Below are 72089 nucleotides of genomic sequence, written 5' to 3' on the forward strand. Positions count from 1 at the left end.
GAACCCTGTCCTTGATCTGGACCATTGTCTGTCTGATTTAGTATTGATGTGCTTCAAGGTTGTGCTCAGAGACCCTTCTGCCTACCAGGCCCCTTCTCTGTATCCATAATCTGCCCACCTCCTTCAAGTCACTTCCTTTCATTCTTTGAGGAGTTACCCACAGTTTGTTGTCCTTTTGTGAAAAATTATTATAATTTGCAGTGATGAAAAGAACTACATACATGAAACCTCACAAACATTATTACCTTGATTTCACTCCCTTCACGTTATGAACTTCTATCCCATCTCATCACTCAACCCTGCAGTCCTATGTTAGAACTTGTCATATTCATTAATTGAAATAAATCTACTCTCCCTCTCCTTATGTATCTATGTATCTATCTCTTTCCCTATCTATCTATCTATCTATCTATCTATCTATCTATCTATCTATCTATCTATCTCTCTACCTACTATACATAGTCATTGGAAAACCACATATCTAAGAGGTAACCAAAAGCACAGTGTTGAGACAGAAATATTTCTAATATAATTTTGTGACTATTTCTATACTCCTCAGCATCAGGTTATTCACATGTAATCTAGACCAGGGGTGTTAAGGAGCCCAACTCCTATGCAAACCACAAGGAGCCCACAGAGTAGAAAACAGAGGTTCTCCCCCTGACACATTAGCAAGTGCATCATCCCCTTGGTTACACAGAAATCACTGAGTCCAAATCTCCCTGACCATAGAGAGATGTGGGGCACCTTGTCCTGCTGGCAGCTCCCCCAGGGAGGGAGCCCCAGGACCCCGGGCTGAGGAGGAAGCTGGGGCAGCTCCAGGGCCCCCATCTTCCCTGTGTCTTCTCCACAGGCACCCACTCCCAGTCCAGCTAGGGGTCAAGCATACTAGGCACCCCTGTGGGACAGACAAGGGGTTAATTCCACTATTGTGATGGTAGAGCCTTCTAACCTTGACGATATCGATCTGTGCTTCCTGGAACGAAAATCTTGTAGATGTAAGTGGGTAGAGAGAATCCCTCAAGTATAACCAGTGACAGAAAGATGAAGAGGAAGGAGGAGGAGAAGCCTGTGTTTCTATCACAAAAAAATCTCCCAAACTCAGTGTTAAAGGACAAAGCATCCACAGCAGCCAGGTGGTAGCCAGGTGGCTGCTTCAGCTGTTGTCGTAGAGAGGTCCCTTATCCTGATGAGACTGGTTTGTGGATCTCTGGAAGAAGAAAATTATAAGTTAGAGGAAGGTAGAGACCTTAGCCTTCTACCCCAGAGAACATCTAAGAAACAAAGGAAAAAAAAATAGAGAAGAAAAATCCCTGGACATGGTGTTATGCCTACTTAACTCACATCTTCTGTGTTTGGTGCATTTGATGATGTTTCATCCTTTCACAATGAGTTTTTGAGATTCAGAGACATCTGTGGAAGGCACGGAATAATTGATCTGGAAAGATTCCCTGGGAAAACTCATAGATGGAGTGGAAGATAAATCCTGATGGAAATCAGCCATTAATCCTCCATCTGCACCTGCTCCTGAGGCTTCTTCCCTCTATGTATTGCATCCTGAGCACTCCCCGCAGCCCAGTGCCTCCTATCTTCCTGTAGGGAGGTTTGTGTCTGTGTTCACACTGACTTCCTCTCATTGTGTCTTTCACACTACACAGAGCTGTGTCCTGGGATCTCAGGCTGTTCATTTGCAGATACAGCATGTTCTTGGCACTGTCTCTAGAGATAGTGAATTGGCGCTTCACAAAGTCATCATAGTTAGTGCTACTTCCATCTGTACTAATTTGACCAACCCAGTACGATCCCTTCCCTGGAGCCTGGTGGACGCAGCCCATCCATGAGTTACTGAGGGTGAATCCAGAGCCTGCACAGGAGAGTCTCAGAGACCCCCCAGGCTGCACCAAGCCTCCCCTAGACTCCACCAGCTGCACCTCACACTGGACACCTGCAAACACAAAGACATCCTGGTCAGGAAACTCTCAGACATCCACTGGTTCTCCTACTCATATCTTCTCACATACCCAATGTATCTTGTTCTCCATAAATTACCTCCTAAAATAGCAACAAGGAAAACCCAGCTCCTACAAGTTACACTCCAAAATTCCTTATTGAGCTCCCATGTCTTCTCTGAATTATGGACAGGAAACACCTTGAGCTCAGGATTTGGAATATCTGTCATGGTTTACCAGCATTATAACTTACAGTGTGAAATTTACCCAGCCATTTAATAAAATTGTGCCTTCCATTCCCCATATATGAAATAGGAAAATAGGGTTCCATGTGAACACGAATTGTATTTGTTCCAGTTGTCAGTTGCTGCACTAGACATTGTCACAATATTTGACTGCTTAAAACATCAATAGTCATTTGTATTGTTCACCGTCTATAATTTCAGCAAGGCTTGGAGGAGAAGCCCGTCCCTGCCCCATGCAGTGAAAACGCCAGCAGCTCAAAGGAAGTCTGAGAGATTCACCTCAAAGATACACATTGATAAGTCTCTCTACATGGCCGTGGATGTTGGCTGTGAACTTGGATCCACCCTGAGTGGACATCTTTTGCACAGGGGTTCCTCCCAACCAGATGACTGGATCAGCTGAGTGCCCCACCCCCACATACAGTCCTGAAGGCAATTTCTTAGAAACCTAAACAGAGTTTTAGAATATGATCCAAGAATCATGCTCCTAAGTACATGCAATGAAATACTATACAGCAATTATTAAAAATGACCTATCAAATCGTGAAAAGACATGAACAAATCTTAAATGCATATTGTGAATTTAACTAAATCAATCTGAAAAGGTTAACTATTGTTTAATTTTGTTCATTTGACATTCTGGGAGAGGCAATATAATAGATACAGTAAAGAATTTGGGAATAAAGTGTTGAATAGGTGAAATACAGCCAAATATTAAGGGTGGTAAAACTATTCTGTACGATATTGCAATTGTGTATACATAACATTGTGTTTTTGTTAAAGTCTATAGAATTTTACAGGACAAAGAATAAACCTTAATGCATATAAATTAAAAAATAATTTTGGAGATCAGAAACCCCACTATGAAAAACAGACCAGTGGTGGGAATGCAAAGAGGCCACCCACTTGGTGAGGCAGATTAGCCCTGAAATAACATCCATGCCCATCTTCCTCCATGTGGAGGATACGCCACATGTGGCATATGTGGGACGCCGCCACAGCATGGCTTGATGTGGGATGCACAGGTCCATGCCCGGGATCCGAACCCCCAAACTCCCAGCCGCCAAAGCAGAACACGGAAACCCAATCACCACACCACCAGGCCAGCCCAGAATTGACCATTTCTAAATATTAAGAATTTAATGACAGTAAGAACAGAGCATTACACTTCTAAGTAAGGCACAATTCCTGTTTTTGAATTCTCTTTAATTGAATGGCTTTAAAAGACTCCCAAGTCTTTAGCCCAATTTTGAAATAAGAAAGTATATTCTTTTTCTCTTGTAATACCAAATCGGGCCTCATCCCATCAGATGTCCTGGTTAGGGATTGTGGAAGTGCTGTATTCCCTAGTGGTCACTCGGAGCCACTCAGGCTGCATGACTGTGGCACATTCATCAAGCTTTCCTTCCATCCATCAAAGACTTGGGGAGGAAAGAGCTCATATTTAATGTCAGTGCTTTGCTCTAAGAAGAGAACAAGAATGTGAGGATGGTTAAAGAGAACACCTTTCACATTTACAACGTCCTTTTTAATTGGAAAATTTGGAGGATTGCTGGTTGATTCAACATGTGCCAGTTTTTGTTCAGTTAGCTCCTTATGGGTACCATCAAATTGATTAATACTTTTTGAGCATGTTAGTGAGTATAAAGAAAATGAAGAAAACAATATTTTTGAAATATTTCTGTAAGAATAGTCATCAGTTATTTTTTATTCATTATCCAACTTCCTAAATGACCTTAGCTCATTTGTTTTTACTGTATTTAATAAATTTTCTGATAAAGATACATTCAGTCGTGGATTCCAGTCTCAGTCCTGCTTCATGTGTCTTTCCATAACTTTAGCTCACACATTCTGACCATATTTAGGGAAGAGATATGTGGAGAGATCTCTGAATACACAGAAAACGTGAAGATATGGGTGTCCCACGAGAATGCTCTTTAAAGGGCGCCCTCAAGAAGAGAGTATTTTATTAATCAAGTGGGTGGGATGACCAGTTCTGAAGATAGCAGTCAGCCTCGTTCCCCAGCCACCCCTGCCGTTGTCCAATGGGCTCATGAACACAGTGGCCATGGTGGCGGGGATGGAGGTTATGTGTGGACTCAGCAACATGCACTTCCACTGACTAAGTCCTCCTACATATGACCATGGCTGAGGGCCCAATCTAGCAACAACAGAGACCAACTCTGTGTCCCTGGTTTGCCACCATTTCCTGGGGTGGTCAAGCAGCTGTCGAGTTGCAGGTTGATTACATTGGACTGTGTCCATCATGGATGGGGTAGTGTTTTCTTTATATGGGAATAGATACCTACTATGGATATGGATTTGCCTTCCTTGCTTGTAATGCTTTTGCTAAAACTATTAGCCCTGAACTTAGAGAATGCATTATCCACCATGTGCAATATGTACTGCACACATATCACATCTCATCAAGGAACTACCTTCACAGCAGAAGAAGTGTGGTAATGGGTCCATGGTCATGGCATTCACTGGTCTTACCATGTTCTCCACCATCGTGAAGCAGTAGGCTTGATGGAACTTTGAAATGGCCCTTTGGAGACTCAGTTACAGTGACCACAAAGTGAGAAAAGCTTGCATGGCTGGGGCAAGGTTCTCCAGAGTTTGCATATGCTCTAAATCAGTGTCCAATATATAGTGCTCTTTCTCCCATAGGGGGGATTCACAGGCCAAGGAATCAAGGGGTGGACATGGGAAAGGAAACACTTATTATCTCCCCTTGTGGACATTTAGCATAATCCTTGCTTCCTGTCTCTGCAGACTTTTGTTCTGCTGATCTAGAGTTCTTAGTTCCAAAGGGAGAGATATTTCCACCTGGACACGCAACAATAATTCCATGTAACTTTAAGTTAAGACTGCCACTTTGAGCTACTAGTGTCTGTGAATCAACAAGAAAAGAATGGAGTTACAGTGTTGGCAGGAGTGATTGATTCTACCTTTCATGGGAGAATCGGACCACTGTTCCACCATGAAGGTAGGGAAGAGTGTGTCTGGAATACAGGAGATCTCTCAGGGCATCTATTAGTATCACTGTGCCCTGTGGTTAAAGTCAATGGAAAACCATGACAACCCAATTCAGGAAGGACGACTAATGGCCTAGACCCTTCAGATAAAGAGCCAAGACAAAGAGAACATGGATTGAATAGTGAAAGGAGGTAGTTATCCATACAAGTTACAACCATGTGAGCAGTTATAGAAATGAGGATTGTAATTGATAGGAATATATTTTCTTATTTTGTTAGTAATATGCTCATATACGTAAACAACTCTTCTCAAACTATATTCATCAATTCCTGTATTTCCTTCCTTCTCTTATTTCCTTACGACCTAACAGAAGTTGTATTAAAAGCAGTTAAGGGGCCGGCCCCGTGGATTTGTGGTTAAGTGCACGTGCTCTGCTACTGGCGGCCCGGGTTCAGATCCTGGGCGCGCACCGACACACCGCTTCTCCGGCCATGCTTAGGCCGCGTCCCACACACAGCAACTAGAAGGATGTGCAACTATGACATACAACTATCTTCTGGGGCTTTGGGGAAAAAAAATGGAGGAGGGTTGGCAATAGATGTTAGCTCAGAGCCGGTCTTCCTCAGCAAAAAGATGAGGATTAGCATGGATGTTAGCTCAGGGCTGATCTTCCTCATAAATAAATAAATAAATACATACATACATAAATAAAAGCAGTTAAGCTCACATCACAGTGAGTAAGTGACAAAATACCAAGGAGAAGAGTGGTCACCCCCACAGAATTTACATCCTGTTATTGGGAAAGTTTTAGCATATCATTGCTTGTATGGTGGATGGCTCTATAATGTTAGGCAGAAGTAAAACTTTGTTATTGTGTTTATCAGGATATTAGGTGTAATTTAAGGACATGTAGATGGGTCCCCAGTCGACAAGGCGTGCGTGGTGATGATTACTTGTGTGAGTCAGCTGCTGCGCTGTAGGACCCAGTTATTCAACTATCCACTAGTCTAGGTCTTCCTGTCGAGACCTTCTGTGATGTGGTTAACATCTACACCAGCTGACCCTGAATAAAGGAGATTCTTCTGAGTTATGTGGCTTGGTCTCATCCAATTAGGTAAAAGGTCTCAGGGGAAAGGCTGACGTTTCTCTGGAGAGGGAGAAATATGTCTCAAGTTGCACCATCAGCGACTGCCTGAGAATTTCCAGCTTGCTGGCCTGACCTACGGATTCTGAACTATCCCGACCTCACAAATATCTAAGCCAGTTCATTGAAAAATGCATACAGTTATGTAGTGTATATGTCTCCTATTGATTCTCTTTCCCTGGAGAAACCTGAATGAAAAAATAAGAATTTTTAAAACTTGAAAAAATATGGATTCTATAAAATGTCACAATATTTGTATATTTTATTCAATTTACCACATTTGACTAGGGCACGTATTATTTCTAAACTCCATTCGTACCTTTTCCCTACAGAAACTTGTTCCAGGGCAGCCTGTGCCTCATTCCATCCAGATATCTAGAGTTCACCATCCCCACTTCATCATTCTTCATTTTCCAACCAACAGTTTAGCCATGTTTCAGGAAGTCAGGATCTTTATACAATCACCTCTTCTGATGTAACTGAGGTGATGGATCAAGACAAAACTCAGGCTCAAGAACTAATAGAAACACACACAGAATTCATGCAGTGTTGTTATGTTTAGGGCTATAGGGTGTTACAGGAAAATGACACAATTAAACGAGAAACGAGAAAAGACACAGGGGGTGAAATCCAGGAGAAAAAAGGCACAGGCTTCCACGTCTCCTCTCCCAGTGGACTCTCATTTACGTGTTTTAATCTCCCAGCAATGACAGGTGATTACACGTGCAGAGAGAAGTCCTGGAGGGGGAATGACGTCATTAGAGTGGCAGATTGTGAAGTCCTAACCCTTGCTTCCCACAGAAACAATGATATAAAAAAACACTTATATAAAAACTCAGAACAAAATATCTGTATGATAAATCCAGATTCCAGTTAAAAAAAATTGCAGCATGCAGGATGAGTACAAAGTAGAGGAAATGAACACCAATATAGGTGAGAGGAGAAAATTCACTTTGTCCACATCAGACTCTGCTCCAAACTAGCTTAGCTCAGAGTCAAGGGTGTCATCTTGACCCACGGCCTGTCTGTGGTCTGGGAGTGTTCATCTGTCTGCCCATCCTCTTGACCTTTTGATGTGCTCCCTGAGGGGCTGCATCATCTCTCATCTCATACTGAAAGACTGCTGGACCCTGGATGCCTGGGTCAGATAAGAACAAAGAAAAGGCTTGGAGGCCCTTCTACACTGAGACTGCTCTGTGAGACTGGAAAGGAGAGGAAGACAGGGAGGGAAGTGACAGTGCCTGACCTGCACCCTCCCAGTGAGCTACGAGCAGGGCCAGTGGCTATATCTCCCCATATGGACCAGCAGAGCCCAGAGGCCTGGGAAACCTGGGGGCAAAGGAGGGGAGGCCATCCTCCTACAACCAGCACTGAGGCTGGGAAAGGGGCTGTTTCTTCACATACACTGGCACCCAGGCAGCCAACAAGGAACATGAGGAATCAAGAAGACATGACACAAGCAAAGGAAAAATATAAACCTACAAAGCTGACCCTGAAATGGCGATTATGATTTGCTTGATAGGAAATCAAAGTAAGCATTTAGACAACCTCGGTGAGTTACGAGTGAACACTGATAGACAACTAAGCCAAATCCTGAAAACGATACAGAAACAAAATGAGAAGTTCAACAAAGATAAAAATTATGAAAAGAGAACAAAACAATAATACTGTAGCTGAAGAATACCATAACCAAAGTGAAAACTTGAGAAGGGGGGTTCAACTGAAAACATTATCATGCAGAAAAGAGAATAAGTAGATTTGAAGAGAAGTTATGTACATTATTCCATCAGAAAAGAAAAGAAAAAAACTAAACAAAACACTGAAGAGGAGTGAAGAAAGTCTAAGGGGATTATGAGACACCATCTAGCAAATCAACCCACACATTAAGGGGGTCTCAAAGGAGAAGAGAAAGGGAAAGGGACACAAAGCCTCCTTAAACACATCTGAGGAGGGGAGTGGACATAAGGAACATGAAGGCCAGAGATTCCCAAATGAGATGGATACAAAGAAGTCTCCAATGAGACACATTATAATCGAATTGTCAGAAATCCAAGACAAAACGAGGATTTTTAAAGAAGCAAGAGGAGGTCAGGTCATCACGCAGAGGGATTCCCCGTAAGTAGAACAGCAGAGTTCTCTGCAGATGCCTGCAGACCAGGAGGGAGTGGGATGATATATCCAAGATGCTGAAAGAAAAATACTGCCCACTGTGAATATTACACCCAGCCTCGGTGACCTTCAGCAATGAAGGAGAGACAAAGAGTTTCCCAGATAAACAAAGCTGAGGGAGTTCATCATTACTGGATCTGTCTGACAAGAAATGCCAAAGGAGTTCTTCAAGTTGAAACAAAAGGTTCCTAATATCAACATAGCATGTGAAAGTATGCAACTCACTGGTTAAGGTAAATATGTAAATAATACAGAGTATCTTATTATTGTAATAATTATGCACAGATCAATTTTAACCCTAGTACAAATGTTAAAAAACTTAGGTACTAAGAATAGTAACAACTACAATAATTAGTTAATGGATAAACAATACAAAAATGTAAATTATGACATCAGTAACACAATGGGGTGAAATTACAGTTATTGTATGTAAGTGAAGTTAAATTGTTATCAGCTTAAAATAGACTGTTATTGCTAAAGTTTATTTATGTAAGCCTCATGGCAATCACAAAGAAAAACTGTGAATTCAATACACAAAAGAGTAAACAGAAAGGAATAAAAGCATACCACTCCAAAAAAAATTGTCCTTCCTCAGCGGAAGACAGCAAGAGAGGTAGAGTGAAACAAAGAAATACATTTTTTGATTTTTGGAGTCAGAAAGATTAGCCCTTAGCTAACATCCATTGCCAAGCCTCCTCTTTTTGCTGAGGAAGATTGGTCCTGGGCTAACGTCCGTGCCCATCTTCCTCTACTTTATGTGGGACGCTACCACAGCATGGCCTGACAAGTGGTGCATCAGTCTGCACCCGAGATCTGAACCTGCGAACACTGAGCCACTGAAGCAGAGCATGCGAACTTACTGCTATGCTACCAGGCTGGCCCTCAAAATAAATTCAAAACAGACAGAGAACAATTAACAAAATGGCAAGAGTAAGTCCTTATATGTCAATGATTGCCTTAAATAGAAATGGATTAAATTCCCCAATCAGGGAACATGGAGTGTCCAAATGAGTTAAAAACAACAACAAAAAAGAAAAACACAAGATACAATCACATGCTGTCTACAAGAGACTCACATCTGATTTAAGGACACAGCGAAGCTGAAATTCAAGGAATAGAAAAAGATATTCTGTGTAAATGATATCCAAAGGAGAGCAGGGTTGTCTATACTTACACAAAATTTTTAGTCAACACTGTCAGAAGAGACAAAGATGATCATTATATAATGAAAAAATTATCAATCAATAAGGAATACATAATAATTACAAATATATATGAACCCAACATTGCAGCATCTAAAGATATAAAGTGAATATTAACACAATAGAAGGTAGAAATAGACAGTAATATAGTAATAAAAGGAGAATTCAATGGCCCACCATCAACAATGGATACACCATCCAGACACAAAGTCAACAAGGGAACCTTGGACTTGAACTATTCTTGAGACCAGGTGGCCTAACAGACATTTACAAATTCTTCTTAAGCACACATGGAACATCCCCAGCCTAGATCACGTCTTAGGGCACAGAACCAATCCTAACACATTTAAGAAGATTGAAATCATATCAAGTACTTTTTCAAACCACAATGGTATGAGACTAGAAATTAATAACAGGAGAAAAATTGGAAAATTCACAAATATGTGGAAATTAAACAACACACCCTGAAAATCAAGAGGGCAAGGAACAAATAAAAATGAAAAATGAAAAAAAATTCTGGATACAAAAGAAAATAATACACCATATACCAAAACTTTTCTGATGAAGTAAGAGCAGAACAATGAGTTAAATTTTGTGAAAACTAACTGCATTAAGAAAGAAGGAAGATCTCAAATACTTTGCACCTAACTTTACACTTCAAGGACTTAGAAGAAAAACATTTGTCCAAAGTTAGCAAAAGGAAAGAAAGAATCATTTCAAATTCTCAAACTCATAGAAGCAGAGAATAGAATGGTGGTTGCCTGGGGCTGGGCAGAAGGGAAAATGCAGAATTGTTGCTCATTGTGGATAAAGATTCAGTCATGAAATACAAATCCATTCTAGGGATCTGCTGTATAACATGGTACCTATAGTTAATTACACGGTATTGAGCAGTTTAAAATATGTTGAGAGGATAAATCTCATGTTAAGTGTTATTACCCCCCCCACACACATACTCACCAAAGAACTTAAGGAAATTTTTGAAGTTATGCTTATATTTAGTATCTTGTTTGTGGTGATGGTATCACAGGTGTATGCTTATGTGCAAACTCATAAAATTGCATAAATTAAATATAAGCATTTTTGGTATATCAATTATAGCCAACCATAGCCTTGATTTCCAGGGTCATGTAGGCATTTAGAGACTGTATGACAACCTCAGATGATCAGATTCAAGCTCCCCAGAGAATAATCAGGTATTCACTATAGAGCACCGTAGGATCATACCGGTACAAAATGCCCCAAGGCATCAGAATTAAACAAACCCTTAAAAGGCAGCTGTTTCGAGGCTTCAGCGGTCATCTCCCAGGAGCTGACCAAGGGCCAGAAGTGAAGACAAACCTTTCTTTGGAACTTTTACAGTTAGAACAATCCAGGTCTGCTGTGTTAAGAGTCTCCCACATGAAAGTCCAGATGACATGACAGTGAGTCTGTCAGAGTGAGGCCTGTCTCAGGAGAGAGGCGAGAGAAGAGATGGGCAAGGGTGGATCTCAAGAGTGCCCCTCATGGAGTGGAGGAGGTCTACTGACAGCCTGTGGAGGGACCAGCACGCAGACCAGAGCCATGAGATCAACCAGGACAGTGGTGTTCCCAAGAGCCAAAGCAGAAGGGGCCACGCTGGGGTGTGTGGGGCAGTGGCCATGCACCACCAGAGGGTGGGGTGCAGTGGGAGGGAGAGTGACAGGTGTGTAGACTCGGGACAGGGCAGGGAATGTGGGCATTCCCACAGGAAGCTGCTTCAGAAACAAGCCTTCCCATGTCTCCTGCCTGGGCTTCCATCAATGCCGCAAAGAACAATTTGAGTGATTTTTCCCACCCTTACAAATTGACTGAATCCCAGAGTGAGGAAGATGTGGGGGGTTCCTAGGAGAGAAAACAGTGACATGACACTAACACCTCCTCACCCTCACGCTGCCCTGCCTGTCCTCTGTCCTCAAAGCTTGGAGGACCTAGTCCTTGTTCTGTAGTGGGAGCTGTGCCCAGTTCACAGGTTCCTAAGATGTCCTGACTCACTTAGTGAAATCTGCAATGAATCTGGCATTTCCCAACAAGCTCTCCGTCTACTTCTCAACAATGTATTCACAAGACTGTACAGTAAATGAAGGAAATCAAAGGCATTACCAGTTTTTGAAAGGGAAATCTCACAAACTTAGCTATGTTGAGAGGGCTTTCTCTAGTTTCATCAGCAAAGGAGTAGAGAGACAACACGACTGTCGGCATTCAAGTTCTGGACACGAGATTAAAATTCCCACATCGGCATATTAGAGTAAAAATGAGGAACCCCACAATTTTCCATTTCCTGAGTTTCCTAGATAAATTCAGCAAAATGAAAAAATCGATTGTGACACATAAAAGGCAGCACTTTTCTCTGAACAATGTTAAAACTGAAGAGATGAGAAAAATATATCAGGAGAACATAGACTGAATTGTTACCCACATTTCTGAAGATGGTGAGGTGCAGAATGGAGCTGATACATGAGAGAATATTTGTACCCTAACTCTGCACCCATGTTCAGACCTGAGCAGCATTCACTGGTAAGGAGGCAGCTCAAGGTGTCCCCCCTCATGGGAAATCCTGACTCTATAAAACCGCAGCTGGGGGTCTGTGCAGGCTCTGAGGGTGCAGGACCAGCTCTCACTTCCCATTCTGCAGTCATGTGCATCTCAGTTCTTCCAACAGGGGACAAGGGAAAGTGCGGGTGAGGTCCAGTACTGTTCTACTCAAGGTCTCTGCATATGAGAGAAACCAATGAGTGTGCGGAAGGAGAGTTATCATCCCACACGTACAGCTCCTCATGAGAAAGGCAACTCCGGGCAAGGACATGGCACAGATTAACGAGTAATGCATTTGGGGTTAATGTGGGAATTACAATTGTTTGCAGTCTTTGTGTTTACCTCTTTATGCCAAGAGAATCAAGTAGAAACATGTTTTCTTATATAAAACCCATAAGCAGTGTGTCAGCTCTGAGAATGCACCTCCCTCACCTCCAACTGCAGGGCCACCATGGACCAGGCTCCCAGATGCTGCACGCTGATCCATCACCTGGTGTGTGCTGAAGACGGGCGTCCTGGGGGGACATCCAGACAGTGACTGAGCTCAGCAGGGATACCGAGGCAGGTCATTGCTGGGAAACATGGGGTCCCCCGATGGGCACCTTTGTCTCCAGGACAATCCCATGGTCTTCCTGGACCTTCCTTGGACAACACAGAAGTTTCAGAATGTTCCACCCAACCTTCCCTCCCTCTCTCCTTCAATAGGGTCAGACTCGCATCTTGAATAACAGCTTCCACAGCTGCACCTGGCCTCTTGTACTTGCTCTCACAAGAATGAGTGTATTCCTGGGGCCGGCCCGGTGGTATAGTGGTTTAAGTTCATGTGCTCCACTTCAGCAGCCCGGGGTTTCCAGGTTCAGATCCTGAGTGCGGACCTAAGCACTGCTTATCAAGCCATACTGTGGCAGGTGTCCCACATATAAAGTAGAGGAAGATGGGCATGGATGTTATCCCAGGGCCAATCTTCCTCAGCAAAAAGAGGAGGAATACCAACAGATGTTAGCTCACGGCTAATCTTAATCCCACACACACACATACACAAAATAAGAATAGGTGTATTCCTTAAAAAACAATCCAAAGTGACGTAATACAGTCCCCATGTCTGCTTCTCCAGAAGGCCCTAATGGAGGCAACATTTCAGCAGAGTTGTTGATAGTGTGAACTTGCCTCTATTGGCAAAGTTGAAGTACAAAATAATGACGCCACTGGTCAGTTACATGTGTCAATGGAAGGGCAATAGTCTCCAGTTGTTCAGTCAAACACTAATCTGGAGATCTTCTGAAGACGCTAGCAAAGTATGTCATCAGTATACTTCATGTCAGGAAGATTGTCCCACTAACCTGGCTGGGCCTGATTCAATCAGAGAACAGGAGAAGATGGAATTACATGGTGGACAGCAGATTCAACTTTTCCCAAACTTCCAGCATCGCCTCCATGATGGCCGACTTTGTGGACATTGGACATGACTGGCCAGCCCTACAATCATCTCCCCCAGTGCTCACAGCCCACTGGAGTGCCCGTCAGCAGCCCTCCCCAAAGTTAGAAGTGAGGGAGACGACTCTGTGACAACGTGAGCAAAGCAAGATCAGTTCTACATCCACACCCCATTCTGAACAAACAAACGTTGTCCCCTGGGCTACTCATGTGCACTTGCATTTCTCACAGGAGTCCACACACAGAGGACAGGGGGAGAGTCCATGTCAATTGTGAAAGAGCAAGTCCCATCAGCCTTTCCCAGGTGCTGCAGGAGCCACAGCCTGAGCCACACCTGAGCTCCAGGTAAAGGACCTGAGACCTGGGATTTAGACAATAGAAACCACATGCTCCCTTTTCTGGAAGCAGAAGAAGTAAAGGGAGGAGAGAGAATAAAGCCTGGGGAGAAATCAAGAATATGAATTAGCAGAAACAGAGGACTGATCAGCGCTGAGTGTGACGCCCAGAGTTTTGCATGAGGAGGAGGGACAGATGTGGAGTCACTAGGCTTTATGGGTTGTCACCATCCTGGTCTCTCCCTTGGTTCCAGCCTGAATCCCAGTGAGTGTCCTAATAGAGAATCCCACTGAGGTCTCTGTCCTGAGTCAGGCTGGAAGAGACTCACCATTGTGCTCCCTGTCCTCAAGATTTTAATCCTCTGGAACACTGGCAGAGTCACTTCTGCCCCCACAGGGGACACTCTGCATTTTGTACAGGTGAGAATGTGTCTTCCAGTTACAACAACAGAAAACATTTTGTATTCAGAGACTTCAATGGTAGGCACAGAATCACAAACATAGAGAAGTTCCCTGAAGAAGCTGTGATACGGAGAGGAAGACCCAGACCACAACACAGGCCAGCCCTTAACCTCCTGCACCTGCTCCTGGGGCTGGTCACGTGCTCAGTGTCCTGTGTGCCCCCTGCAGCCCAGCCCCTCCTGTCTCCCCACAGTAAGGTTTTTGTCTGAGCTCACAAAGACTTCCTCTCACTGTGTCTGTCGCACAGTAATACACGGCCGTGTCCTCGGTTCTCAGGCTGTTCATTTGCAGATACAGTGTGTTCTTGGAGTTGTCTCTGGAGATGGTGAATCGGCCCTTCATGGAGTCAGCATAGTATGTGCTACTACCACTAATAACTGAGACCCACTCCAGCCCCTTCCCGGGAGCCTGGCGGACCCAGCTCATGGCATAGCTGCTGAAGGTGAATCCAGAGGCTGCACAGCAGAGTCTCAGAGACCCCCCAGGCTTCACCAAGCCTCCCCCAGACTCCACCAGCTGCACCTCACACTGGACACCTGCAAACACAAAGACATCCTGGTCAGGAAACAGTCTCACATCCACTGTTTCTCTCACTCACATCCTCTCACATACTCTATGTCTCTTGTCCTCCATAAATTACCTCTTAAAATAGCAACAAGGAAAACCCAGCTCAGTCCAAACTCCATGGTGAGTGGTCTATGTTCAGTCCTGATCACCAAATGGGAACACCTGGGAATCTCAGGGCTGGGCTCCTCTCCAGAGCTGCAGGGTCAGGGCTGGGCTGGTTTTCATCAGCAAAGAGAGGGCCCTATTTGCATGTCCTCTGACTATGCAGCAGGCTCTGCATCTGGACACCCACATAAAGGGCAGAGTCCCAGAGTGTGGAGTGTCCAAGGACGATGCTTTAATATAATTAGGGGAACCTCCTTCACTTTAACTAGGTCACAATTGGCAGGGGGAATTCAATGAGTGTGTGCTTAGATGTGAGGGGAGCAGTGGAAATTACCAAATGCTAAGCTTGTGCTCACATTGTCTTATCTTCGTTACGGGACATTCTGCATATCCTTCAAATCTATTAGAGATGCCCATTGACAACCTTGACCTAAAGTTATGTTTTATGGCTCATACCTCAGAATTGAATGTAAAAGTTATCAATTACGAGTCATTCAGGTTTTCATTTGTGCACAGTCCTTGACCTGACGTAAAGTGCCCCAGATTGCAGGATTTATTGCCTTTACTAGAGCTTGAATATAGCTAAAGACCAAACAGTGAACACGTATGCTGAGAGCAGGTACATTTTGGAGGAGTGCATGACATCGTGGTGTTTTGTAAACAAAGTGATATCTCACCTCTTCTGGAACACACACAGTGACGAACAACAAGTTAAGAAGCTTTTAGATGCGTGCCTGCTTCCTAGAGATGTGGCTGATACACAAGAGTACACTCACGCTAAAAGAGCCAATGTGGAAGCTAAGGAAACGCTGCAGCAGATCCTGAGCCCAAACACGCAGCCCTGACATGGAAATAGTGCCATCTACACCCTCAAGGGATAAATCTCTGGGGGGGATGCCAGAAGCCATTGCCAAATACAAGCATTTAGTTCTTGGTTTTAACTTAAAAAGGAATGAAAAACGCTGATGGTCAGGAGTGTCCCCTGGTTGTCCTGAGTGTCCCATAGTGTCCTGAGTGCCCCCTGGTTGTCCTGAGTACCCCCTGGTTGTCCTGAGTGCCCCCTGGTTGTCCTGAGCGCCCCCTCGTTTTGCTGAGCGTCCCCCGGTTATCCTGAGCGCCCCCCGGTTGTCCTGAGCGCGCCTCGGTTGTCCTGAGCGCCCCCCGGTTGTCCTGAGAGCCCCCCGGCTGTCCTGAGCGTCCCCCGGCTGTCCTGAGCGTCCCCCGGCTGTCCTGAGCGCACCTGGTTGTCATGAGCGAACACTTGTTGTCCTCAGCGCCCCCTGGTGGTCCTGAGCGCCGCCTGGTGGTCCTGAGAGCCCCCTGGTGGTCCTCAGCGACTCCTGGCTGTCCTGAGCGCCCCCTGAGTGTCCTGAGTGCCCCCTGGTTGCCCTGAGTGCCCCTGGTGTCCTGAGTGCCTGATGGCCCCCTGGTACTTCTGACTGCCTGAGTGTCCTCTGGTTGTACTGAGTGCCTGAGTGTCCCCTGGTTGTCCTGAGTGACCCATGGTTGTCCTGAGTGCCTGAGTGTCTTCTGGTTGTCCTGAGTGTCCCCTGGTAGTTCTGAGTGTCCCCTGGTTGTCCTGAGCACCCCCTGGTTGTTCTGAGCATCCTCTGGTTGTCCTGAGTGGCCCCTGGTAGTTCTGAGTGCCCCCTGGTTATCCTGAGTGCCCCCTGGTTGTCCTGAGTCACCCTGGTTGTCCTGAGCACCCCTGGGTGTCCCGAATGCCCCCTGGTGTTCCTGAGCACCCCTGGAGATCCTGATCGCCCTTCTCTAGATTTCCAGAGAACCCTTCCAGTCCATTTCCCTGCACCATTATCTCATATCTAAAGTGTGATATATTCACATGTTTTGGGACAGCAGCTAAATGTAAAAATTGCATTGAATTCAGACAAAGCTGGGTCCACTCCACTGTTTTTGGTGATTCAGAACAGCTTTACTGGGTCACTTAATTTGAGTGAACTCTTCTTCACTCTAACAGCTTCAGGACCAGCTGTGTTCAATGCTGCCATGGACTTGGATTTACTTGTGTCAATCTGTTATGCAGTTTATTATGGGGACAAGGAAGCCAAATTGTTAGAGGGTAATCATTTTTATCATTGTTGAAATGCCTGGCAGCCCCTAATCTCGCTTCTTTCTGTACACATCTGAGTGTCTGCAAGAACACTCTGGACTCAGGACTCTCTCCTTGAGGGACAACATTCAGAAATGCAAACTCCACTCAGGATCACAAACAGAGACAGCTAGTGGGGGTCCTCAGCTCCCCAATATGCTGAGTCATCTTATATGTGGGGTCACTGTGTGACTGTGATGATGTGGCCTCCCACCTTGTGTTTCTGTCGGAAATGGTATAGATTGGAGATTACAGTGGAAACTTTAGATGTAAGCTGTGTAATAGGATGGCAGTGCTGTTAGATGTTGTCATCACTGCAATTACTGTTCCCTCCCTGGGAGCCAGAAAGGACCTGTGTGAGTCCTCAACTCTGATGGACACATTTGCGTAATGAACACCTGCTCTGCTCTTGCCCCACATGTCACACCTGTGTGACTGGGGCAGGTCACCCACTCTCAATGCAGTGTCCTCAGCATTGCGTTTACTGACTTAGATCCACTTCTCTTTTTGTGTGTGTGTGTGTGAGGAAGATCAGCCCTGAGCTAACATCTGTGCTAATCCTCCTCTTTTTTTCGCTGAAGAAAACCGGCTCTGAGCTAATACCTATTGCCAATCCTCCTCCTTTTTTTTCCCCAAAGCCCCAGTAGATAGTTGTATGTCATAGTTTCACATCCTTCTAGTTGCTGTATGTGGGATGCCACCTCAGCATGGCCAGAGAAGCAGTTCGTCGGTCCGCACCTGGATCCCAACCTGAGCCGCCCGTAGAGGAGCGCACGCACTTAACAACTAAGCCACGGGGCCGGCCCGATCCACTTGTCTTTAAGCCCTTCCATATGCTTCATGTGGATCCTTGAATGCAGCATACTCCCTCCCAGCTATTCCATATTTTATTCGAGTGAATTAAATAATAAATCACCTACATGCCTGTATGTAGATGATAGGAGAGTCATCAGAAGTTGGGAATGCTGAATTAACAGGATACATATGGAGCCTCTGGTTAGGGTCTAGAAAAGTGGGCTGAGCTGCTCTGGGACAGCAGAGGGGTGGAGAGAGCACCCAACCTCCCGGAACAGGTGTGTCTGTTTCTCACCAGGGGTTCTCTGGTCCCTTAACCTGAGCAGAGAGATGAGAAGGGTCCATCCTGGCCTTCAGGGGGTGTGTGGGCCTGGATAGAGGCTGATATACATTATTGCTCACACAGAATAAAATATAATAGTTTTGCATAGGTTTCTGTGGTTGTAGGTGGGTTTCTTTGTTGCCTATCCCCAACAAAGAAAGAAATAGGTATGTGAGGCCAAAAGGAGTTTGTGACATTTATGGGCACTATGAATGACAACTGTGGCTGGACACTGGATTGATTCCCCTGTGAAGTGTTCAGAGGATAAACTCAGAACAGAGTGTGAACTTATAGCATGTGGAGGCTACATATTTGAGGAGAATGGAGAGTCTGTGTTGAGTCATTGTGGAAATAGAAGCCTGATCTACACAGAGAAACAGAGCAGTGCTCCTGGGCTACATTTAGTTCAGATGAGTTTGGTGAAAGGAATATAAACGAGTTTCATTGCACTAAGCTTTTAGTTTTCATTCTCTAGTCTCTCTTGGATGATCAGTTTCAAATATTGGGACTATAGAAGAAACTCAGTTATGACTAGGCATTTTTCAATGAAGATGTGAATAAAGTTTTGGGAGTAATTAATTTTAGGTTATGGAAATTTTGTTTTTGACAACCTTGATGGCAATCACTAATAATTACAGCAATCATTGTAAAATAGCTCTCTAAGGTGTTAACTACGACTCAAATACCACACTGTCATTACCTTTTGCAATCGTCTAGAAGGGCTGAAAAAACAGCATTCCTAAATTGGAATTATCAGAGCCTTCAGAAATCCTTGAACTCCCTTGTCCAGTGGAATTCTCACCAGCACTTATGGCATTTGGGTCCCTCAAGAACACATCAGTTGTCTCCCAATGACACGATAACTGGAAGGACCACGCGTTAGAGATGCCTCCTCCAATACTAGCCTCTGCTCTATTGCCTTCAGACATCACAAAAACTGAAAAGGATTCAGGGATTACCTCACTCCTATCACCAAGTGATTAACACTGCCATTATACTACATCTGTGTAACAGCTTCCTATGGTAATCAGTTAATTCTATCTATTGAAGAAACACAGGGAAAAACTGCCCTTGAACATCACTGAAGAACTCTCATCAGGGACATTTGACAAAAAATGCAGGAGGGCAAACACCAGAGAGTCAGCGTTGGGCTCGTGTTTCACAAAGTCTGTTCCAGCTGCTCTAACAGAGTACTGTAGACCGGGTGGTTGATGAACAACTGAAATTGTTTCTCACAGTTCTGAAGCTGGAAGTCCCCAGATCAAGGTACCGGCAGATTTGATGTCTGATGAGAGCCCTCTTCAAAGACAGCTGTGCTTTTGTTGTAACCTCACATGGCACCAGGGGCAAAAGAGTGTCCTCAGTCCCCTTCTATAAGGGCACTAATCCCGTTCATCAGGGCTCCCCTGTCACGACCCAGCACTTCCCAAAGGACTCACCTCCTGACACCATCACACTGGGCATTAGGTTACAACACATGAGTTTTGGAGAAACACAAATATTCAGCCATTGCAGCAACCAAATAGTCAGTTCATAATTCTACACTTGGAAGGCTACTCCAACAGAGAACCTCAAACTGAGGACTCTCACAGATCCTGGAGAAGCTTCTGATCCTTAGAAGCAGAAATGTGACCCAAGACTATCAGAAAAAGCTTATGATCTGGATAGTGGGCATCTTCTATCCAAGACATTGGACTAAGACCCTGGCTAATTCTATTTTTTGTTGTTATTATTATTTTTGTTGCTTGCTTACATATAAACATTCTTCTCATTTTCTATGGATTTGAATTGTTATCTACGCATAATGGCCATTTACCCTTTTTTCCATTCATTTCTTATAGTTGTTAAGTGGCATAAGTAGTCACACACTGTTTTTTGATGTTTGGCTGCTGACGCCTTAAGGCTCATTTCCCCTCTTCTCCTTCTGCCCTCACCTGGGAAATCTGATAGGAAAGCTTGGGTTCTCCCTCCTTCAATGCTGGCGGGAGATTCAAACCAGACAAGCCCCTCCTGTGAGCAGGAGAGTCACCCCTCCCGCACCATGAACCACAGTAAAATCCCTGAGCCAGTCTCCTTCAAGGCTCCATCAAGCCATTTCTGACGTGCTCGAGAGGGCTGTCCTGATCTCGGAAGACGCCTCAATAAGGGAGGTGATGAAACGTTTTATATTCTCTATGTATGTTTGTGTCATTCTCAGCCTGGACATGCATGCCAAATTTTGGTGGGGGTCCCTCTGCCTTTGCATGGTGTCAACTGGTGTTGGTGCCATGAGCATGGTGTCACGTCAGTGACCCCCACCACTGGGGTCTTAGTTCTCTTGCTGTGGATTCATGATGCCTCTGTAGCCTGATGTCCAGCCTGCACTTTATGCTGCTGCTTGCTGGCTGGTTGTACACTGAGCTGTGCTCTGCTGCACTGTGGAGTCAACAGAGTCACTTTTATAGATTTGGCTGACTGACATCAGAAGCTGTCATAACTGGCATTTGTGGACAGGAGTTATCAACGGTAAGTGACTCTCTGCCTTTTCTGTGTGTGATTATGTTTTCTCCTATTGCAACAAATATTTCTAATTCAGAGACTGAAGATGTAAACACAGAATCATGAGTACAGACAAGTTCCCCCGTGGAAACTGCTATATGGAGAGGAAACTCCAGACCCTGACAGGAACCCTGCCCTTAACCTCCATCTGCTCCTGCTCCTGGGGAGAAACACAGAATTGGTGGGTCCTGTGCACCCTCTGGTGTACTGAAGACTCCCTGCAGCCCAGCGCCTCCTGTCTCCTGTGGGAAGTTTGTGTCTGAGCTCACACTGACGGCCCCTCATTGTGTCTCACACAGTGATAAACGGCCGTGTCCTTGGTTCTCAGACTGCTCAGCATTAAACAAACCTGGTTCTTGGAGATGTCTCTGATGATGCTGACTCAGGATTTAAGAGTTGGGTTACAGTTTGTGCTTCCATCACCTTATATCATACCTACTGACTCCAGCCACTTTCCTGGAACCTGGAGGGTCCAGCTCACACCATAGCTGATTAAAGTGAATCCAGACACAGAGCAGGAGAGGAAGAGGGTCTGTGAGAGCTTCACCAGTTTGAGTCCCAACTCCTGCAGCTGCTCCTGGGGACAAGGGGGATCATCTTCAGTAAAACACACCAGGAACCACGTGACCAGAGCCCTTACCTGAAATCCCTGAGACACTTCCAGCTGGGAGCTCCGCCAGGCAGAGGAGCACCCCAGCACAGCAATGCTCCTGTGAAGGGCTCTTGTGGGAAGGAGATGGGCTACTCAGCCCAGGGCAGGCCTTTCAGCCTGAGACTGGGTTCTGCTTTGCATGCAGGAGGCGCTGAGGACATACATGGGGGAGCATAGAGGAGGTGTCTATCTGCCCTTCTCCAGGGGAAAGTATTTTTCTTATTTGCCTTAGGGGAACACAGGGGACAAAGTCTCCGTGAAAGTCTCTTCCTTGTCTTCCAATTTCCAGGCAAGCAGGAAGAGTGGTGGGTCTACAGAGGGAAGGGCAGGGGGACAGAGAGCAGGCAGACTTGTTGTAAATGGAATGACTTCACGTTCATCAAGAGGGTAGAGACCCGAACTGTTACCCCAGTGTGTCTGCTCGTCCCTGCACATTCCAGTGGAGATCTCAGGGTGTGGCAGGGTAGAACTTGTGAGGAGGGGCCTGTATTGGTGATGGGAAATATATTATTCAGAAATGGCCTGGATTACTCATCTTCCCAGGCAAGATTTGTCCTCAACTCCACGGTTTTTTTTCTGAAATGGAATTCCATTTCTTGGGTGTAGGGCATAGAGAATTGCCCTATGCATTGTTCTCTCATAACTTCCTGGGGACAGATATTTGCCTGTCTGAGGGAAGAGGCCCAGTAGGGACACTGTGTGTCTGAACTGAACTGGCGTTTTGGGGAGACCTTTCCCTATTGTATTAGTCAGCTCAGGCCGCCCTAACAAGACATCACAGACTCAGTGGCTTGAACGTCATTTGTCTTCTCACAGTTCTGGAGGCTGAAGGTCCAAGTCAAGGTCCTGGCAGGGTCGGTGTCTGGTGAGACCTTTCTCCCTGTTGTGTGGATGGCTGGCTTCTTGTGGTGTCCTCACGTTGACTTTCCTCTTTGTGCAGGTAGAAAAGAGAGAGAGAGAGATCCTGTGTCTCCTCCTCTGCTTATATGGACAACAGTCCTATCAAATTAGGACCCCGATCTCATGACCACTTTTACCTTTATTTATCTCTTTAAAGGCTTGATCACCAAATAGGGTCACATGGGGGCTTGAAAAGTCAACATATGCATTTGAGCGTGGCACCCAATTCAGTCAAGAACACAAATCAAGTGATGATGAGAATCCCTAGGATATTTTGTTTGTTAAAATGGACAAATAAGTCAAATAGAAACTCGGTGACGAAAAGGCCCTAGTGACTGGTCACATATCATTTGCAAACAAAGAAATGTACTCCCTCCTCTCTCACCTGCAGTGAGAATGTGAAAAATTAGAGCCACAAAGAACAAAGTGAGACATGTTTCTGGAGGCAGCAGAGTGGTTGAGAGGAGAGGAAATCCCTTATCACAACAGGAAGCTCCTCCCCATTCCCTCCCTCCACCTGCTTCTGAGCCTGGACCTGTGCTCTGTGGGTCCTGATTGCCCCCTGGTGTCCTGAGGCCCTCCTGTCTCCTGCAGGGAGGTTTGTGCCTGGGCTCAAACTGACCTCCCCTCACTGTGTATCTCACCCAGTGATACATGGCCGTGTCCTCTGTGGTCGCAAAGCTCAGCTGCAGGGAGAACCAGTTGTTGGATGCATCACTGGTGACTCGACTCTTGAGGGACAGCTTGTAGTAGGTGTTCCCACTATAATGGATACACCCAATTCACTCCAGCCCCTTCCCTGGAGGCTGTCGGTTCCAACACCAGTAGTAACCACTAGTGATAGAGTGTGCAGATACATCACAGGTGAGAGAGAAGGTCTGTGAGGGCTTCACCAGGCCGGGTCCCGACTCCTGCAGCTGCTCCTGGGACAGGACACCTGTGGACAGAGAGAAACACAGTAAGTCATGTGCTCAGAGGCAGTGTCCCCATATCTCCATGTCTGAGTCCTGGAGTCACTCACATCTGGGAGCTGCCACCAGAAAGAGGAAGAACCACAGGTGATTCCTGTTCCTGCAGAGGAGATCCATAACTCCAGAAAACATTTTCAAGAGTGAGGAGGAACCCGTATTTGAGTGAGGGTGTACTTTGTTTTCGTCTGATGACATAAGTGGAGATTTGCATACGTGAGGTGCCTTTTTATAAAAAGGAGAAGAAAGTAGGCAAGGTCCTTGTCTCTGGGGCTCCGCTGGGAGGGGAATACTGACTCTGCCTCAGAGAACTCAGTCCTCTCTGGGCTCCCCCTCACCATGCCCGGGTCCTCTTCTTCCAGGTCAGGGAATGTGCTGAAGGATCTGCTCAGGAGATCGGATGTGGTCAAGGATGAACGGCAGCTTTGGGAATAGAGTCACTGTGCCTCTACTCCCATGGAGATGTGTGTATCTTCATTTATCAAATACCCACCTCATGTCCAGTGTTATTGAAATTGTCAGGCTTCCATTCCAATCCACTTCCCCTCTGCATTATCTTGTGTTTATTTAATGGATTTTCAAAATTCAGGGACACTATCTAAATGTAATAATCACAATGAATTCAGGCAAAGCTGAGTACAATCCAATGTTTATCATAATTCACAACTTGTTTATTGGCTCACTTAACTGGGATGAACATTTCTTCACTTGAAACAGCCTCACTCCAAGGTATATTCAAGGGTTGCTATGGAAGTGTATTTATTCTAACAAGGAACCATGCAGTTTATTTTGGGGACAAGGTAGGCATTTCTGCTGAGATGGTCATCTTTCCTAGCACTGTTGACAGGGCCAATGGGAGCTAATCTTGCTTTTTCCTGTGCACAACTGAATGTCTACAAGAAGACAGTGAGCCTCAGGACTCTGTCCCTGGGGTTGGACACTGAGGAATTCCCAGCCCTTCTCAGGACCACACACAGACAGCTGGTGGAGCTCCTCAGCACTCGGTATGTTAGGCCAGCACCTGGTCTCAGGGGACAAACTCACACATTCTAGAAGTATCTATTTCTTGCTGGTGTGGCACTGCCAGTAAGTTTTGAATTCACTGAACATGGTTTCCTACATATTGAGTGAGAGATGGGCATGATAATCGGAAATTCAGCTTCACAGTGACTGGCTTGCAGGAGGGATGAGCTCCTAATTGTCAGAGGGAAGCTCTGGTCTCTGGAAGCAAGTTCCCTTGAAAATCCCACCTGAGAGCTGCTTTCTCAAGTCCCTGTGTCATTGAATCCTGGGTCTGTGTCTGAGGTCATATGAGTAAGTAGTCAGGAAAGCAGAGCACAGCTTCATCCTCCTCACTGTGTGACACAGAGGAGGTGGCCTCACCCCTCTGATTTTCAGTCTGAAAGGATATAAAGTGGTGATCACAATAGTAACTTTAAAGTGGTGTGCCAGTGGTGTTCAATGCTGACTTCAGTGTTATCAGGGGTATTACCTCTCCCACGAACCAGAAAGGACCCCTGTGAGCCCTCATCTCTGACCAACACCATTGCAAATGTAATACTTGCTTCACTCCTGCCCTGAGATGTCACACCCGTGGGTCTGGGGCAGGTCAACCCTCCCTCAGCCCAGTGACCTCACCTGTACATTAACTGATTTAGAACCTTTGTCTCTGAAAAGCCCTTTCCTCAATGTCATTTGATGAACAGAGCCCTGAATGCACCATATTATTTCTGGCTTTTCAATGACATTAGTGGAGTAATTAAAAAATAACGAATTTGCCGGCCTGGATGTTGATAATAGGAGAGTCAAGCAATGTAGGATGATCCAGAATATCAGGACTCATCTGGACCCTTGGTTAAGGTCTGGAAAAGGAGTTGATATGCTGTGGGACAGCGGAGAGGAAGAGACTGCATCCAACATCCAGAACCAGGTGAGCCCCAGACTCACCAGGTGCTTCTGGGCCTGAGTTTGAACAGATGCAGAAGGATCTATCCTGGCCTTGATGGGCTGGTGATCCTGGAGGAGACGGATATAAATCCATGGTCCCATAGAGGGTTATAAAACAGGTGTATTTTTGTTTCAGTGGGTAAGAATGGGTTGATAGGTTCAACTCACCCCTGAAAAGAAAAGTGTTAGAGCATTAAAAATTATTTAATATGTGTTACACATTATTATTTATATTTAGTAATTTAAATAATATTTATAATATTTAATAATAATTTATTTTTATATTTATATTTAATATATTATTTATTTAAAAGTTAAAAGAATTAAAAATTATCTTGGCTTTTGTGGAGATAATTAATGGCAATTATGTCTGGAGACTAGGTCATGTTATAATGATGGAAGAAATATCTATTAGAAATGACCAATACATGATGATAAACAGAAGAGGTGAGATTTAAGTGAGAAGCTTTTTTAGGTACCAGTGACGATCACACCAGGAGGACCCAACCACTATGATGTGAAGGAGTAGGAAAAGATGGTGGTGGGCTCCCTGTTGAGAGGATAGGCAAGGTCCATCTGATGGCTTCGGTATTTCCCCTTGTAAAGGGTTGAGAGTATAAGCTGAGAATGGAGTGTGGACTTAAGAAAATTTAGCGCCAGATGCATGAGGACAATTTAGGGTCTTTGTTGGAATCATCAATGAAAAGGAACCATGGGCTTTCTATGGAGAAATGGCAGTGTTTATGGGTGATGTTGGCTGAGTGGACTTTGCTGTTACTGGACACACAGGGTCCACTGTCCTCACTGTACATCATGTGGCTCCACTCGGAGGTCTAGTTTCAAGCATCGGACGTAGATGAAACTCATTCATTATGTGACAAAGTGGTGCAGAAAGTTCAGTGGGAATAAAGTCAAGGTTATGGAAATGTGTTATTGAAAATGTAATTGTCCATGTCTAATATGGAATAACAGAAATAGCAAAAATGATATAAAAAGCATTGCTTTGGTTTTCAGCCATTGGTTAAAACCACAGAATAATCCAAGTAACTGTGATTCACAGATCCAGATCCATCTCATATAAATTTATGATTAGAAAATAGTCTAATTGATGAAATCTCACTCTTCCTATCAAGGACCAGTGTCTCCATGGACATGAGACTTCTAGTCAGTGAGACAGGAGACAGCGTCTGTTGGGGCATCCTTGGTCCTTCAGAAGGTTGTTTAAGAAGAAACATCCCCTTGCGTCACTCAGCACATCATCATATTTGAAAGAAGCCTTTGAATCTACTGTCACATATCGATCCATAAAATTCCTCATTCTTTAGGCAGTGAAAAGTGCTTTCATTGTTACTTTCCAGTGAAACAGTCACATGTAATAAGGCAAAATCATAAAAAAATGTAAAATTTACCCAAGGACAAGCCGCAGATCGGAAGAAAATATTTGCCAAAGTCATCTGATATATTTAACTATTGTCCAAAATGCACAAATTAGACTTAAATTGAACAATAAGAAACAAACAGACCAATTAAGAAATGGGCCAAAGCCCTTAACAGACATTTCACTAAAGAAGATGTACAGATGGCAAATAAGAATATGAGAAGATGGTCATCACGGGGAAATGCTGGTTGAAACAATGGTGGAATACCACCACAGACTTACTGGAACATCCAAAGTCCAGAGCACTGAGAAGATCGAGTGCTGGCGAGGCTGTGGAGCAACAGGGACTCTCATTCATTGCTGGTGGGAATGAAAAATGTACAGCCATGCTGGAAGACAGTTTGGTAGTTTCTTACAAAACTAAACCTACACTTACGCTATGATGTAAAATCACACACTTTGGTTTTGCCCAAAGGAAAATAAAATTTATGTCCACCAAATACGTGCACACAGATGTTTATAGCAGCTTCATTCACATTTGCCAAAACTTGGAAACAGCGAAGAGGTCATTCAGTAGGTGAATGGATAATAAACCGGGGTACGTCCAGACAATGGACACTTAAATATCACACATATTTGGAGGAAACATCAAAGGACGAGATGGAAACGGAAAGCAGAGATGCCAGAAGGACCAAACTGAGGAGATTATTTGAGGAATGTGGAAGTGGCCAGCGAGGAGTAAGGCTGTGAAGAGGGTGTGCAGGATGAGACCGAGAGAAGACAGACTGGGTTTGACATCCCAGAATGATATGTACCAGTGGGAGCATTCCTTAGAATTGGCTGTGTAGATCAAAAATTAGAAGGACCAGCCCTGCTTACCTAGGGGTTGATTTTGGCACTCTCTGCTTTGGTGGCCCAGTTTCAGTTCCTGTGCACGGAGCTACACCACTCATCTGTCAGTGGCATGCTATGGCAGCTCACATACAAAATAGAGGAAGTTTGGCAACAGATCTTAGCTCAGGGTGAACCTTCTTTAGGAAAAAAAAAAAATAAATGAATTAGAATGAGCATATGTGGTTGACTGATATTTGCCATTTTTGTGGTTAACTCTGTAAGTGTACAATGAAGGTGATTGGTCCCTTTAGAGAGTGTTAGTATAAAGAAAAGGAATAAAGTCATCTTAAACGTGTGTGCAAGGTTCACTGTCTGTGTATCCCTTGTTAAATCATCAGCTCCAGGAGACACTGTGAAGATGGCAGCACACTCTGAACTCACCTCCTCCCTCAGACCCAACAAATCTACAACTACTCTTGGAAAAATTACCCTGAATAGAGAGCTGAAAACTGTCCCCCCAAAAGGGGTCAGTCCTGACTGAGATGGAATAGGTAGTAATTCCTTTATGGAGAGAAAAAAGCCACCTGCTAGCTCTGACACATCACGGCCCACCAGGAGCAACCATAAGGTGTGAAGCCTTCCCTCGAGGTGTGGGGGAACTGAGCAGGGGAGCGTTACAACTATTAGCAGCTTTTGGACTCAACACAACAGAGAGGAGCAGCATCACATCTGGCTCTGCTGGCTATTACCTACAATGGGGAATACCCCCAGAAAAGCTATTGAACATAAGTGGGGGGGGGCCTGCTCTTACAGGGCCTGCACACAGATAAACCCATTTCAGAAGGCAACCTAAAATCACCACAAAGAAAGCTGCATAGTCCCTTGGTATAAAGAGACTCACCTGATAGGCTCAGGGTGCATCTTGATGAGGGCTGAGCCCTCTCCAGGGACTGAGACATTGGAGGTAGCTGTCATTGTGACCTAGTACAGACATGCTGACACTGACACTGCCAGAAGCCAATGGAGTTCTTCCCCTGGCGTGTTAGCTCAGGGTCTGCCACAACCCACTACGGAACCAATTTAATCCAGCTCAGCCAGGTCAGGGAGCCCACCCTAGGAACTGGCCCCAAGCAACAGCAATCCCTCAGACACCTTGTGGGACCCCATAGGTGGGGGGCTGGGAACCTCTGATGCTGGGTGAGGGGATCCACCTCTGTGGGGTAGGGCTTGCACAAGGAGTGGGCCTGCATTGGTGGAGTTTGTGGGGCCTGTGCAGTGGGGCGACTGAGTCCACACAGTGAGTCAGGGTGCGCACATGGGGCAGGACTGTGTTGATGAGGTGTGTGGCCCTGCGGGCAGTGGGGCTTCTCAGCTACAGCAGGTATTTGCTTTTCAAACAGCCCTAGAAGGAACTAGCTTCATCTTCCAAGGTCTGAAACTATTGGCTGCTCCTATGCCTGCCCCCCTCCACTCAGCTGCAAGCCTGAGAGAGCTGTCAACAGCCTTGCAGACCAGAGGCCTACAGCAATTGTTAGCCCCTGAGCCTAACTACCAGGCACACTGGGAACCTACTCAATTAACAGAAAAACTGCAAGGGGTATATCCTATTAGTCCCTCAAGCTAACTGTGCAGGGGCTCCTCATGCCCAATGATGTTGTTGAAAGGACCACAGCAGCCACACAGCTGAGACTTACAACCAGCCTTCCAGGGGGACATCTGAGCCTCCCTGAGCACCTGCAGCAAGAGCAACCCTGCCACAACAGAAGGACAGACAAGGGACAGTCCTGGAAAATTTGGAACTGCTGATGAGAGAGAACACTGCTGAACCTCATAAGGCATCTCTTACATAAGGCCTCCTCTCCAAGACCAGGAGATGCAGCTGAGCTTCCTAAAACATAGATATAAGTACAGAGGAAGAGGAAAAGTGAGGAGACAAAAGAATATATTCCACGTAAGGGAACAGGAAAAAACACCAGAAAAAGATCTAAATAAAACAGATATAAACTATCTACCTGACAGAGAGTTCACACAAAGAGACCTAAGGATGCTCACTGGTCTTGGGAGAAGACTGGATGAACTCAGTGAGGACTTCAACAAAGAACTGGAAAATACAAAGAAGAACCAATCACAACTGAAGAATACAATATTAGAAATGAAAAATTCACTAGAGGGACTCAATAGCAGAGCAGATGATACAGAAGAACGGATCAGCAAACTGGATGAAAGAATAGAAGAAATCACCCAAGTGTAACAGATAAAAGAAAAAATATTAAAAAGAATGAAAACAGTCTCAGGGGCCTCTGGGACAACATGAAGCACACTAACGTCTGTGTTATCAGTGTCCCAGAAAGAGAGGATGGAAACAAAGGGGCAGAGAGTCTACTTGAAGAAATAATAGCTGAAAACTTTCCTAAGCTAAGGAAGGAAACAGACATTCAGGTATAGGAAGCACAGAGAGCACCAAACAAGATAAACCCAAAGAGGCCCACACCAAAAGACATTATAATTAAAATGTTAAGAATTAAAGAGAGAATCCTAAAGGCTGCAAGAGAAAGGCAATGAGTTCCATACAAAGGAAACTCCATAAGGCTATCAGCTGACTTCTCAGCAGAAACCTGACAGGCTGGAAGGGAGTGACACAGTATAGTTAAAGTGCTAAAAGGAAAAAACCTACAGCTAAGAATACTCTAACAGGCAAGTTTATCATTCAGAATGGAAGGAGAGATAAGAAGTTTCCCAAGTGAAAACTAAAGGAGTTTATCACCAAGAAACCAGCTTGCAAGAAATGCTAAAGGTATTTATTCAAGTGGAAAAGAGAAGACCACAAAAAGGTTTAAGAAAATGATCAAAAAAAAAAAAAAAGCAATAAAATCACTGGTAAAATTAAATATGCGATAAAGATAGCAGATCAACCATCTCTGAAGCTAATATGAAGGTCAAAAGACAAAGGTAGTAAAATTATCTATTCCCATTATAAGAGGGTAATGGATACACATGCACAAAAAATGGATTAGATATGATATCAAAAACATAAAATGTGAGAGGACGAGAGTAAAGAGAGGAGCGTTTAGCAAGATGTCAAACTAAAGAGACCATCAACTCAATGTAGATTGCTATATATGTAGGCTATTATATATGAACCTCATGGTAATCCCCAACCAGAAAACTATAATAAATACCCAGAAAAGAACTCAAACATAATACTACAGAAAGTCATCACACCACAAGGGAAGAGAGCAAGAGAAGAAGAAAGGAACAGAGAAGAACTACTAAAACACCCAGAAGAAAGTGACAAAATGGCAATAAGTACATTCATATCAATAGCTACTTTAAATATTAATGGACTAAATGCACCAATCAAAGGCTTAGGGTGGCTTACTGGATAAAAAATAAACAAGACCCATATATATGCTGCATACAGGAGACACACTTTAGAACTAAAGACACTCACAAACTGAATGTGTAGGGATGGAGAAAGGTATTCAGGTAAATGAGGATAAAAAGAAAGCTAAAGTAGCAATACTTCTATCAGACAAAATAGGCTTTAACACAAAAACTGTAACAAGAGACAAAGAATGGCACTACATAATGATAAAGAGAACAATCCAATAAGAGGATATAACATTTGTAAATATCTATGCACCCAACATAGGAGCAGCTAAATATATAAAGCAAGTATTAACACGCATAAAAGGAGAAATAGACAGCCACACAATAATAGTAGGGCACTTTAACACTCCACTTACACCAGTGGATAGATCATCCAAACAGAAGATCAATAAGGAAACATTGACCTTAAATGAAACACTAGAACAGATGGACTTAGTAGATATATACAGAACATTCCATTCATAAAACAAGGAAGACATATTTTTTTCAAGTGCACATGGAACATTCTCCATGATAGATGACATATTAGGCCACAAAACTAGTCTCGATAAATTTAAGAAGATTGAAATAATACCAGGGATCTTTTCTGACCACAACGGTATGAAACTAGAAATGGACTATATGAAAAGAATCAGAAAAACCAAAAATTTGTGGAGATTAAACAAAATACTACCCAACAATGATTGGGTCAATGACAAAATCAAAGGAGAAATAAAAAAATATCTGGAGATAAATGAAAATGAAAATACAACATGCCAAAATTTATGGGACACAGCATAAGTGGTTCTAAGATGGATGTTTATAGAAATACAGGCTTACTTAAACAAACACGATAAACACCAAATAAACAATTTAACAGTGAACCTAGAGGAACTGGAAGAAGAAGAGCAAACAAAGCCCCAAATCAGTAGAAGGAAGGAAATAATAAAAATCACAGCAGACATAAATGAAAGACTAAAAAAAAAAAAATACAAAAACATCAATGAAACTAAGAGTTGGTTCTTTGAAAAGATAAATAACATTGACATGCCTATAGCTAGACTTAACAATAAAAAAAGAGAGAAGCCTTAAATAAATAAAATAAAATGAAAGAGAAGAAAGTGCAATGGACAGTACAGAAATACAAAACATTATAAGAGAATACCATGAAAAGCTATAGGTCAATAAATTAGAGAATCTAGAAGAAAGGGATGAATTCTTAGAATCATACAATCTTCCAAATTGAATCAAGAAGAAATAGAGAATTTAAACAGAACAATCACCAGTAAGGAGATCAAAACAATAATTAAAAACTTCCCAAAAAATAAAAGTCCAGGACCAGACAGTGAATTCCCTGGTGAATTCTACCAAATCTTCAAAGAAGACAGTATCTATCCTTCTCCAACTCTTCGAAATATCAAAGAGGAGGGAAGCTTCCTAACTCATTCTAAAAAGCCATCATTACCCTGATACCAACACCAGACAAAGACAACACAGAAAAAAAAGAAAATTACAGGCCCATGTCACTGATGAACATCAATGCAAAATTCATGAACAGAATAATAGCAAATTGAATATAACAATACATTAAAAATATCATACTACATGATCAAGTGGGATTTATTCCAGGGTGCAGGGATGGTTCAAACATCCGCAAATCAATCAACGTGATACAGCACATTAACAAAATGAAGAATGAAAATCACATGATCATCTCAATAGATGCAGAGAAAACATTTCACAAGATAAAGCATCCTTTTATGAGAAAAAATCTGAATAAAATGGTATAAAATGAAAGTACCTCAACATACTAAAGGCCATATATGACAAACCCACAGCTAATATCATCCTTAATAGGGAAAAACTGAAAGCTGTCACTCTAAACACAGGAACTAGACAAGGATGCCCACTTTCACCACTCTTATTTAACAGTACTGGAAATCCAAGCTAGAGCAATCAGGAAAGAAAATGAAATAAATAGATCCAAATTGGAAATGAAGAAGTGAAACTGTCACTATTTGCAGATGTCATGGTTTTATATGTAGAAAACGCTAAAGAATCCAACAAAAAACTTATGGAAATAATAAATCAATATGGTAATGTTGCAGGATACAAAATCAACATACAAGCATAAGTTGAGTTTCTATACACCAACAACGAAGTAGCAGAAAGGGATATTAAGAATACGATCCCATTTACAATTTCAACAAAAAGAATAAATACCTAGGAATAAACTTAACTAAAGAGGTGAAAGACCTGTACACTGCAAACTATAAATCATTGTTGAAAGAAATAGAAGAAGACAGAAAGAAATGGAAAAAATAGTCCATGCTCTTGGATGGGAAGAAGTAACATACTGAAAATGCCCACAGTTCCTAAAGCAATCTACAGATTCAACCCAATCCCTATCAAAGTTCCAATGACATGGAAATAGAACAAAGAATCCTAAAATTTATATGGAAAAACACAAGTCCCCAAATAACCAAAGAAACCCTTAGAAAAAGAGCAAAGCTGGAGGTACCACACCCTTGACTTCAAAATATACTACCTAAGTGCCCATCAATGGACGAATGGATAAAGAAGATGTGGTATATATACACAATGGAATACTATTCAGCCATAAGAAACGATGAAATCCAGCCATTTGTGACAACATGGATGGACATTGAGGGTATTATGCAAAGTGAAATTAGTCAGAGGAAGAAGGTCAAATACCGTATGATTTCCTTCATTAAGTAGTAGATAATAACAACAATAAACAAACACATAGAGACAGAGATTGGATTGGTCGTTACCAGAGGGGAAGGGGGGAGGGAGGATGGCGAAAGGCATAATTCGGCACATGTGTGTGGTGATGGGTTGTAATTAGTATTTGGGTGGTGAACATGATATAATCTATGCAGAAATAGAAGTATAATGATGTACACGTGAAATTTATACAATGTTATAAAACAATGTTACTGCAATAAAAAAATTAAAAATAAATAAATTAATTAATTAAAATAAAATTTTATGAATGCTTAAAATATATATCTATATATATACTACAAAGCTATAGTAATCAAAATAGCATGGTACTGGCACGAAACAGACACACAGATGAATGGAACAGAATCGAGACCCCAGACATAAACCCACACATCTATGGACAGCTACTTTTGGACAAGGGAGCCAAGAACGTACATGGAGAAAGGAAAGTCTCTTCCACAAATGGTGTTGGGAAAACTAAACAGCCACATGCAAAATAATGAACGTAGACAATTATCTTACACCATACACAAAAATTAACTCAAAACGTATCAAAGTCTTGAATGTAAGACCTGAAACCAGGAAAATTCTAGGAGAAAACAAAGACAGTATCCTTTTCAACATCAGTCCTAGCAGCATAATTTCAAGTACCATGTGTGACTGGGAAAGCGAAACAATAGCAGAAATAAACAAATGGGACTACATCAAAATAAAAAGCTCTGAACAACAAAGGAAGCCATCAACAAAACGAAAAGATAACCTAACAATTGAGAAAAAATAATTTCAAACTGTATATCTGATAATGGGTTGATATCCAAATATACAAAGAATTTATACATCACAACAACAACAAAAATCTAACAACTCCGTTGAAAAATGGGCAAAAGACCTGAACAGACATTTCTCAAAGAAGATATACCGATGGCCAACAGACACATGAAAAGATGTTCAACAACACAAATTATCAGGGTAACGCAAACCAAAATTACAATGAGATATCACCTCACACTCGTCAGTATGACTTAATTAACAAGACAGGAAATAATAAGTTTTGGAGAGGATGTGGAGAAAAGAGAACTCTCATACACTGCTGGGGGCAGTGCAAAGTGGTGCAGGCACTATGAAAAACATTATGGGGATTCCTCAAAAATTTAAGAATAGAAGTACCATAGGATCCAGCTATTCCACTGCTGGGTATTTATGCAAAGAATATGCAAACATGAATGCATAAAATATATATGCACCCCCATGTTCATTGCAGCATTATTCACAATAGCCAAGATTTGCAAGCAACCTAGATGCCCATCAAGGGATGAACTGATAATAAGAAGAGGTCTATATACACAACAGAATACTAATCAGCCATACAAAAGGATGAACTCTGGTCATTTGTGACAACATGGATGGACCTTGAGGGTATTAAGCTAAATGAAATAAGAGGAAGAAAGTCAAATCCTGTATGATTTCACTCATAAATATAAGTTAAAAACAACAACAAACAAACACGTAAAGACAGAGACTGGGTTGGTGGTTAAAAGAGGGGAAGGGGGGAGGGAGGAGGACGAAAGGGGTGATTAGACACATGTGTATGGTGATGGATGGTAATTAGACTTTGGGTGGTGAACATGATGTAATCTATACAAAAATTGAAATACAATAATGTACACCTGAACTTTACATAATGTTATAAGCCAGTGTTACCAAATAATAAAAATAGAGGTTAAACTGTGGCAGGGAGAACAAGGAACCCCATGGGGCAGATGTCCAAGGGGGATGCTCATGACATGTGAAGTCAGTGTGTGCCCATCTGAGGGCAGAGAAGATGAGCTCAGCATACAGAGTCTGGACTGGGCTGGTGTTTCTCAGGGACGATGAGAATCCTCAGTCTGTTGTCTTTGTCTAGTAAGAAAAACAGGGTCTATAAGAAGTTGAAGGAAAGGTCCCTAGTCACTGGTGATACCTCATCTGCAACAGACAGTGTTACTTCCTCGTTTGTTGGCTGCACTGAGAATACGAGCAATTAGAACTAGAAGAAGAAAATAGGAAACATCCCTGAGGACAGCTGAGACCTTGGAGAGGAAATCCCTGATCCAAAGGAAGCTTGTTCCCACCCCACTTCTGCACCTGCTCCTGGGTCTGGTCTCTGTAAGTAGTGGGTCTTGATCACCCCCTGGTATCCTGAGCACACCCTACAGCCCAGCCCCTCCTGTCTCCTGCAGGGAGGTTTGTGTCTGGGCTCACACTGACTTCCCATCACTGTGTATCTTGCACAGTAATACACGACTGTGTCCTGTGTAGTCACGGAGCTCAATTGCAGGGAGAACTCATTTTTGGACGTGTCTCTGGAGATGGAGGTGCGGCTCTTGAGGGATGGGCTGTAGTAACTGCTACTTCTAGAATATATGCACCCAATCCACTCCAGCCCCTTCCGTGGGGGCTGGCGGATCCAGCTCCAGCAGTAATTGCTGGTTGTGATAGAAAATCCAGAGACAGCACAGCTGAGGGAGAGGGTCTGTGAGGACTTCACCTGTCCTGGGCCCAACTCCTGCAGCTGCATGTGGGACAGGACACCTGGGGACAAGGAGAGTCAGTCACTTGCAGTCACAACCATCCCCGTATACCCTGACATCTGAGGTCTGACATCTGAGACACTCACCTTGGGGAGCCATCACCAGGCAAAGGAGAAGACCCAACAGTCTCATCTTCTTCTAGACCACAGCTCTGCCTTCCCCAGAGACCTCAGCCCTGTCTGAGGAGAGAGCTGTGAGCTCTCACAGCCCAAGACTGGATTTTACCCTTGAGCTTGAAGAGAAATATTCATGTGGGGAGACTTGTCCTTATAAGTGGAGAGGGACTGAGGTCAGACCCCCTAGTCCTTCTGGGCCCCCCTGAGGTGTCTCTTTATTAATGCACAAAACATGATCGTCTCAATGGGACAGCAGTTTTGCTGTGAAGTTTTGGTGGAAACAGGTCAAAAAACAGCCTCACATTCCTGAGTATAAGAATCAGTGTTGGAACAGAGGAGTAAATCATCATTTATTTTAGTTTCATGTATGTTTCAAATAGATATTAAAAAGGATTAACGTTTTGTTCAAACACCTTCTCAAATGTAAATAAAGATTTAAAATGGTACAAATTAACAAATGCAAATATAATTTCATAGAAAAGTAATATTTTCATATCACTTTAGCATAAATATAATGACAAATAAAGTCCAGACTTTCCCCAGATCAGATTTCTTTTAATTTCTGCACTTTTGATCTGACTTTGGTCTGAACAACTGTCTCCAGAGCACAGGAGCCTGGGAGACTCTGATCTTAGGTCTCACAGGTGAGGGGCTTTGCCTGCAGAGACCAGGCTGTAAGGCTGGAAGCAGCGCTTATGTCCTCAATGCACAGACACCAATGGGAGGCCGCCCTCTGTGGGATCTGCAGAAATTATCCCTGTGGTTGAAGGGTTCCTCCCTTCCCCTGAGAAATCCACCTCACACAGGAGGCTAGTTACCAAGTGTGGCAGTAGTTGCTTTATAGAAAAGGTATAACTTTTCTGTTGATACAAAAGAGATCATCTGTAACTTATGCATGGAGTTGATATTCAAATAACCATCTTGGAAAAGAAGGCAGTGACTCACTTGGAGGTTACTGGGATATAATAGTGGCATCTAATAATAAATTTTAGAGACAATGCTCATATTCCTCAAAGGCATGTGCCAACAGGATAAATGCTGAGCAAGATAAGTGGACTCCAAATAAATGATAGGTGGATAGATAGATAGATAGATAGATTTTATAAAATATTTAAACTAACAATAGAGAATTAGCTACATGGAAGTCATCTTCACACACTAAAGAAAAATTACAATATCCACATATTCTGAATATTTAAAAATCATATTTGATTCTTACAATAATATTTTGATGTAACTTTGGCATAGGCATAATTCTACAAAAAAAAAAGAATAACCCTTTGAAGCTTCTCTTCTCTTTAAGGTAAGAGCTTGTGCCCTTAATTTTATCTGAATAACTATACCCTCGGCATAAGCAGGCTAGAAGAGTGTGTATAATTTTGTCCAAAGCTCTGTGTTGCCTCTTCCCTACAACAGCCCACAGAATACGTCAGATCAAACTAATTATTTACATCAGAAAGAATCATAACTTTAGGTGGAGAAGAGGTCAAATAAGAACAGAGACTACACATCCGTATAATCCAGCATCTTCCAGTTATGGAATTGATGATGGCAGAGGAGTAACGGACCCATTTTCCCAGAGTCTGATTCTATAAGGAGAATTGGGACTCAGAGACAGGAAAACGCAGAGAGCCCATAAGCACAGATTTGCTCACAGGAACTGAGACTGCAGACCAGGACAAAAAACTCCTCACTCCCCAGCCTCCCTCTGCAGCTGCCCTGGGGCTGGGGCCTGTGGTCAGAGGGTCCTGAGTGCCCCCTGCAGACCATACCTCTCCCCACTCCAAGCTTGTGCTGCTTCCCCTTCCTGGTGACCCCAGGTCCCATCCTGGTGTGCCCTGGACTCTGGGATGTTCATGGACCAGAGCCTTGTCCTCGATCTGGTTGATTGACCCTCCAATCTAGTATTTATGTGCTTCAAGCTTGTGCTCAGAGACCCTTCTGCCTACCAGGCATCTCCCCTGTGTCCATCATCTCTCCACCTCCTTCAGGTCACTTCCTTTCCCCCTTTAAGGAGTTACCGACTGTTTGCTGTCCTTGTGACAAAAATTATTATAATTTGTGATGACTAAAGGAATTACATACGTGAAACCTCACAAACATCACTACCTTGATTTCATTCCCTTCATGTTATTAACTTCTATCCCGTCTCAGTACTCAACCCCACAGTCCTATCTTAGAAATTGTCAAGTCCATTAATTGAACTAAATCTTCTCTCTCTCTCTCTATCTTTATGTATCTGTCTCTCTATCTACTATACATACTCATTGAAAAAACAGCCTAGCTAAGAGGGAACAGAATGCATAGTGTTGAGACAGAAATATTTGTAGTATAACTGTATGAATATTTTTATCCTCGAGGACATCACGTTATTCATATGTAATGTAGACCAGGGGTGTTAAGGAGCCCAACTCCTATGCAGATCACAAGGATCCCTCAGAGTAGAAAGCTGAGGTTCTCACCGTGACACATGAGCGAGGGCCTCACCCCACTCACCATGGAGTGAGGTGGGCACCGTGTCCTGCTGGAAGCTGCCCCAGGGAGGGAGATCCAGGACACCAGGCTGAGGAGGAAGCTGGGGCCGCTCCAGGGCCCCCATCTTCCCTGTGTCTTCTCCACAGGCGCCCACTCCCATTCCAGCTGGTGCAGTCTGGGCTGAGGAGGAGAAGCCAGGAGAGTCAGTGAAGGCTCCTGTAAGGAGATCCTCAGCCAAACAAAGGCCGCACCACGTTGTCCCTGTCATCTCCTCAGCCCAGCACAGCTGCCCTCTCCCTCAGCATTTCTGATACACTCAGGATGTGGGTTTTCACACTGTATCTCACACAGTAATATGTGGCTGTGTCCTCAGACCTCAGACCACTGACCTGTAGATAGGCTCTGATATTTGAGTGTCTTATTCCTAGCATCAGAGTGTCTCCAAAAATGCTGCTTTCATTGAAGTCATAAAACCATCTTGTCCTCCAGGTTCTCACTATTAACAAATCCTGGAAACCTCCTTTTAAATGTGGTTTGCATTGACTTGCGTTAGACAAATTCTCTAAATAAATTAGGATAATGAAAGAAACCATAGAAGTACTTCTCCACCTCCTAATTTACATTGTATTTTTGGAAAAGAGAGACTAAGATCTTAAGAGGAAGCCCCTCCCCAGCTCCCTCTGCACCTGCTCCTGGGCTGGAGCCTTGTGCTGGGTGGTCCTGAGCGCCCCCTGCAGTCCAGCCACCATCCTGCAGGGAGGGTCCTGTCTGGGCGCAGAGGGCATTTGCTTCTCAGTATCTCTCGTCCAGTATTAATAGCTGTGCCCTGGCTTCAAATTGCTGTTGCCTGGGGTACCGTGAACTCCAACAGGTGTGTGAGCCTGGGGCTGAGAACAGACAGACAAAGTGACCCCCTGACCACTCCTGGGCCTGAAACTGGGTGTCCGCTGGAGACACTAGACCTGCAGGAGGGGAAACCCTGAGAAAACGTATTTGGACGAGGCTGCACTCTTGTCAACTGATTCTTGTGGGGCTGCTCTGCAGGGCCACCTGGTGGACAAGGCAGCAGCTGGCAGGTCAGATTGCTCATCTCTGTGAGGGACACACTGGCCTCTGCAGGACACATGGTCACCAGGGCAACCTCAGGATCCTCCATGCTCAGGGCTCCATCCTGTTAGTAGAGGGAGGAATCTAATGTCTATAAATGTAATTGGATCCTGGACAGACAAAAATAAACACAGAGAGACACGGAAGAAAGACACAGCAGGACACTGATGAAGTCTCAGAGATTTCCAGCCTCTTCCCAGGAAGCTAGATTTCAGAAAGTACAAGAGGGGAGGAGCTGGTAACATTCCAGGTGACGTGAGGTTCTGGAAGGGGATCTCCTCACCTGGTCTGGATCCAGTAAGTGCACCTGGACCCCCACTCCAGGAACAGGAACTTGCACTCCTTACAAGAAACAGCAATGAGAAAGCTGTCTCCAACTCCACAGGGCTGGGCCAAAGCCTGGTATCAAGGATCCCTGAAGTAGCCCAGGAGAAGAGGGGTTTGCAGGTTCTCAGGCTCTGTGGGAGCGAATGTCTGTGTTAATTCTAATTCAGAAAATTTTATTGCCCACCAGAGACACCCTGTCTTGCTGTTGCGAATATGAACGGCTTGTGATTTATTTATGTATTTATATTTTCACTATGACGATGATTCTCAGACAGTCCCAGGACCCTTTTCTAAGTTCAGATCATCACTGCATACCATCAGGAGTATGACAGCTCTGTTCACACTTCCATGAGATTCATAAGAAGGAGATGAAGACAGTGTGAATGTTAATATACATGGAATAAGTTGTAACAGAGAATCCGTACTATGTTTTCAACTTGGATATATCATGGCCTTGATTTGAATAGATGTGGAGGAGGGTGTCTGGGGACTAGATGTTGTTAAAAGAGAGGAAAATCCAGACACTAGTGAGACAGCCTCACTCCTCAGCCTCCTTCTCTGCACTTGCTTTTGTGGCTGGACACTGCCCTGGTGTCCTGAGTGCCTCCTGGTGGTCCTGAGTTCCCATCTCTAAATTGTCAGAGAAACACTCCAGTCCACTTTCCTTCTCCATTACCTCACAGTTAATGTACTGGATATTCAAATGCTTGCAGACAGCTGCTAAATACAAAAATCACACTCAGTTCAGCCAAAGCTGGGTGCACTCCACTGCTTATGGTAATCCAGAACAGCTTTACTGGCTCACTTGACTTGAGTGAACACTTCTTCACTGAAACAGCTTCACGATCAGGTGTGTTCCATCTGCCAGGGACTTGGATTTACTCTTGTCACTCTGTCATGCAGTTTGTTTTTGGGGCAAGGCAGACATTTCTACTGGAGAGGGATCATTCCCGTCATTGTTGAAATGGCTGGCAGCCCCTAATCTTGCTTCTTCCTGTACTCAGCTGAGTGTCTGTAAGAATATTCCGGACTCAGGATTCTCTCCTTGAGGGAAAACATGGAAAAATGCAAGCTCCACTCAGGACCACAGAGACAGATAGTGGGGGACATTCAGCTCCCCTAAGTGCTGGACCAGATCACCGATATGTGGGGTCACTGTGTGACTGTGAGGATGTGGCCTCACAATTGTGTTTCTGTCTGAAAAGATATAGGTTGGAGATGGTGGTGGTAACTTTATATGTAAACTATGTAATAGGATGGCAGTGCTGGCAGATGTTGTCATCACTGCAAATAGTGTTACCTCTCTGGGAGCCTTCTCATCTTTTTAGGCACTTGAGTTGTTTTCTATCCACAGTGGCCATTTGTCTCTTTTTTCCACTCATGTTTTATAGGTGATAAGTGGAGCAAGCAGTCAGACTCTATATTTTGATATTTGACTGCTGACACCTTAGGACTCATTCCCTCCTCTTCTTCTGCCCACACATGTGAATCTGATGAGAAGGCATGAGTTCTCCCTCCTTTGATACTGGTGGGAGATTGAACCCACACAAGCCCCTCCTGTGAGCAGGATACTCACTCCGCTGCCGTCCCTGAACCACAAGAAAAACCCTGGGCCTGTCTCCTTGTCAGGCTCCATAAAACCATTTCCTGTGTGCTTGAGAGGGCTGCCCTTCCCTCCACGTACGCCTCAATATTGGAGGTGAAAAACCTTTTTATATTCGCTTTGTACATTTGTGACATGATCAGCCTGGACATCCGTATCATGTTTTGGTGGGGAGTCCTCTGCCTTTGCATGGTGTCAACTGCTGTCAGTGCCATGAGCATGGTGCCAAGTCAGTAACCACCACCACTGGGGGCTGTGTTCTCTTCCTCAGGACTCACAATGCCTGTTTCCTGATGTCCAGCCTGCACTTTATGCTCCTCCTTGCTGGCTGGCTCCTACACTTAACTGAGCTGTGCTGTGCTCATTGTTGAGTCCAAAGGAGTCTCTTTTGCATATTTAGCCGGCTGATATAAGAAGTTGTGATAATTGGGATCTATGGGCAGGTGTAGTCAACTGTGACTCTCTGCCTTTTTTGCATGTGAGTGTAGTTTTCTCCTACTACAACAGATGTGTCTAATTCAAAGACTGAAGAGGTAAACATAGAATCATGAGTCGAGAGAAGTTCCCAGGAGAAACTACTATAGGAGGAGGAAGCCCCAGACCCTGACAGGAAACCAGCCCTTAACCTCCATCTGCTCCTGATCCTGGGGCTGAACAGAATCGGTGGGTCATGAGCGCCCCCTGGTGTCCTGAGTGCCCCCTGCAGCCCAGCCCCTCCTGTATCCTGTAGGGAGGTTTGTGTCTGGGATCACACTGACCTCCCCTCACTGTGTCTGTTGCACAGTAATACATGACTGTGTCATCGCCTGTCAGGTTGTTCAGCGTTAAATAAACTTGGCTCTTGGAGGTGTCCCTGGTGATGCTGAGTTGGGACTTCAGAGTTGGGTTATAGTTTGTGCTTCCACCACTCCACGTAATACCAACACACTTCAGCCCTTTTCCTGGAGCCTGGCGGATCCAGCCCACAACATAGCTGGTTAAAGAAAATCCAGGGACAGTGCAGGTGAGGGAGAGGGTCTGCGAAGGCTTCACCAGGCCAGGTCCCGACTCTTGCAGCTGCACCTGGGACAGGACACCTGGGGACAGAGAGAAACACAGTGAGTCATGTGCTCAGATGCAGTGGCCCCATATCTTCACATCTGAGAACCCGAGAAACTCACATTTGGGAGCTGCCACCAGAAAGAGGAAGAACCACAGGTGATTCGTGTTCCTGCAGATGAGATCCGTGACTCCAGACAATATGTTCAAGGGTGAGGAGGAGCCCGACTTTAAGTGACTGTGTACTTTGTTTTGACCTGATGACATAAGTGGAGATTTGCATAAGGGAGGTGTCTTTCTATGAAAAGGAGAAAGAAGCTAGGAGAGTCCTTGTCTCTGGGCTCCCCTGGGAGGGGGATGCTGACTCTGCCCTCAGAGAATTCAGTCCTCTCTGGGCTGCCCCTCACCATGCCCAGGGCCTCTGCTTCCAGGCCAGGGAATGTGCTGAAGGAGCTGATCAGGAGTTCAGATGAGGTTAGGGATGAATGGCAGCTTTGGGAATAGAGTCACTGTGCCTCTACTCCCATGGAGATGTGCGTATCTTCATTTATCAAATACCCACCTCACATCCAGTGTCGTCTAAATTGTCAGACTTCCATTCCAATCCACTTCCCCTCTGCAATATCTTGTATTTATTTAATGGATATTCAAAATTCAGGGACATCAGCTAAATGTAATTATCACACTGAATTCAGACAGAGCTGGGTACAATCCAAAGTTTAGCATAATTCACAACAGCTTTATTGGCTCATTTAACTTGGTGAACATTTCTTCACCTGAAATAGCTTCACTCCTAAGTATACTCAAGGGTTGCTCTGGAGGTGGATTTATTCATAACACTAAGCATGCAGTTTATTATTGGGACAAGGTAGGCATTTCTCCTGAGACGGTCATCTTTCCTAGCACTGTTGACAGGGCCAGTAGGGAGCCAATCCTGCTTTTATCCTGTGCACAACTGATTGTCTGCAAGAACTCCGTGAGCCTCAGGACTCTGTCCTTGGGGGTGGACATTGAGGAATTCCCAGCCTTTCTCAGGACCACAGACAGCCAGCCAGTGGAGCTCCTCAGCACTCTGTATGTTGGGCCAGCACCTGGTCTCAGGGGACAGACTCACACTTTCTAGAATTATCTATTTCTTGCTGTGTGTCACTGCCAGTGAATTCTGAATTCAGTGAACATGATTTCCACCACATTATATGAGAGAACATGCATGATCCTCGGAAATTCACCTTCACAGTGACTGGCTTGCAGAAGGGACCAGCTCCTCATGGGCAGAGGGAGGCTCCCTCCACAGGAAGCAGGTTCCTTTGAAAACCCAGCTGAGAGCTGCTTTCTCACATCCCTTTGTCCTTGAATCCTGGGACTGTATCTACTGTATCTGAGATCATATAAGTAAGTGGTGGTGGAGGGCAGAGCACAGCTCCATCCTCCTCACTGTGTGACAGAGGAGGCGGGCTCTCCCCTCTGCATTTCAGTCCAAAAGGGTATAAAGTGGGGATCACAATAGTAACTCTAGTGTGAACTTTATAGTGGGGTGCCAGTCGTGATAAATGCTGGCTTCAGTGTTATCAGGGGTATTACCTCACCTGGGAACCAGCAAGGACCCCTGTGAGCCCTCATCTCTGACTGACACCTTTGCACGTGTATCACTTGCTCCACTCCTGCCCTGAGATGTCACACCTGTGGGTCTGGGGCAGGTCAACTCTCCCTCAGCCCAGTGACCTCACCTGTACACTGACTGATTTAGAACCATTGTCTCTGAAAAGCCCTTCCCTCAATGTCATTTCACGAAGAGAGCCCTGAATGCACCATATCACCACAGCCCTTTCAAAGATAGCAGGACAATAAATTAAATAATGAATTTGCCTGCCAGAATGTAGATAATAGGAGAATCAAGCAAAGAAGGATGAACCAGAATAACAGGACCTATCTGGATCCTCTGGTTAAGATCCGGAAAAGTGAGCTGATGTGCTGTGGGACAGTGGAAACGAAGAGATGGCATCCAACATCCAGAACCAGGTGAGCCCACGACTCACCAGGTGTGTCTGGGCCTGAGTTTGAACAGATGCAGAAGGATCTATGCTGGCCTCAATTGGCTGGGGATCCTGAGCAGACTGACATAAATTCACGTTTACATAGAGGGATACATAGTAGGTGTATTTTTGTTTCAGTGGGTGGGAAAGAGTTGATAGGGTCTACTCAACCTAGAAAAGAAAAAAAAAAGTGCTAGATCTCCAGCCTTAAAAAAGTGTTTCAGCCATTGTGGAGATAATTAAAGGCAATTATGTCTGAAGACTAGATCATTTTATAATTCTAGAGGAAATATCTATTAGAAACGACCAACATGTGATGGTAAACAGATGTGGTGAGATTTAAGTGAGAATCTTTAGAAGGTTACCTGTGACGATCACACCAGGAGGACCCAAACATTGTATGAGAAGGAGAAGGAAAAGATGGTGGTGGGGGCTCTGTTGAGGAGATAGGCGAGGTCCGTCTAATGGCTTCTGCATTTCCCCTTGCAAAGGGTTGAGAGTATAAGCGGAGAATGGAGTGTGGACTTAAGGAAAGTTGGGGCCATACGTATGAAAACAATTTAGAGTCTTTGTTGGAATCATCAAAGAAAAGAACCATGAACATTATACAGAAAAACGGCAGTGTTTCTGGGTAAAGTTAGCTCAGTTGACTTTGGTGTCACTGGATATGCGGGATTCCCTGTCCTCACTGTCCATCCTGTGGTTCCACTTGGAAGTCCAGTTTCAAACCCCAGGCACAGGGCAGAGCAGGGTGGAGAAGCACCAAAAAAGAAAATAAAAAAGAAATGAGAAAAGAAAAAGGAAACCTGATGACTAATTCATGCCTGTCAGTCACCTTCTGCCTTTTGGGCATTTGAGAATGAATTATGAAAAATCATTTTGAATTCATAGGCATCAGGGGAAGGCACAGAATCATTAATCCGGAAAGGTTTCCTGGGAAAACTGTTAGATGAGAGAAAGCCACAGACGCTGGCAGGAAACCAGCTCTTACCCTCCACTGCACCTGCCCTGGGGCTGGTCCCCTCTACGAGGTAGGTCTTGGGAACGCCCTGGTGATCCTGGGAACCCACTGAAGCCAGCCTGTCCTGTCTCCCTGCAGGGAGGTTTATGTCTGGGCTCTCACTGACTTCCCCTCACTGTGTCTCTTGCACAGTAATACACGGCCGTGTCCTCAGTGGTCACGGAGCTCAGTTGCAGGGTGAACTGGTTCTTGGACATGACTCTGGAGATGGAGGTGCGGCTCTTGAGGGATGGGTTGTAGTAAGTGCTACCACTATAACTTACATACCCCATGCACTCCAGGCTCTTTCCTGGGGGCTGGCGGATCCAGCTCCAGTAGTAACTGATGGTAGTCATGGAGAATGCAAAGACAAGGCCGGTGAGGGAGAGGGTCTGCGAGGGCTTCACCAGTCCTGGTTCTGATTCCCGCAGCTGCAGCTGGGATAGGACATCTGGGGACAAGGAGAATCAGTCCCTGTCAGTCATGAGCACTCACGACCATCCCCATAGACCCAGGTCTGACATCTCAGACACTCACCTTGGGGAGCTGTCACCACACAAATGAGAAGACCCAACAGTCTCATGTTCTTCTAGACCACAGCTCTGCCTTCCCCAGAGACCTCAGCCCTGTCTGAGGAGAGAGCTGTGAGCTCCCACAGCCCAAGAGGGGATTTTACTCTAGAGCTTGACGATAAATTTGCCTGTGGGGGGCCGGCCCCGTGGCTTAGCAGTTAAGTGCACACGCTCTGCTGCTGACGGCCCGGGTTCGGATCCTGGGCGTGTACCGACGCACCGCTTCTCTGGCCATGCTGTGGCTGCGTCCCACATACAGCAACTAGAAGGATGTGCAACTATGACATACAACTATCTACTGGGGCTTTGGGGGAAAAATAAATAAATAAAATTATTAAAAAAGTATTTGCATGTGGGGACACTAGTCCTTATAAGTGTGGAGGGATTGAGGTCAGTGTCCATAGTCCTTCCGGGGACTCTGTGGGCATCTCTTCTCCTGACTGTAAGTGTTTTTTGAGTCTGGGATGTGAGGAAACTTGAGCTTTGAGGCTTTTTTTAAACAGATACGAAAACTCCCTTCCTTACAGAGCTGCCTTCCTTCAGACCTCCACCCCTCCAGCCCCACCTTGACGCCAGCCTAACTCTCCACCACCCATACAGGATCCACATCTTGACTTCCCAATGCTGAGCCCTGCACAGCTCCTGCTCTCTTTCCCTGTAATCCCATATGTGATGTGGTTCTCATCACACTGAGAGTTTGTTACCTTGTTGTATTGTTGTGACATGTGTGTTCCAGGTGGGCCTTGTGCTCCATCCATCTTGTGCACTTGTGATTGGAGAAGACGCCATATGTTGAAAACTTCAGGTGAACCCACAGGTATCCTTGATCCATCACTCACCTGCACTCAATGTATGTTCTTTACACACTCGAGGGATGTGCCCCGCCCATGGTCAGCATTTATTGACCATTAGCCACATGAGCAGGAATGTGACATCCCAGCTCCTTTGTCTCTGGTGTGTAAACCATGAGTCCTGTTCACCCCCAGAGCCCCTGTGCAGGGCAGGCTGAGGCTCCTCTCTGGGGATTTGTGGACATGACACCTGTGCTCATCTCCTTCCACTCACCTGCCCTGTTGACCTCACATCCTTGACCGTTTCTGCTGGGAACAATACTTAATGAATTGTTAGTACAAGAATCCATTTCTCCAATTCTGCAACTCAGAATTGTCCCCAGACTCAAGGAGATTAACAGAGGGAGGGGATGTGGGCTGGAGGGAATAGTTTTATAGAAAAACATCATAACAATTCTTTTGATACTACACACAGTCCTTCAGTAAGTAGACAAGGAAGACACGATGTTCAAACGAATGTTGCCTTGTCAAAAATGAATGGGGGTTACCGTGAAAGGTAATGGAATATAACATCGTGTGTCTAGTTCTAACAGGAAATTGCATTGGCGTCATTCATAGTCCTGAAAGGCACATGCTGAGCTGAGTGACTAGACTCCACACACATGCGCAAGTACATTTAGAGGTCATTGCAAAGATGGTTCAGGGGTTTGACATCATGATTAATCACCTCATCAAAATCATAGAAATGGATAAAGATATCCACAATCACTACCTTTTCCAAAGTTTTATTTTCATAAAGAAATAGATGTTTTAATACCAACCTTTGGAAATATGTATATATAATTGTAAAAGCAAAAAGGAGAATTCTCACAATACTATTCCCCTCATACTGAGCACTCCGACATTAATTTTAACTGAGTAGCACTATTTTCTGTGTAAGCAGCTAGGAGACGCCTCTTTCCAGAAGTTGGAGGCTGTGTAATTAGGTCTAAGGCTCTGTGCACACACTTCCCTTAAGACAGCCCATAACATATGTCAGAGAAGAGAACCCTAACCAATTTCAACAGGAAAAAAATTACTCTTTTAAATGGAGAACACTTAAAGATAAAAACAAAGACTGTGGATTGTAACACTGAGCATCTTCCTGATATAGAGCTGATGATTGCACAGCAGCAGTTGTCTCATTTTCTCAGTATCTGGTGTTACATGTGAAATGGGGGCTCAGCGGCAGGAGGGTGGACGTGGGCCCAAGGCATTGATTTGCTGCCTGAAAGGAGACTGCAGACCCCAACAGCGGATCCCTCACTCCCCAGCCTCCCTCTGCACCTGCCCTCAGTCTGGTATCTGTGCTCAGAGGGTCCTGAGTGCCTCCTGCAGATTCGACCTCGCTCCAGGGTTCTTGCGGTTTCCTCCTCCTGGTGGTCTCAGGGTCCTACATCTCGAGGTGTCCTGGGCTCTGGGACGTTCAGGAACAAGAGCTCTGCCCTGCTGTGTCCTCATCACTGTCCCTCTACTCTAATATTTACGGTTCCTTTAAATCTCATGCCAGGTGACCCTTTTGCAGACCAGCAGCATCCTTGTGTCCGTCATCTGTGGTCCTCCTTCAGGTAAATCCTTGTCAATCCTTGAGGATATAACAATGAGTTTGCTGTTCTTTGGTCAAGAATACTCAGTAATATTTGTAAGGACTAAAGATCCGACATAGATAAAACTCCCCAAACCCTAGCCATCGTTTACCTTGATTTCATTCTCATAGTAATTGTAACATCTGTTCCATCTCAGCCGCTCCACCCTCTAGTCCTTCATTAGAAATTTTGACTTTCTTTAATTGAACTGATTATCTATGTATCTATGTATCTATGTATCTATGTATCTATGTATCTATGTATCTATCTATCTATCTATCTATCGTCTATCCATATATTCATAGAAAAATCCACCATACATAGTCATTGAAAAATCACCAACCTAAGACAGAGCAGAACACATAGTTTTCAGACAAAAATTTTTGAATATAATTTTATTAATGTTTCTAGATAAGCAAGACAATTAGACTTTTATGGAAGTCTAATGTAAATATGGTAAGCTAAGACAGTCATGTAACCAAGACCACAGTCAAGTTGGTGGGCACTTCCATCATCCCCAGAAATACATTACTTCCTCTTCTAGACCATCCATTTTCAATTTCACAGCCCTTGGGAAATACTGATCATTTTTATGTCCCTTTAGGTTTGCCAATCCCATAGTATATAGATGGGGACACACAGTGTGTAGACTCTGGAGTTAGATTCCTTCATGTAGGGAAATGCACGTGAGATTTATCCATATTTTTGCATGCATCCTTTTTTGCTCCTTTTTATTACTAAATAGCATCCCATTGTTTATTCGTTCATATATTGGAAGACAATTTAGTTGCTTCTACATTTTGTTGCTTGTAAATAAGTCGGCCATTAACTTTTGCTTACAGGTTTCTGTGTAAACACATTTTTAATGTATTATTTACTGAAATTTGCTTGACTTACTTAAAATTGTGCGTATTTTAAGTGTACACCTTGATGAGTTTGGTAATAAGTGTGCACCCATGAAACCATCACCACACCAATAACATTAACATAATCATCACCTCCAAAAGTGTCCTCCTTCCCTCTTTTTAGTGATAAGAACAGTTAACATAAGATTTATCCTCTTAAGGAAAATTTAACTACACAGTGCAGTATTTTTAACCATAGACACTGATGTCATTTCTTATCTCCCCAGATGTGTAACAAGAATTAGAACGGTTGGGAAGCATGGAATTTGTATGTTAAATCTTATTAGAAAGGGGCAGACTTTCCCAAAGTCGGGTGCCTCTTTGCATTCCCACCAGCAGCACCTCACCCCTTACCAGCCCTCAACTGACATGAGGAAAATGATTACGTCCTTTACCCTCTGCTACAAATCATGGGGATGCCTGGAAAACACAGTCGTGCCTCAGGGAGCTCCTTGTTCAGAACTCCTGAGCAACCAGGACACGAGCACCAAGATTCCTCTCTAGACTCTGAGTTCAGCTACCACTATTATTGGATCGGGCTTCATGCTTTGATTTGGGAGGGCTGTATCCCTGTGTGCTGTGTGACGGCATCTATAAATTAGTGGATCTAGTGTGTGAATTCTTCTGGACATTCCGCACGATCTGTTGTTATCTCATCACACAGATAAACCCATATTTGTCCAGGACACCGTGTGGGCTGACTAGAGGAGGCTAGCTTCTATAGAAAACAGATCTAAACAGGTGAAATGGCTTACACGACAGAGTGAATTACTCCTGTTCACCCTGGAGTAGGGATCCTGGCCCATCCCCACTAGTATTGAATATAGAAATTCACTTGAGAATAAAAGAGGAGGTTACTTTTCTGGGAAGTTCAAAATGCTCCTTATTCTATGTAATCCAGAGAGAAATCCAAACACATGGGGTTACCTAAACTAAAAATCTTAAACCTTATCCACATACCCATCCTGTTTCTAATCTTCTTAATGCATATATCCTCGGATATAGCAAGGCGTTACATCAAAGACTCTGTACATGGGTCTAAAGCTAAAATCACCAGTAGAACCAATGATACAACTTCAGGGCCCAGTGTAAAATTAATGAAAATTCTATTCTTAAAAATTAAGAATTTAACGAGGGGCCGGCCCCGTGGCTTAGCGGTTAAGTGCACGCACTCTGCTGCTGGCGGCCCGGGTTGGGATCCCGGGCACGCACCGACGCACCGCTTCTCCGGCCATGCTGAGGCCGCGTCCCACATACAGCAACTAGAAGGCTGTGCAGCTATGACATACAACTATCTACTGGGGCTTTGGGGGGAAAATAAATAAATAAAGTCTTAAAAAAAAAAGAATTTAATGAGAGTGAGAACAGAGTATTACACTTCTAAGTAAGGCATGATTTCTGTTTTTGAATTTTGAAACACCAAAGAATCTACAAAATACCCTGAAACCAGTCATGCAGATGAGCCAGGATGCAGGGTGCAATTTCAATCGCTTTCCAGTATACTAGAAATGAACAATCAGAGTATGAATTTAAAAGCCATGCCATTTACAATACATCAAATTGAGTTCTGAAATTTAAGACAAATGTGTAGGATCTGCATGAACAAAAGGAAAAAAAAGAAAAAAAGACGCTGACGAAAGACAAAAAAAATGATTTAAATACGTGAGAGACATATTGAATATCTGCATTGGAACACTAAAGAAGGATATAAGATACATATCTTATTCAGCTTAACAGATTTCCACCCAGAGAATAACTGTGCTTGTATTTTTGTTTGTGAAGAGCACACTGTGTCATGCTGAGCGTGCAGGGTCTATATTTTCTCTCTTATAACTGGAGAATTGTCTCAGCCTTCAGTCTTGTATGTTTATCCGTTTACACTGATAATCGGCTGTCTGTACAACACAAGGTCCCAAGACCTTGTGGGGAGTAGCTCTCAGAAATTTCTTCACAGAGGATTTCTTATGTATAAATGTGAACTGAAAAATAGGAGTCATGGGAGTTAAAAGATGTTGGCACGTTGCTAGAATTCCCCTCAGTCATCACACGTTGATTTATTTCATCATCATTAATATGACCAGAATTTCTCTAAGAGGAAATCCAGTCAGATTTGCTGCTTCCATTCAGCTGCGTCAGGTTCTAAAAGCAGTGATGGTTTTGGCAAAATGTGGATTCACCCTGGGGGCATCAGCTTTACTTGTGCTAGGAGACAATGTCCTCTTGCTCTGTGCCTCTCTCAAGGCATCAACATAGCACTTGGCCCCCCTCCTTTTGTAACACATACACTCATGTGTCCACCCTCAGCCACCATTTCCTCTTCTCTTGATTTGACACTGATTTTAACCCCAAGTTTCAACCTTTGGAAGGGTTGGTGCAGATACCCACTGGAAGCAATTCCAGACAAGCAAGGTCCTCCCCCTCTGTCCACTCCATCCACATGAGGTAGAGTTACACAGATACAGAACGAGGGGATTCTCTTGACCACTAGGCAGTGGAGCTGCATTCACTGGTGACCTCAATTCTGTCATAGAGTGTGAAGGAGCAACACCTCCCATGAGGAGCTTAAGATTTCTGACATGAAGGGTTAAATGTATATTATGGTTTCTTTCTTAGGAACCAACATTTTACCTGCCACTCACATCAGAGAACAGAAGAGAGAGTTGAAGTGGTGTGGGGAGAATTGTGCAGTCATACCAGCATCCTCCCCAAAACCTCGCTCCCCAAGTCTCCACGAGAAGTGGAGGAATTTGTTGAGTGGGAACCCTCTCTTGTCCTCCCTCATGTTGAATGTGACGAAGATATCATGGGGAATTACGGATGTCTTTATCCCTCTCTCCCTCCTAATTATCCATTAGTTTATTTGTAATAGTTTTAAGGAGACTTAATTTCCACATCTTCCATTAACGCAACTTATCTGAGGCAGAGACCACCAAATGGCTTGCAAACTAGTAAAAGAATAAATGAGAAGTACTTAATGGATTACTTGAAGCAGAGTATGGTGAAGGTGCTATAGTGCGATATTCTCAGGGGCCACATAATTAGGGAGATATCTATTCCCTTTAAAACCTTGTCCTCCAGGATTCGGGACACATCCCACAGAGATCCTCCCCTAAGATTGTTCTGTCTGGGAGAGAGGAACAGCACCTACTGCTGAGATGCACCCAGAGCCAGCTCACGGATCACCACTAAGTACTTAGTAATTAATCTGCAGGGAGAAAGCCAAGAAAACCAGCATCCTAAGGCACTAGTGGAAACCAATAGTACTGGGAGAGAAACAGAGGAAACTCCCACAGAGGAAATTTTAGCTCAAACTATGTTGTATCTTTTCATCCTCCTTACATATTTCCAGAGCAAAAGCTTTAAGTTGTAAGTCCAACTTAACATTTCTTTCATGGGTCATGTGCTTGTGTCATCATATATCTTATTTATTTATTTATTTATTTATTTATTTTATGTTTTTACGTTATTTATTTATTTTTATTGATGTTTTAATAGTTTATAACATTGTGAAGTTTTGGGTTGTATATTTTTGTTTGTCTATCACCATATATATGTCTCCCTTCACCCCTTGTGCCCATCCAATACCACCATTGCCCCTGGTAACCACAATACAGTTTTCTCTGTCCATGTGTTGGTTTATATTCCACATGTGAATAAGATCATACACTGTTTGTCTTTCCCTTTCTGACTTATTTTGCTTAACATAATACCCTCCAGGCCCATCCATGTTGAAAATAGGACAATTTTGTATTTTTTATGGCTGAGTAGTATTCCATTGTATATATATACCACATCTTCTTGATCCAATCACCAGTCAAGGGACATTTATGTTCCTTCCACTTCTTAGATATAGTGAGTAATGCTGCAATGAACATATGGGTGCATAAACCTCTTTGGATTGTGGATTTTATGTCCATTGGGTAGATTCCCAGTAGTGGGATAGCTCGATCATAAGGTATTTCTATTTTTAGTTTTTGAGGAATTTCCACACCATTTTCCATAGAGGCTGTACCAGTTTGCATTCCCAGCAGCCGTGTGTGAGGGTTTCGGTTTCTGCACATCCTCGGCAACTTTTGTTGTTTTTTGTCTTGGTGAATATAGCCATTCTAATGGGCGTGAGGTGGTGTCTTAGTGTTGTTTTGATTTGCATTTCCCTGATGATTAGTGATGTTGAACATCTTTTCATGCGCCAGTTGTCCATCTGTATATCTTCTTTGGAGAAGTGTCTGTTCATTTCCTCTGCCCATTTTTTTTATCAGGTTATTTGTTTTTTTTGTTGTTGTTCAGTTGTGTGAGTTCTTTATATATTATGGAGATTAACCCTTTGTCTGATGTATGTTTTGCAAATATTCTCTCCCAGCTGGTGGGTTGTCTGTTCCTCTTGATTCTGGTTTCATTTGTCTTGTAGAAGATCTTTAATCTGATAAAGTCCCACTTGCTTATTTTTTCTTTATATTCCCTAGTCTAGGTAGGCGTATCATCCGAAAAGATTCCTTTATGACCAATGTCAAATAGTGTGTTGCCTATATTTTCTTCTATGAGTTTTATAGTTTCAGGTCTCACCTTCAGGTCTTTGATCCATTTTGAGTCAATCCTTGTGAATGGCGATAGCAGGTGGTCCTCTTTCACTCTTTTGCATGTGGCTGTCCAGTTTTCCCAACACCATTTATCGAAGAGACTTTCCTTTCTCCATTGTATATTCTTAGCTCCTTTGTCAAAAATTAGCTGTCTGTATATGTGTAGTTTTATTTCTGGGCTTTCAATTCTGTTCCATTGATCTGTGTGTCTGTTTTTGTACCAGTACCATGCTGTTTTGATTACCATGGCTTTGTAGTATGTTTTTAAGTCAGGGATTGTAATGCTTCCAGCTTTGTTCTTTTTTCTTGGGATTGCTTTAGCTGTTCGGGGTCTTTTGTTGCCCCATATGAATTTTAGTATTTTTTTTTCTATTTCTGTGAAGAATATCATTGGGATTCTGATTGGGACTGCATTGAATCTGTAGATTGCTTTAGGTAATATGGACATTTTAACTATGTTTATTCTTCCAATCGATGTGTATGAGATGTCTTTCCATTTCTTTATGTCATCATTGATTTCTTTCCATAATGTCTTATAGTTTTCATTGTATAGATCTTTCACCTCTGTGGTAAGTTTTATTTCTAGATATTTTATTCTTTTTGATGCAATTGTAAATGGTAATATCTTTTTGAGCTCTCTTTCTGTTAGTACGTTATTAGCATACAGAAATACAACTGATTTTTTAGATTGATTTTGTACCCTGCGACTGTGCTGTAGTTGTTGATTATTTCCAATAGTTTTCCAATGGATTCTTTAGGGTTTTCTATATATAAAATCATGTCATCTGCAAATAGTGAGAGTTTCATTTCTTGGTTGCATATTTGAATTCCTTTTATTCCTTTTTCTTGCATAATTGCTCTGGCCAAAACCTCCAGTACTATGTTAAATAGGAGTGGTGAGAGTGGGCAGCCCTGCCTCGTTCCTATTCTCAGAAGAATGGCTTTCAGACTTTCCCAGTTGAATCTGATGTTGGCTGTGGGTTTGTGATAAATAGCCTTTATTATGTTGAGGTACTTTCCTTCTATACCCATTTTGTTGAGAGTTTTTATCATAAATGGATGTTGTATCTTGTCAAATGCCTTCTCTGCGTCTATTGAGATGGCTAGGTGATTTTTATTCTTTGTTTTGTTGATGTGATGTATCACATTGATTGATTTGCAGATGTTGAACCATCCCTGCATCCCTGGTATAAATCCCACTTGATGATGGTATATGATCTTTTTAATGTATTGCTGTATTCGGTTAGCCAATATTTTATTGAGGATTTTTGCATTTATGTTCATCAGCGATATTGACTTGTAATTTTCTTTCTTTGTATTGTCTTGTCTGGCTTTGGTATCAGGGTGATGGTGGCCTCATATAATGAGTTAGGAAGAGTTCCATCTTCCTCTATTTTTTGGAATAGTTTGAGAAGGATGGATATTAAATCTTCTTTGAATGTTTGGCAAAATTCACCAGAAAAGCCATCTGGTCCTGGACTTTTATTTTTTGGGAGGTTTTTTATTACTATTTCAATCTCTTTACTTGTGATTGGTCTATTCAGATTCTCCATTTCTTCTTGGTTCAGTTTTTGGAGATTCTATGAGTCTAAGAACTTATCCATTTATTCTAGATTGTCCAATTTGCTGGCATATAATTTCTCATAGTGTTCTCTTATAATCCTTTGTGTTTCCGTGGTATCCATTGTAATTTCTCCTCTTTCATTTCTAATTTTATTTATTTGAGCCTTTTCTCTTTTTTTCTTAGTAAGTCTGGCTAAGAGTTTGTCAATTTTGTTTATCTTCTCAAAGAACAGACTCTTTGTTTCATTAATCCTTTCTACTGATTTTTGGTCTCAGTTTCATTTATTTCTGCTCTGATTTTCATTATTTTTCTCCTCCTGCTGACTTTGAGCTTTGTTTGTTCTCCATTTTCTAGTTCTGTTAGGTGTCATTTAAGGTTGTTTATTTGGGTTTTTTCTTGTTTGTTAAGGTGGGTTTGTATCTCTTTGAGTTTCCCTCAGGACCAATTTTGCTGCATCCCATATGATTTGGTATGGCATATTTTCACTTTCTTTTGTTTCCAGATGTTTTTTGATTTCTCCTTTAATTTCATCAATGATCCATTGGTTGTTCAGTAGCATGTTGTTTAATCTCCACATTTTTGTCATTTTTCCAGTTTTGTTTTTTTGTGGTTGATTTCCAGTTTCATAGCATTATGGTCTGCAAAGATGCTTGTTATGATTTCACTCTTCTTAAATTTATTGAGGCTTGCTTTGTTTCCCAGCATATGGTCTATCCTTGAGAATGTTCCATGCATACTTGAGAAGAATGTGTAGTCAGATGTTTTTGGATGGAGGGTTCTGTACATGTCTGCTAGGTCTATCTCGTCCAGTTTCTCTTTTAAGTCCAAATTTTTCTTTATTGACTTTTTGTCTGGATGATCTATCCGGTGATGTAAGTGGGCTATTAACATCCCCTACTATTATTGTGTTGTTGTTAATGTCTCCTTTTAGGTTTGTTAATATTTACTTTATGTATTTTGGTGCTCCTATGTTGGGTGCATACGTATTTATAAGTGATAAGTCTTCTTGGTGGAGTGTCCCTTTTTTCATTATATATTTCCCTTCTTTGACTCTCTTAACCTGTTTTATCTTGAAGTCTACTTTTTCTGATATGAGTATGGCAATACCTGCTTTCTTTTGTTTGCCATTATCTTGGAGTTTTTTCTTCTATCCTTTCACTCTGAGCCTGTGCTTCTCTTTAGAGCTGAGATGTGTTTCCTGGAGGCAGCATATTGGTGGGTCTTGATTTTTAATCCATCATGCCACTCTGTATCTTGTGATTGGAGATCCAATCCATTTACATTTAGGGTAATTATGGAAATATGAGGGCTTAATCTTGCTGTTTCTTCACTTATTTTCCAGTTCTTTTACAATTACTTTGTTCCTTGTCCCATTTGTTTCAGACTGCCAATTCAGTTTGGTTGTTCTGTCTTATGACATTTCTCATTTTCTTGTTGTTTATCATATGTGGTTTGTTTTGATTATTTGTTTAGTGGTTACCTTGAGGTTTGTATTAAAAATCTTGTGTATGAAATAGTCCATTATCTGATAGCCTTTTATTTCCTTATAATAAGTCAATTCAATCACTTTCCTCTTCCCCTTCTAAGTCGTTCTTGTTATACCTTATTCTATCTTGTGTTGTGCGTGTGTATTACAGTGATGAGGTTATATTTATTTTTGGTGAATTCCTTCCTTTAATTTTTGATTTTGGTATTTAAATGTTTGCTAACCTATCTGGTAAAGATCTACTATTTTTCTGATTTTGTCTACCTATTTTTCTCCTTACTCCAAGCTTTGTATTCTCTTTCTTTTCTTTTTTTCAGGCCTGAGTGTCTTCTTGAGCATTTCTTGTAGTGGGGGTCTTGTGGCCATGAACTCCCTTAGCTTTTGTTTATCTGGGAGAGTTACTACTTCTCCATCATATTTAAAGGAAATTTTTGCTGGATAGAGTATTCTTGGCTGAAAGTTTTTGTCTTTCAGTATTTTGAATATATTGTTCCAGTCTCTCCTAGCCTGTAAAGTTTCTGTTGAGAAATCTGCTGAGAGCCTGATGGGAGTTCCTTTGTACGTTATTTTTTGTTTTTGTCTAGCTGCCCTTAATATTATTTCTTTGTCATTGACTTTGGCCAGCCTTTCCACTCCATGTCGTGGAGTGGGCCTTTGCCTGTTGACATATTTAGGTGACCCATTGGCTTCACTTACTGGTATTTCTTGCTCCCTCCCCAGATTTGGTAAATTCTCAGCTATTGTTTCCTTGAATACGCTTTCTGTTCCTTTTTCTCTTTCTTCTCCCTCAGGAATACCTATAATTCTTTATTACAATTCCTAATAGAGTCAGATATTTCTTGGAGATTTTCCTCATTTCTTTTTAGTCTTAGTTCTCTCTCCTCTTCCTTCTGGACCATATCTGCATTCTAATCCTCTATAATGCTAATTCTTTCCTGCATATTGTCAGCTCTGTTCTTTAAAGATTCCAGATTCTCCTTTATCTCCTCCATTGTGTTCTTCCTCTCCATCAGTACTGATTGTTTTTTCTTTATGATTTCGTCTCTTTTGTGAAGAAACTCCTAATCTCAATGAATTGTTTGTCTCTGGTATCTCGTATATCATTGAGTTTTTTTAATGACAGCTATTTTGAAATTTCTGTCATTTAGGATATGGATTTCTATGTCTTCAGGGTTGGTTGCTGGATGCTTGTCATTTTCCTTCTGGTCTAGTGATTTCATGTACCTTTGCACTGTGGTTTCTGTATTGGCTTGATTTTTCCTCATCCTGGAAATATCTGGTTGTAATTTCCACCCACTGCCAGCATGTAGGGGTTACAGGCTGTGTAACCTGAGCCGCCTGCACTATGCCCTGGCTGTTCACTGCAATCTGCCAGCCACTTGGTCTGGCCTGGTTGGCTGAGCTGCAGAGTCCAGCTTGCGGGGAGGGTGGGCATTGGTGACCACTGGTCCCTGGCTTGGGGGGCTTCTCGATTGCCCCTCATTATCTGCTCTCCTGGGGTACTCAGATGTTGATGGTAGCCCTGTAGCTGTTCTGAGTCCTCTGTGTTGGAGTTTCCCACTGGCTGAGAGAGCCCAAAGAGCTACAGTTACCTGGAGAGGGCCGCCCCTCCCCCCTCGCTGAGAGCTGCGCGGACCGAGATGGCTGATCTGATGGGGAGGGAGAGGAGTTCTCCTTACCTCTCCCCACCTCCTCTGGGGTCCCAGCACATTCCACTCTCAGATGTGCGGCAGTGTGCATCTTTCTGATCTGCTTTTCACTGTCTAGGAGTCCGTTGTTGGTCTGTTACTGTTCATTTTGTTGTATCTTATCAGGGGAAGAGTTTACGGGAATCTCACTCCGCCATGACGCTGATATCACTCCCATCATATATATTTTTGATATATCATTTTTCTGCTGAAACATATTTTAAGCTGCAGATTTCCTTTCTGTCCAACTTTGGGTGTCTGCCATCATTGTTGATATCCATTATTGAGCCTCACTGTGTCTGCATTTGGTGGGGGATCTGAGAAGAGTGATTAGAGCTCCAGCCTGATGGAATCAGTGTCCAGGTGAGATTCAGTGATAACTTATATACAGAAAACAGAAGGTGATGGTTGGGCGGTTTCTGTGGGCTACTGCATGGACAGCAGAGGGTGGGCAGAGATAAGGGCTCTGTCCAGCTTGTTCTCATTATCCGTGTGGATTCTCATGTGGAAGCTGAGAGACGGGACCCCAAGGCTGCTTTCTGAGACCCACCCAGAAGAGGACCCAGCATGGCTGTGATGGGTTTTCATCTCTTTTCTTATCTTCCTGCCTGTTTCATGGGGAAATCTCAGAGCTGCATCCCCTTAGGGGGCAGTCTTTTCATCCAGGAGACTGAAGGGCAGCTACAGAAGAGGGCCATCCCTGATCAAGTCCACCCAAGTGGATCATGAGAGAGAGCTTAAACTGTAGCAGGGAGAACAAGGAACCCCACCGGGCACATGTCCTAGGGGGATGCTCATGACATGTAGAGTCAGTGTGTGCCCATCTGAGGGCAGAGACGGGGAGCTCAGCACACAGAGTGCCTACACTGTGTTGGTGTTTCTCAGGGATGCCGAGAGTCCTCAGTGTGCTGCCTTTGTCAAGACAGGAAACAGGACCTACAGGAAGTTGGAGGAAAGGTCCCTCTTCACTGTTGATATCTCATCTGTAGCACACAATGCCCTTCCTCATTTTAGGTTGCACTGAGTATATCAGACATTAGAACTAGAAGCCAAAATAGGCCCACTACTTTTTTGAAGCACACTTCTGTGCCTGGTGTGCAGAGAGCTTGGCAGTGTGAGCAGGGCTCCCACCCTGTGGAACTCAGGGTCTAGAATGGAGTTAGTGAGAATTTTGACAGTAAAAGGCAGAGGTTGAAATTGGGGTAGGTTTGGACTTACACGCAGGTAAATGAAGAGCAAAAGCTTACAGTGTTGGAGGGGAGACAGAGACCCCATGGAGCAGAGGTCTTGGAGAAGCTGATCATAACCACATGGGGTCAGTAGGTGCCTGTCTGAAGGATGGGTCCCTGTGGGTTTCACTGGTGCATTCCCTAAGCAGCTACAAGGAAGTCGAAATGTGCATAATGCCCCCTCAAGGTTGTTTTTCAGACATAGGTTGGGAAGAGATAGCAGCATCAACCGGCCTGAACCAGATGGACCCCCACTGCAATGGCAGCGCCTGTGCAGATGACCTGAAGATGACCAGAAAATGCCCTTTTCCTCATCTCTATACTCTAATCTCTGCTATAGGAGGAGCCTAGGCTTTATTAGCATACCTGCGAAGTATGTGAGAGCTTGTTTTCAGACTGTGCCTGCACCGGCTAATACCCGCCTCTACATGTGATGAAAAAACTTGCCTTTTCAATAATCATTCCCCACCTTCAATGAAAAGACCTGCTTCCCTTTGTTTTGGGGAAAGCCGTGTTTTTGGAAGTGTTTCCGTATGGTCTCCTATTTGCTGCAAATACACTTAACTTTGTGTGACCACTAATTGTGGTGGAGAGGTTGACTTTAACTCACCAGGGAGTGGACTCATGTTGGTTTGGTTGCATGGGGACAGTGTGTGCTCAGCACACAGTTGCATGGACTGGGCTGGTGCCATTGGTTGTGGGAAATGTTAAGCAATCACAGGAAAGAGTAGAGGCATGAAGATATTCTCTGTGTCAAGAAAGAAAAGCAGGACTGATATGAACTTGATGATGGAAATGCCACTAGTCACTGGTGATGTCTCATCTGCAACCAGACAATGTAATTTCCTTATTTGTTGGCTGCAGTGAGAATATGAATAACTAGAATTCAAAGACACAACACTAATCATCTCTGAGGGCAGCTGAGAGCTTAGAGAGGAAATCTCTGATCCCAACAGGAAGCCCATTCCCCATCCTCCATCTGCACCGGCTCCTGGGTCTCATCTCTGTGCTCAGTGGGTCCTGAGAGCCCCCTGCAGCCAAAACCCTCCTGTCTTCCTGCAGGGAGATTTGTGTCTGGGCTCACACTGACTTCCCCTCACTGTGTGTCTAATAATAACTTTCAATTGCACAGTAATAACTGTGCCTCTCACACAGTAATACAAGGCTGTGTCCTCAGTGGTCACAGAGCTCAGCGGAAGAGAGTTCTGGTTCTTAGACGTGTCAGCAGTAATGGAGATGTGGCTCTGGAATGCCAAGTTGTATCTTGGGCTTCCTGACCAGTACCCCATCCACTCCAGCCTTTTCCCAGGGTGCCGGCGGCTCCAAGTCCAGTAATAACTGCCAATGATTGAGCCCCCAGAGACAGCGCAGGTGAGGGAGAGGGTCTGCGAGGGGTTCACCAGTCCTGGGACTGACTCCTGCAGTGTCAGGTCAGACAGGACACCTGGGGACAAGGAGAATCGGTCCCTGTCAGTCACGTGCAGTCACAACCATCACCACAGACCCAGGTTGACATCTGAGACACTCACCTTGGGGAGCCATAACCAGGAAAAAGAGAAGAACCAACAGTCTCATCTTCTTATAGACCACAGCTCTGCCTTCCCCAGAGATCTCAGCCCTGTCTGAGGAGAGAGCTCTGAGCTCCCACAGCCTGAGTGCATTTTACCCCAGAGCTTGAAGAGAAATTTGCATGTAGGGAGCCCTGTCCTTATAAGTGGGGAGGGACTGAGATCATGCTCATTGTGTTATATGGGGCCCCTATGGGGTCTTGTCTCTTGAACACAAGCAGTGTAATGTCTGACATGGGAGAGCACCCAACCTGCATATTGCATTGTAATCAGATCAAAGGGCAACCATCCCTGTCTGATCATAACAATAAACACGGGACTAGATGAGTAGATTGCTCATATTTTAATTTTTGGGTCTTTCAGATGGATATGACAAGGGTCCAGCATTCTGTCCAGCTTCACTCTGAAACCCGACACATTACATATATCCACTATCACCAAATTTTTATGATCATAATTTTATACACAAATTTTGATATCGTTTGTTGTAAACATAATTGGAAATTGAAAGACAGTTCTTCCCAGCTCCTATTTACTTTAATTTAAGCACTTAATGGCTTCGCCTTTATCTGAGTACTTATATTTCAAAGCATAGGCAGGCTCAGAGATCTTTGATTATGGACGTTGGAAATTTAATAATTGTGGATTGTTTATTTTTATTGTGCAGTAAACATTAATTGTATAATCTGTTTCAAATTCCTTATAAGCTATATTTGCTTTACTCATATTCTTCTAATCTGTTGCATTCTATCAATTTTCTTAAAATAAACTTTCAAATATCCAACTTTTTTTTAGTTTGCATGGAAATCAGTGTATTGCAGTTTGAAGATCTGTGCTTTCTGTGTCATATCTAAGAAACACTAGTATTATCCAAGCCACACATATTCTGTTCCATTGATCTGTTATCTCCCCACAAATACCCATAACTCTAATTATTGTAGCTGTATAATAACTGTCTTCCAACTTTTACAGTCTTCAATGAAATCTAAAAATGACAAAATCTGTTGATGGTAATGTGTTTCTGGAGGGTCCTGAGAAGGGCTGCAGATGGAATCTATGTCTCCTTGTCAAGCGTTTTTGTAGGTACCAGGCAGCACACATCCTATTGTGAGGATTTAGGTCTCTCCATCCTTTCTTACTGATGGAGACAAAAGACAATTGACACCATTCCTGGAATCAGGGCCTCTGGGGGGGTGACCGTGGGGCAGTTTGAGTCTCATGAGTGTATGCTTCATCAGGATTCAGCCCCATCCTCTTTTCCTCACTGTCTATATGGATTCATTCTGTTGGGATTGAAAGACCACGGCCATTCCCAACATGGAGTGGAGAGCAGTGACCCCATCCCAGGACAGGACTAAGCCAGGTCTCGGTCCTCCTTGCTCAGGGAGATGCACAGAAGCTGAGCTCAGATTACACCAGCCTTGGGCTGGTGCTTAGATCTCAGCCACATGAGATCCGTCCACCTCTGTTCTGGTGGAAGAACCAGGAACAGGGGAGGAAGGAGCAGTTAGAAATATAAGATTAGAGATGAGTAGAAAAAGGGAAAGTTCATGTTTCTTGTGGGGACATCTGGACACCATCTGGAAGATTTGAATGAAGAGGAGAGATTTTAAAGTCAACAGAAAGGATATTTCACCATTTTGATTTCTCTAATCCACCACATACCATCTCTTTGTTCTCTCCTGAATACCAAACAGGCACACTGTTTGTTAGGCAATCTCCCTCAGTTCTCTGAGTCAGATGGAAAGACACTGGGGTGGTCCAGGGGCTCCCAGGACACTGACCAGAGTCCAGAGGGTAAGTCATGGTGTCTAACTTCTTCCTCTTGACACTCTGCCCTCTGCCCACAGGAGAGAGATGTTCACTCCAAAGCATCAAACTCCTGAGTTTGAAAGACAAGAAGTGACCCCAGATCTTGAAGGTGGGCAAATGTAGGGAGAGAGCAAGCCCCACACTAAGAGGAAAGTCGCTCCTCAGCCTCCCCCATGCCTGCTCCTGAGGCTGGTCCCCCTTGATTGCTGGGTCCTGACAGAACCACAGCCTAGGCACTCATGGACACCTGTAGGGCAGACTGGGGTCTGGACTCCACGGCCTTCTGCTACTGTCTTCATCTCCAGTGAAACGTTCTACTCAGAGTCTAGTCTGGGTGATAGTAAGAAATGCACTGATGTAAATGTGTTATTACCATGTACCATATTTATGTACTATGTTAACAATAGGGAATTTGGAGATGGGTATGCGGGAACACTGTGTATTTTCTTTACAATTATTTGTAAACATGTAATTATTCCAAATAAAAAGTGTAGAATAGATAAAAACACCACCATCTAATATAAAAGCCACAGAGGCCAGCTCAGAAGGCCTAGTCGTTAAGTTTGGCACACTCCGATGTGGATTCCCCAGTTTGGTTCCGGGAAGGGACCTACACAATTATTCTGTCAGCGGCCATGCTGTGGTCATGGCTCACACACAAAAAGAGGAACATTGGCAATAGATGTTAGGTCAGGGCCAATCTTCCTCAGCAAAAAAGAAGAAAGTCACAGAACTTATGGATTACCTTTCTTGAAATTCTATTATCGCAATCAAAGTTTTGAATATTTGTTTGATGACATGCCAAAGGACCATCTAAAAAGGTGACAAAATACATATCTGTTCAGAAATAAATGTGAAGCACCTAATCTTACACTCCATTGATAGATGTGCTATTTATACATTTATTCTTCTTCATTACATGATGGGTGAAATTTTTTATTATCATTAGTATTTACTTGATCAGTAGTGAGTATGTGTGTATTCATATCCTTTTTATACTGATATTTGGTTAATTTTCTAGTGACCTTTTTCAAACTACTTTAAGTATTGTGTTCATTATTAGGAGGACACCTCTGAATGCCTTAGGCGTTGGGATACACCATTCACAATCTCTCTATGATTTTTCAACTGTGTGAGTTTCTACTTTTCCTTATAATGTCAATAAATTTGATTTATAGACTCAGATAGCTTTTTAATGTATTTGAAAACCTCACAATATTCTTTCCCAATCTGTATACCTTTTAGTTCCTTTTCTCGTCCTATTGCATTAGTGAAACCTTCCAGGAGAGTGTTGACGAGGATTGGGGAGAGGGATCACCCCTGCATTTTCCTGATCTTAGAGGGAAAATGTCTAGTTTCTCACCATTAAGTATGACGTTAGCTGTACGATGTTTGTAGATCTTCTTTATCAAGTTGATGAGTTTCCCCCTTATTCCTAGGTTACTGAGAGTTTTTACCATGAATTGGTGTTGTATTGTGTCAAATAGTTTTTCTGCATCTATTGGCATGATCATTTGATGTTTTTAGTATGTATTGATGGATTATTTTAATTTATTTTCAAGTGTAAAACCAGCTTTGTACAGCTGACATAAATCTTACTGGGTCATTGTGTAGAATTATTTCTATATGTTGTTGGGTTCAATTTGCTAATATTTATTGAGGATTTTGACATCTTTGCTGATGAGAGATATTGGCTTGTACTTTTCTTTTCTTGTAATTTCTTTACCTGGTTTTGCTGCTGGGTGATGCTGGCCTCATAGAATGAGGTGTGATTCCTCCACACCAGCAGCCAAGAGCCTGTTCTGGGTCGTGGTAAGCAGAGGGGAGCAGCTTGCTGACAGCAAGTTTGGACTCAGCCTGTGTTTCAAAGGGGTGATTGTGCAACAGGACAAGGCCTGAATTCGTGAATTTCCCCCTTAGCACTACTTTTTTCTACATCCCATAAGTTTTGGTGTGTTCTGTTTTCATATTCTTTTGTTTCCAGGCACGTTTTGATTTCTCCTTTGATTTCTTCATTGATCCAATAGTCGTTTAGTAGAATATTTTAGTCTGCACATATTTGTGCCTTTCTCAGCTTTTTTCTTTTGCTTGATTTCTAGTTTCATACCATTTTGGACAGAAAAAATGCTTTATATGATTTCAATCTTAAATTTATTGAGGTTTCCTTTGTTTCCTTGCATATGGCCTATCTTTGAGATTGTTCCATAGGGACTTGAGAAGAACGTGTCTTCTGCTGTTTGGGATGGAATGTTCTATATACATTTAATAAGTGTATTTGGTCTATTGTTTCATTTAAGGCACTGTTTCCCTGTTGACTTTCTGTCTGTATGATCTATCCATTGACATAGGTGGGATGTTGAGTTCTCCTATTACTATTTTGCAGCTGTCAATTTCTCCCTTTAGGTCTGTTAATAGTTCTCATATGGACTTTAGTGCTCTTGTATTAAGTCCATATATACATTAATAAATATTATGTCCTCTTGGTGGAATATCCGTTTTATCATTATATATGGCCGCTCTTTGTCTCGCATTGTCTTTTTTATTTTGTAGTCTGCTTTATCTGGCATAAATGTGGCTACACTTGCTTTCTTTGCTTACCATTTCCTTGGACTATTGTCTTCCATCCCTTCATTCTGCCCTAAGTTTGTGTTTGGAGCTGAGATGTGTTTCCTGGAGGCAACATATTGTTGGGGTTTGTTATATAATCCATCCAGCCACTCTGTGTCTTTTTATTGGAAAATTCAATCAATTTATATTTAGAGGGATTATTTATATATGTAGTTTTAATACTATCATTTTATTGTTTACTTTCCAGTTGTTCAATGTTTCCATTATTTCTTTTCCTTTGTATTTCTGTCTACCATTTCAGTTTGATTGTTTACTGTGACAGTTTTCTGTTGATTTATGACTTGTGTATCTGCTTTGATTTTTGGTTTTGTGGTTACTATGAGGTTTGTATAAAAGAACTCATAGGGCCGGCCCCGTGGCTTAGCGGTTAAGTGCATGTGCACTGCTACTGCCAGCCTGGGTTCACGTCCCGGGCGCACACCAATGCACCTCTTCTCCGGCCATGCTGAGGCCGCATCCCACATGCAGCCACTAGAAGGATCTGCAACAATGACATGCAACTATCTACTGGGGCTTTGGGGTATAAAAGGAGGAGGATTGGCAATAGATGTTAGCTCAGAGCCAGTCTTCCTCAGCAAAAAGAGGAGGATTAGTAAGGATGTTAGCTCAGGGCTGATCTTCCTTACAAAACAAAAAAACTCATAGATGAGATGGTAAATTTTCTGAAAGCCTCTTATTGCCATTAGACTCTGCAGTTTCCATCTTATCTCCCACCACTTTCCCTTCTATGATTTATTGTCACAAATTATTCATTTTTTATTTTTTATTGCTTTTTATTGATGTTTTAATAATTTTAACATAGTAAAATTTTTTGTTGTCCATTTTTGTGTGTCCATCACCATATACATGTCTCCCTTTACCCCTGTGCCCACCCCTCACCCCCATTGCCCCTGGTAACCACAATACAATTTTCTCTGTCCATGTGTTGGTTTATATTCCACATATGAGCAAGATCATACAGTGTTTGTCTTTCTCTTTCTGGCTTACTTCACTTAACATAATACCCTCCAGACCCATCCGTGTTGTTGCAAATGGGACAATTTTGCAAAACATACATCTGACAAGGGGTTGATCTCCAAAATATATAAAGAACACACACAACTGAACAACAAAAAAACAAACAACCCAATCAAAAAATGGGCAGCGGAAATGAACAGACACTTCTCCAAAGAAGATACACAGATGGCCAATAGGCACATGGAAAGATGTTCAACATCACTAATCATCAGGGAAATGCAAATCAAAACAACACTAAGATATCACCTCATGCCTGTTAGAATGGCTATAATCACCAAGAAGAAAACTAATGTTGCAGAGGATGTGGAGAAACAGGAACCCTCCTACACAGCTGGTGGGAATGCAAACTGCTACAACCTCTATGGAAAACGGTATGGAGAATCCTCAAAGAATTAAAAATAGAGATGCCCTATGATCCAGCTATCCCACTACTTGGAATCTATCCAAGGAACCTGAAATCAACAATCCAAAGAGGTTTATGCACCCCTAAGTTCATTGCAGCATTATTCACTATAGCCAAGAATTGGAAGCATCCTAAGTGTCCCTCAACAGATGATTACATCAAGAAAAAGTGCTATATATATATATATATATACACACACATAATTGGATACTAGTCAGCCATTAAAAAAAGACACATTATTATTTTTTGTGTTGTGAGTTTGTGACCAAATTGTAGTGGTTATAGTTATTTTTTATACTTTCTTTCCCTTTATCTTTTATTTTATAATTATGTGTTTACTAACCTGTTATGATATAGAGTTGCAGTTTTCTGATTTTGTCTGTGTATTTAACTCCTTGCTCCAAGCTTTGTAAAATTTTCAGTTTTTGTTTCAGGTGGGAGGGCTCCCTTCATCATTTCTTTTAAGGCAGGTCTAGTGGTCATGACCTCCCTCAACTTTTCTTTGTCTGGGAAATGTTTTATCTCCCCGTCATATCTGAAAGAAAATTGCGCTGAACAGACTACTCTTCAGTGATAGATTTGCCTTTCAGTATTTTGGATTTAACATTCCATTCTTTCCTAGTCTTTAAGTTTTATGCAGAGAAATCTGGTGAAAGACTGATGGGGTTTCCTTTGTAGGTTATTTTCTTCTCTCTTGCTGTCCTTAATATTTTGTATTTGTCATTGACTTTTGGCAGATTTAATATTATACGCATTGGACAAGGTCTTTTGCTCTGAGGTGTTTAGGAGTTCTGTTAGCTTCATATACTTGCATGTCCCTTTCATTCCTCTGCTTTGGGAAGTTCTCAGCTATTATTTCTTTGAATAAGCTCTCTGCTACTTTCTCTCTTTCTTCTCCTTCTGGGAAACCTATAATTCTTTTGTTACTTTTCCTAATTGAATCAGACAGTTATCAAAGAATTTCTTCTTTTTTTTTTAAATCTCAATTCTCCATCCTCCTCCACCTGAATCATTTCTAGGTTTCTACCATTGAGCTAATTCTCTAGTCCATATTATCTGCTCTATTTTAATGCTTTCTACATTATTTTCATCTCATTAATAGTGTTCTTCATCTCCAAAATTTCTGTTTTTTTTTTAGAGGTTCACTCTCTTTGGTGACATACGTATTCTGCTCATTAATTTTATTCCTGAGCTCATTGAACTGTCTTTCTGAGTTTTCTTGTAACTTGTTGAGCTTCTTTGTGACAGTTATTTTTAATTCTGTGAGTTAGACTGTAATCTTCTGTGAATTCAATTTGGTTTCTGAAGAATTGTCATTCACCTACTGCTCTGTTTTGTTACTGTAGTTCTTCGTGATTTGTGATGAACTGATCCTCTGCTGGAACATTTGAGTTAGTGACCACCTTTCTTATTTAGGTACAGTTTGGTTACTTTGGTTCTGAGGTACTTCTGATTTTACTTGAGAGCATACACTTTCCACACTCCATCGACTCAGCCATTGGCATCATCAGTGCCCTCGTTTTGACACTCATGCCTTTGAGGTCGCTGGTGCCTTGCAGTTTAGGATGTCTCTGCAGTCTCACTTGTCAGGGGTCACCAGGCTGCAAGCACTTATACTACTTCTAAGGTCACGTGAGTCTTGTGTTCCTCAACTGGCTTTCTGAAGGCTCTCCACAGGCTCAAATCCTGCAGCCCCATGTAGCAACAGCTCCTGGCTTGTCTAGGGGTGCTTGTTGCACACCTGCCAGGGGTACCAGGTTCACAAGTGTCCCTGTCACTGAGAGGGTCCCAGGGACCTGGGGACTTACATGCAGCCCCCATTGCTGGTGGAGCTGGTAATGGGGTTGCTGCTACTGGGGTCTTGGTCACAGGTTTTGCTGTGGTTCCTGAAGACTCTAGTTGCAGATTCCACCTCCCACTGTTAGAGGGCTGCAGGAACTAATCATTGAGATTTTTTGTTGCTGTTTGCCATGCAGCCTCTGATCTCTGGCTACCCAGTGTGTTTTGAAAACTCGAGTCAAGGCACCCCACCCTAGCCAGGGAAATCTGAATTGTGTATATTGTGCCTACTGATGGAAAGATCTGGAGACCGCTGGGGGAGAGGGAAGGCACACCTATGCTGTATCTGCTGCTAGATGGGTGGGAATGAGTTTTGCCTGTTATTTTTGCCCCTACTGAATCTGTCCATAGGTGCATGTACCAGTGTGAAGGTCTGCTTCCTGGGCTGCTGCTGCTGGGGAAAGTTGAGGGGGCTCCTCCCCTTGTTCCACTTCCTCCTGGGGGTCCACTTCACTTACCTGAATATGTATAGATGCATTGATCTCTTAGGCATCCTGTTGTGCTATATAGAGGATCCTCTGTTGGTCAGTATATGTCTGATCGTTTGTAACTTAGAGGGAGGCAGAGGGAATGGCTCACTCTGCCGTGATGTGACATCACTCCAAGTCCAGTCTTTGATACTTGACTGCTGACAGCGTTCAAGTCTCCCACCTCCTTTCTCCACATCTGCCCTAGATACAGACAAGCTGATAAGAAACCTGAGTTCTCCCTTCTTTGACATGGTTGGGAGAGTCACACCACACAAGCCTCTGCCCACACAGAAGGACATGCACACTGGCCTCACTTCCCAACTGCAAAACATCCCTGAAACAGTCTCCTCTCCTGGATCTCTGAAACCATTTCACCCCTGCTTGACAGGACTGCCCTGCCATCCCCAGAGAGCTCAGTTATGCAGAAATAAACATGGTCTTGTCCCCTTGCTGTGTGTTTGGCATCATAAGACCCAACATCTGAACCTGCAGTGGGTGGTAGCCCCTCCTGCCTTTTCAGAGAGTCCACATCAATTGAGGTCGTGTGCAGGGAGTGGGGAAAATGACCACCACCGGGGGTCTTTCTTCTCCTGACTTGGATTGACCACGGCCCTGCTAGATGATGGCAGGTGTGCACTTGGAGCTGTTGTTTACTGCTGGCTTGTTCTCTGAGTTGTGCTGTTCTGTGCTGCACCACAGAGTGCTACAGGTCTCTCTTATAGAGTCAGCCAGCCTAGGTCAATAGTTTGCATAATTGATTAGCACTAAGGGACAAGATATTGGAGTGTGTCCCTCACCCAAGTGGCTCTTGGCGTGAGTTGTAACCCAGATTTTTAATATGTCTCAGAACAAATTGTGCATGTTGTCCACAGTCTAATCTGTGACACTGCGCTGAGGGAATAATTTCAACACTATGACTAGTTGGTTGTGTGTCTTAGCCGGGCATCCTCTCCTCCCCATGCTGTGCAGAGTGCTCAGAGGAAAGACCATGCCCTGTGCCCTGCATGGGTTACTATGGGTCACTTATCAAGTCTCAGAGTAGAAGATTTGGGTTTCTGATGTCCACATATCTACAGACAGATGGACCAGGATCAGTCATAAAGCCATCGATGCTGCTGCCTGTGCCTCTGTAAGCAGAAGACATCCCAATCCTCAGGGGTGGAGTACAAAGCCCCCTCCAGACCCTAGGGGACAGCCAAGGGGATAAGTCAACTACTTATGGACACGTGGGGGACACACCTAACTGATATTGATTTGAGTCTACTTGAAGCATGAGATTTATCAATAAGAGCAGCAAAGGGAAGACTAACTGGCATTATACGCAGTAACCACCCAAAAGGAAAAGGAAAAAGAATGAAATAAAACTGGGTTCGATGGGGAAATGTATAATAATAACAAAAATACTGAACAGAAACTCACAATTAGATGGAAATTTAAATCCAAAACTTGCTAAAAGAATATATACCATAAAGAAGAGATGGTGCTGATTGGCTTTGTGCCTCTTCTACACGGGTTATGATCTAACTTAAACGTTGCTGAAATGCACCATTCAGAATTTAAATCAATGAGGAGGCTCAAAGTACAGTTATATCTGGGGATCACACAAAACCTAAGCCACGTGCTCCCTATGCCCTTAGGGGAGTTTCCAAATCTAAAATGGGGGACAGGTAGGTGTGCTGCCACTTAACCACTAGGACTTTCCTGAATCCCCTATGTTGCTATCACCCATGTCTTAAACCCCCCCCTTAATCAGCATGGCTGTTCAGACCTGATGACTAATGGCTTTAAATAAATTTCATTTGGGATTTACACATTGACATGACAAAAGAGGACCCTTGGGCCATACCCCATTGTAAAGAGTTAATCCAGACCAATGTAAACTGAAAAACGACTTTCAAAGATTGACACTCATTTACAAGGACTGTTTACAAAAGAGGTGAT

At 43.3% G+C, this 72089-nt stretch overlaps 1 protein-coding gene, 1 pseudogene and 2 gene segments (V, D, J or C); all 4 read right to left on the reverse strand.

The window, feature by feature from the left end:
* Window positions 1-14607: 14607 nt before the first annotated feature.
* On the reverse strand, window positions 14608-15197 carry LOC131421216 (immunoglobulin heavy variable 3-23-like). The segment is given in 2 exon segments: window positions 14608-15008; window positions 15113-15197. Coding segments are annotated over 2 exon segments (447 nt in total).
* A 6592-nt stretch (window positions 15198-21789) lies between these two features.
* LOC131421217 (immunoglobulin heavy variable 4-38-2-like) lies at window positions 21790-23549 on the reverse strand (annotated as a pseudogene).
* Window positions 23550-29208: 5659 nt separating this feature from the next.
* LOC131421218 (uncharacterized) lies at window positions 29209-46557 on the reverse strand. Its single transcript, XM_058567920.1, has 6 exons — window positions 46512-46557; window positions 46098-46425; window positions 43486-43503; window positions 42662-42924; window positions 38888-39046; window positions 29209-29339 (listed from the first exon to the last, which is right to left on the reverse strand). The coding sequence occupies exons 1-6, from the start codon at window positions 46555-46557 to the stop codon at window positions 29209-29211; spliced, it is 945 nt and encodes a 314-aa protein (XP_058423903.1).
* A 24682-nt stretch (window positions 46558-71239) lies between these two features.
* LOC131421219 (immunoglobulin heavy variable 3-23-like) overlaps window positions 71240-72089 on the reverse strand; it is a 12862-nt gene continuing 12012 nt past the window's right edge. The window contains 1 exon segment of the V gene segment in view: window positions 71240-71332. Within this exon segment, the coding sequence occupies window positions 71240-71332 (93 nt within the window).

This window comes from Diceros bicornis, chromosome 24 (genome assembly GCF_020826845.1).
Source record: "Diceros bicornis minor isolate mBicDic1 chromosome 24, mDicBic1.mat.cur, whole genome shotgun sequence".
NCBI classification, from domain to species: domain Eukaryota; kingdom Metazoa; phylum Chordata; class Mammalia; order Perissodactyla; family Rhinocerotidae; genus Diceros; species Diceros bicornis.

Coding starts and splice junctions, on each gene's coding strand:
- LOC131421218 (XM_058567920.1), bottom strand. CDS start 46,557: ATGAGACTGTTGGGTCTTCTCATTTGTGTGGTGACAGCTCCCCAAG. Junction 46,426..46,511: donor TGTGGTGACAGCTCCCCAAG/GTGAGTGTCTGA, acceptor CCTTGTCCCCAG/ATGTCCTATCCCAGCTGCAG. Junction 29,340..38,887: donor GGTGCCCACCTCACTCCATG/GTGAGTGGGGTG, acceptor CTGTTGTGGCAG/GGTTGCTCTTGCTGCAGGTG.